A 72089-nucleotide genomic window follows, 5' to 3' on the forward strand; every position below is an offset into this window, starting at 1 on the left:
ATTGCAGTTGCCTGCCTGCCAGCGTGTGTGCCAGGCTCACAGCGTATACTGTGCCCACTTGCCCAGTGCCACCACTCATATCTGGTGTAACAGTAGTGTAAATTTAAAAAAAAAAACTTTTTTGACTGTGAAACATCAGTCTGCTAGTGTAATCTAATTGCAAATGCCTGCCTGCCAGCATGTGTGCCAGGCTCACAGCATATACTGTGCCCACTTGCCCAGTGCCACCACTCATATCTGGTGTAACAGTAGTGTAAATTTTAAAAAAAAATCTTTTTTGACTGTGAAACATCAGTCTGCTTGTGTAATCTAATTGCAGTTGCCTGCCTTCCAGCGTGTGTGCCAGGCCCACTTGCCCAGTGCCACCACTCATATATGTTGTAACAGTAGTGTAAATAAAAAAAAAAAAAACTTTTTGATTGTGAAACATCAGTCTGCTAGTGTAATCTAATTGCAGTTGCCTGCCTGCCAGCGTGTGTGCCAGGCTCACAGCGTATACTGTGCCCACTTGCCCAGTGCCACCACTCATATCTGGTGTAACAGTAGTGTAAATTTAAAAAAAAAAACTTTTTTGACTGTGAAACATCAGTCTGCTTGTGTAATCTAATTGCAGTTGCCTGCCTGCCAGCGTGTGTACCAGGCCCACTTATATCTGTTGTAACAGTAGTGTAAATTTAAAAAAACAAACACTTTTTTGACTGTGAAACATCAATCTGCTAGTGTAATCTAATTGAAGTTGCCTGCCAGCGTGTGTGCCAGGCTCACAGCGTATACTGTGCCCACTTGCCCAGTGCCACCACTCATATCTGGTGTAACAGTAGTGTAAATTTAAAAAAAAAAAACTTTTTTGACTGTGAAACATCAGTCTGCTAGTGTAATCTAATTGCAGTTGCCTGCCTGCCAGCGTGTGTGCCAGGTTCACAGCGTATACTGTGCCCACTTGCCCAGTGCCACCACTCATATCTGGTGTAACAGTAGTGTAAATTTAAAAAAAACAAACTTTTTTGACTGTGAAACATCAGTCTGCTAGTGTAATCTAATTGCAGTTGCCTGCCTGCCAGCGTGTGTGCCAGGCTCACAGCGTATACTGTGCCCACTTGCCCAGTGCCACCACTCATATCTGGTGTAACAGTAGTGTAAATTTAAAAAAAAAAAAAACTTTTTTGACTGTGAAACATCAGTCTGCTTGTGCAATTTAATTGCAGTTGCCTGCCTGCCAGCGTGTGTGCCAGGCTCACAGCATATACTGTGCCCACTTGCCCAGTGCCACCACTCATATCTTGTTTAATAGTAGTGTAAGTGTACATTTAAAAAAAAACACTTTTTTGACTGTGAAACATCAGTCTGCTTTTTTGTGTTCTCTGTCTGGGAAATTATCTATCTATCTATCAAATCTATCTATTTATTTATCTATCAAATCTATCTATCTATCGTATCTATCAAATGTATCTATTGCATCTATTGATCTATCTATCTAATCTATGTATCTATCTATCTATCAAATCTATCTATCTCGTGGCCGGACTGTTATCTGACAGCCACTTGTGTTTCGACCATGCCATATACATATCCATGCCATATACATGTCCCCTGATAGGGAACGTAACAGGGATTAAACTGATCAGTATAGTACTACTTAACACACCACTCATATCTGGTGGCACAGTAGATTGCACGCGCAGTGCCCCAAATTTGAAGTAGGAGGACCGACCAAGCATCTTTTTCCATCTCCCGGTTCCTAAATCCATGTCATATACATGTCCCCTGATAGGGGACGTAACACGGATTACACTGATAGGAATAGTACTACTTAACACACCTTATAATAACGCAGAGAGAGGCAACGTAGAGAGAAGAGTCTGAAGAAGAGGAGTCAGAGGAGGAAGGTGGCTTGGAGGAGAGGGAAGACCAAACAGAGCAGGCGTCCCAGGGGGCTTGTTGTCACCTTTCCGGGACCCTTGGTGTTGTACGTGGCTGGGTGGAGGAAGAGACCTTCAATGACATCAGTGAGGACAAGGAACGGGACATGGCTAGCTTGGTATCCAACCTTGTGCAAATGGGGAGTTTGCGGTTGTGCAAATGGACTGTTTGCAGTTGTTTGCGGTGCGTTAAAGGGACAGTCTAGGCCAAAATAAACTTTCATGATTCAGATAGAGCATGTAATTTTAAACAATTTTCCAATTTACTTTTAGCACCAATTTTGCTTTGTTCTCTTGGTATTCTTAGTTGAAAGATTAACCTAGGAGGTTCATATGCTAATTTCTTAGACCTTGAAGCCCACCTCTTTCAGATTGCATTTTAACAGTTTTTCACCACTAGAGGGTGTTAGTTCGCGTATTTCATATAGATAACACTGTGCTCGTGCACGAGAAGTTATCTGGAAGCAGGCACTGATTGGCTAGACTGCAAGTCTGTCAAAAGAACTTAAAAAAGGGGCAGTTTGCAGAGGTTTAGATACAAGATAATCACAGAGGTTAAAAGTATATTATTATAAATGTGTTAGTTATGCAGAACTGGGAAATGGGTAATAAAGGGATTATCTATCTTTTAAACAATAAAAATTCTGGTGTAGACTGTCCCTTTAAACGGGGAGTTTGGTCTGTCACTGTGAAGCGGGCGTAACCCTTACACTTGAAAGTCAAAGAAACTATTTCCTGACGGAGGTGCGCCCAGGGTAATGATAATGGAGGTCTGTCCAAATAATCCAATAGAAGGCTGCTCTTCTGTTACGTTTGTCAACGGTGGAAGAATCTGTAGTAGGAAAAAGGAAGGCGCCAATAGGGTAATAACGCTAATACCCAGATAAAAATATAGAAATGGAAGGAACCAATACTCACAAACAGAACGGCACTATGGCGTGCCTGAAAAAGCAGACCGGGACCTCAACGTCGCCCGGAAGACAGACCAAGGCAGCAGCTAATCCTCGAGCCAGACCGGGTTCCGTATGGCCAATCAGGATCTCAGAATGGTGACACACCTTCCTCCTTATGTGCCGGGGATCTGTACACTTGCGGAGGAAAAGGCGAGTGGCGGTAGACAGTGTTTAAAGCTCCGATTTGCTAACACTTACACAGTCCACAAATGGAAAGAGGGGAGAACAAACAAAACAGCAGCCTTTCCAAGCAGAAGCTACCTGCTCAAAACAGTTCAGCAAGAGATACGCTTTATCTCTTGCTGAACTGTTTTGAGCAGGTAGCTTCTGCTTGGAAAGGCTGCTGTTCTGTTTGTGAGTATTGGTCTCTTCCATTTCTATATTTTTATCTGGGTATTAGTGTTATTACCCTATTGGCGCCTTCCTTTTTCCTACTACAGGTAACCCTTACACTACCTGATCGATACAACATCATACCTGATGTTTTAAAACACGTTATTCCAAACAATTTAGCAATGTTAGGTGATTTATGCCCTTTATGGCTTGAAAACAGACTCTGCATCAACTATGTAATTTTCCATGGGAGTTTTGCCATGGATCCCCCTCCGGCATGCCACAATCCAGGTGTTAGTCCCCTTGAAACAACGTTTCCATCACTATTGTGGCCAGAAAGAGTCCCTGTGGGTTTTAAAATTTGCATGCCTATTGAAGTTTATGGCGGTTCGCCCAGATCGCCCGTTCGCGAACAGTTGCAGAAGTTTGTGTCCAACGTTCGCGAACGCAAATTTTTAGGTTCACAACATCACTAATTACAAGCCCAAAATCATTGTGATCTCTGAATCATGGCTAACCGCAAAAATACCTAACTCTGCCATTGTAATACATGGGTATTCATGCCATAGAAATGATAGAGCAAAGAGAGGAGGCGGCATTGTAATTTATGCTGACATTTCCATAAAGTACACCCCCTTACAAAAATATAGCTCTTCTGCCTCCTTTGATTTCCTTTCTGGCAAAATTGAGATCCTGTGCAGAAAATCAATCATTGTTGCAGGAATCTACCGCCCACCTAGCTCCCCTGTGCATTCCATTTCTGACATGGCACATCTCCTTATTGAAACCAAAGATCAAAACCCAAAAAGTGAAATTTTGGTTTTTGGAGATTTTAATATTGATTGGCTGAATCCAAAAAATAACAGTTGTCGCTCGCTGTTTAAATCTTTGCAGCTAACCCAATTAATCTCCTCAACAACTCACATAAACATCAAAAGCCCTAATCACACCTTGGGCTACCGCTGGTATTTAGAGTCTTGTAGGTAAGGGTCTAACGCTCACTTTGCAGCCGCGACTTTTCCATACCGCAGATCCCCCTACGCCATTTGCGTATCCTATCTTTTCAATGGGATCTTTCTAACGCTGGTATTTAGAGTCTTGGCTGAAGTGAGCGTTAGAAATATAACGACAAAACTCCAGCCGCAGAAAAAAGTCAGGAGTTAAGAGCTTTATGGGCTAACGCAGGTTCATAAAGCTCTTAACTACTGTGCTCTAAAGTACACTAACACCCATAAACTATCTATGTACCCCTAAACCGAGGCCCCCCACATCGCCGCCACTCTAATAAAAATTTTTAACCCCTAATCTGCCGACCGCACACAGCCGCAACCTACGTTATCCCTATGTACCCCTAATCTGCTGCCCCTAACACCGCCGACCCCTATATTATATTTATTAACCCCTAATCTGCAGCCACCAACGTCGCTGCTACCTTACCTACAATTATTAACCCCTAATCTGCCGACCGGACCTCACCGCTACTATAATAAAGTTATTAACCCCTAATCCGCCTCACTCCCGCCTCAATAACCCTATAATAAATAGTATTAACCCCTAATCTGCCCTCCCTAACATCGCTGACACCTAACTTCAAGTATTAACCCCTAATCTGCCGACCGGACCTCACCGCTACTATAATAAATGTATTAACCCCTAAAGCTAAGTCTAACCCTAACACTAACACCCCCCTAAATTAAATATAATTTAAATCTAACAAAATAAATTAACTCTTATTAAATGAATTACTCCTATTTAAAACTAAATACTTACCTGTAAAATAAACCCTAATATAGCTACAATATAAATTATAATTATATTGTAGCTATTTTAGGATTTATATTTATTTTACAGGCAACTTTGTATTTATTTTAACTAGGTACAATAGCTATTAAATAGTTAATAACTATTTAATAGCTACCTAGTTAAAATAATTACAAAATTACCTGTAAAATAAATCCTAACCTAAGTTACAATTAAACCTAACACTACACTATCATTAAATTAATTAAATAAAATACCTACAATTATCTACAATTAAACCTAACACTACACTATCAATAAATTAATTAAATAAAATACCTACAATTAAATCTAACACTACACTATCAATAAATTAATTACATGGAATACCTACAAATAAATACAATTAAATAAACTAACTAAAGTACAAAAAATAAAAAAAGCTAAGTTACAAAAAATAAAAAAATTAATTACAAACATAAAAAAATATTACAACAATTTTAAGCTAATTATACCTACTCTAAGCCCCCTAATAAAATAACAAAGCCCCCCAAACTAAAAAAATGCCCTACCCTATTCTAAAATTACAATAGAAAAGCTCTTTTACCTTACCAGCCCTTAAAAGGGCCTTTTGCGAGGCATGCCCCAAAGAATTCAGCTCTTTTGCCTGTAAAAATAAACACAATACCCCCCCCAACATTACAACCCACCACCCACATACCCCTAATCTAACCCAAACCCCCCTTAAATAAACCTAACACTAAGCCCCTGAAGATCATCCTACTTTATCTTCACCACACAGGGTATCAACGATTCGTCCAGGCTCTGAAATCTTCATCCAAGCCCATGCGGGGGCTGGAGATCCATCATCCAGGTGAAGTCTTCTATCAAGCGGCAAGAAGAAGTCCAGAAGAGGCTCCAAAGTCTTCATCCTATCCGGGCAGAAGAGGAGATCCGGACCGGCAACCATCTTCATCCAAGCGGCATCTTCTATCTTCATCCGATGACGAGCGGCTCCATCTTGAAGACCTCCGGCGCGGATCCATCCTCTTCTTCCGATGTCCTAAGTCCGAATGAAGGTTCCTTTAAATGACGTCATCCAAGATGGCGTCCCTCGAATTCCGATTGGCTGATAGGATTCTATCAGCCAATCGGAATTAAGGTAGGGAAAATCTGATTGGCTGATTGACTCAGCCAATCAGATTGAGCTCGCATTCTATTGGCTGTTCCGATCAGCCAATAGAATGCGAGCTCATACTGATTGGCTGATTGGATCAGCCAATCGGATTGAACTTGAATCTGATTGGCTGATTCCATCAGCCAATCAGATTTTTCCTACCTTAATTCCGATTGGCTGATAGAATCCTATCAGCCAATCGGAATTCGAGGAATGCCATCTTGGATGACATCATTTAAAGGAACCTTCATTCGGACGTAGGACGTCAGAAGAAGAGGATGGATCCACGCCGGAGGTCTTCAAGATGGAGCCGCTCGTCATCGGATGAAGATAGAGGATGCCGCTTGGATGAAGATGGTTGCCGGTCCGGATCTCCTCTTCTGCCCGGATAGGATGAAGACTTTGGAGCCTCTTCTGGACTTCTTCTTGCCGCTTGATAGAAGACTTCACCTGGATGATGGATCTCCAGCCCCCGCTTGGGCTTGGATGAAGATTTTGGAGCCTGGACGGATCGGTGATACCCGGTGTGGTGAAGATAAGGTAGGAAGATCTTCAGGGGCTTAGTGTTAGGTTTATTTAAGGGAGGTTTGGGTTAGATTAGGGGTATGTGGGTGGTGGGTTGTAATGTTGGGGGGGTATTGTATGTTTTTTTTTACAGGCAAAAGAGCTGAATTCTTTGGGGCATGCCCCGCAAAAGGCCCTTTTAAGGGCTGGTAAGGTAAAAGAGCTTTTTTATTTTAATTTTAGAATAGGGTAGGGCATTTTTTTATTTTTGGGGGCTTTGTTATTTTATTAGGGGGCTTAGAGTAGGTGTAATTAGCTTAAAATTGTTGTAATATTTTTATTATGTTTGTAATTAATTTTTTTATTTTTTGTAACTTAGCTTTTTTTATTTTTTGTACTTTAGTTAGTTTATTTATTTGTATTTATTTGTAGGTATTTTATTTAATTAATTTATTGATAGTGTAGTGTTAGATTTAATTGTAGATAATTGTAAGTATTTTATTTAATTAATGTATTGATAGTGTAGTGTTAGGTTTAATTGTAACTTAGGTTAGGATTTATTTTACAGGAAATTTTGTAATTATTTTAACTAGGTAGCTATTAAATAGTTATTAACTATTTAATAGCTATTGTACCTGGTTAAAATAATTACAAAGTTGCCAGTAAAATAAATATTATTCCTAAAATAGCTACAATATAATTATAATTTATATTGTAGCTATATTAGGGTTTATTTTACAGGTAAGTATTTAGCTTTAAATAGGAATAATTTATTTAATAAGAGTTAATTTATTTCGTTATATTTAAATTATATTTAATTTAGGGGGGTGTTAGTGTTAGGGTTAGATTTAGCTTTAGGGGTTAATACATTTATTAGAGTAGCGGTGAGGTCCGGTCGGCAGATTAGGGGTTAATACTTGAAGTTAGGTGTCAGCGATGTTAGGGAGGGCAGATTAGGGGTTAATACTATTTATTATAGGGTTAGTGAGGCGGATTAGGGGTTAATACATTTATTATAGTAGCGGTGAGATCCGGTCGGCAGATTAGGGGTTAATTATTGTAGGTAGCTGGCGGCGACGTTGTGGGGGGCAGATTAGGGGTTAATAAATATAATATAGGGGTCGGCGGTGTTTTCTATTTGGGAATCGTGCACGAGCACGTTTTTTAAGCTGGCCGCGTCCGTAAGCTCCGCTGGTATTGAGAGTTGCAATGGCGGTAAATATGCTATAAGCTCCCTTTTTGGAGCCTAACGCAGCCATTCTGTGAACTCTAAATACCAGCGGTGCGGGGGAAAAAAAGCCAGCGTTAGCTACACGGGTCGTTACCGTCAAAACTCAAAATGTAGCCGTGCGTGCGCAAAATAAAGGCAACTAAATCCTCTCACAAGGTTAAAATCACCAGATCCTTCAAAAAATGTAATCTTCAATCTTTTCTAATTGACATCCAGAACCTACCCTGGCACAGATTAAACTTAATCCCTGATCTAGACTCTGCAGTTGAATTATTTCAGTCTGAACTCCTACAAGTTTGGAATTTACATGCCCCGCTGCGTAAGGTGAGAGTAAAAGGAGCACACCTGAATTGGATCACAGCTGACCTCATCCAAATGTACCAGTTTCGGGATTCATTGTGGTCAAAATTCAAACATACAGGCTCTATGAACGATCACTGTGTATATAGAAAATGGCGAAATATATGCTCTAAACAAACAAAATTGGCCAAGGCCCAATATTTCTGTGAAAATCTGACCAATAACATATCAAACCCTAGAAAGTTTTGGAAACTCATAAATAACTTGCAAAATCCTCCAATCCACTCCCAACCCCCCACTGTCACTGTGGACAACCATACCCTGCAACTCCCCTTAGAAGTAGCAAATGCCTTTAATAGTTTTTTTAACGGATGCTCCACCACCCTGATTGACAAACTAATAAATGACACGCATCCTGAAACTACAAATGTGGATCAGGCCCCCCTAAATCAGCAAAGACCCAATATAGAGAAGTTAAATTTTAGACCTGTACCTATCAATGTCGTTAAGAAACAACCTTAATAATCAAAAAATGAAAAACCAGTCTGGACCTGATCAAATCCCAGCAATGCTGTTGAAGCTCAGTGCGCCGGCAATTGCTAAACCGGTCACAACCCTAATTAATGAATCCTTGGTGTCTGGATACATACCCAAACTTTGGAAAACTGCAAGAGTAGTGCCTATCCATAAAAGTGGCGAGTTAACCTTGGTTTCTAATTATCGCCCTATATCTTTGCTCCCAGTATTGTCAAAAATCTTAGAAAAATGCGTCCATACGCAATTATGTGAGTATTACCAACAATCTAACTATCTGACTCCTGATCAATCCGGTTTTCGCCCGAATCACTCCACTGCAACTGCCCTCCTAAAAGTTTGCAACGACATCTAAACTGGCATGGAACAAGGAGACCTAACTGGAGCTATTTTCCTTGATTTTGCAAAGGCCTTTGACACAGTGGACCATGACATACTACTGCTCAAACTAAAAAACTCTGGTATTGCTAATCATCTGTTAACCTGGTTTCGATCATATGTATCAGATCGATCGCAATATGTCTCCATTTCTGATAGCGACTCCCTCCCTCTCCCAGTCACGTGTGGTGTACCCCAAGGTTCCATTCTCGGCCCCCTACTATTCACATTATTTATAAATGATCTACCTAATGTCTGCAAATCCTCAACTGTACACATGTATGCAGATGACATGGTAATCTATGCAAACAATTCCGATCTGTCGCAGCTTGAAGCAGTGCTCCAAGACCAGTTCACAGAGGTAGAAAAGTGGATCTCAAAAAACAAACTCTTCCTAAACACTGACAAAACTGTCACAATGATCTTTGGAACGGGACCTAAATTACACAAATTACAAAATTCCCATCTTCGCATCAAAACAAAATCCAATTGCACGCTGACCGCAGTCCACTCTTTTAAATACTTGGGTATGTTATTAGACCCCAATCTATCTTTTGGCCTCCACATAGAAAAACTTGCATCGAAACTTTATCCAAAACTAGGTGCCCTGTACAGAAACAAATCCTGCCTCAGCCCTACAGTTAAGGAAAAGATTGTACAGCAAATGTTGATGCCTATCTTGGATTATGGGGACATAGTATATACACCTGCACCGCAAACTCATCTTAATAAACTTAATATGTTGTATAACTCGTTCTGCCGCTTTGTGCTACAATGTAACTACAGGACCCACCATTGTGACATGCTAAAAGAACTAAACTGGCTGATGCTGGAATCCAGACGCACCATCCATCTGTCCTGCCTTGTTTTTAAGAGCCTTTCTGAGAAGCTCCCACCCTACTATTCCCACCTCCTATAACCTCCGATCCAGTACCAGCACATTATTTAGCTTGCCTCAATACAAAAAGAAAGCAGCTCGATCCTCCTTTTCCTACAGAGCACCACAATTATGGAATGACCTCCCTCACACTTTAAAAACATCCCCAAGCCTAATATCCTTTAAGAAATCCCTCTCTACATATCTCAAAACAGAATGTGCCTGTCATGGTTGATTAAATATGTCCTACTAGTTCTATGTTAAATGTTTGCATATATTGTGTATTATTATTGTTTTTGTATTTTATTGTACACTATTGTATCAATGCAATGTTTTGTGGTCCCAGGACATACTTGAAAACGAGAGAAATCTCAATGTATCCTTCCTGGTAAAATATTTTATAAATAAAATAATAAATAAATAGGATTACACTGTGAGGCGCCCTCTGTTTGTTCTTACTTCCAACTAGTTTACCCCACACACCGGGTTCAAGAGGAGCTGCCCCAAATTACACCAGCTACATCGTTTACCATCATTTACCATCCAGGATCCTATATATAGGATTACCAGGAACATCTGTCATAAACAACTACTTTTTTTAAAAATTTGGACATATCTGAACTGTTAATATACGAACACTGTTTAGTGCGCCTCTTTAGTTCCCCTTCTGGGTTCCTCATCTAATAATGAAATGACCAAAGGCACAAATAATGAGTAATCCTATATACTCACAAAATGAGTTGCACATCCAGTGAAATATTCAGCAGACCGAGACTTCAGAGCAGCTCGGCTGACTCAGTCTCCTCTGGAGCGAGCAGCACACTCAGCTCACAAACTATTTCCTCCCAGCCTCTGCCAAACCAATCCACAAGGTGACAAGAAGAAAAAATCCAGGAATCCAAATAGTCCAAGTTCAAGGTGTCAGTAAAAAGTGTTATTTATTAAAAACTATTTAAAACATGTAACAGGCACAGCAACGTGTTTCTCAGTGGTAACGCCGTTTCCTCATGCTGTATCGCTTCTACTCAACCTTGCCCAAAATAAACAATGAGTATCCAATCACAATCCTTAGAAATCACACACCCCTCTCTAAACTCAATCTATTGGCTCCTGCCCCACAAACTCCAGATTCCAGATTATGCTCTAATCTAACACCAAAACATTGATGGCACAATCGGATAAATCTGCATTATCTTAAATAAAATGATCTTACAGTGCCCGTTATTTAAATAATAAATATTTATGTTTGAAATAATAGCAAGCAACCATAAAATACCTTTTAAGATATCTACAATACTTTAAATAATCTACCATGTACATGTCAATGCCTATTTTACCAAAGAATGGGGGACCGGAATGGAAGTGTCTCCTATTCCTCCCAGAAGGTAGCACCCCCAAACAAGCTGTATCCCTAGGTGCCTCACCAAATTGTTGACATCATACTAAAAGGGCGACTTGATCCCCTGCACCTTGCTTGATTTTCACCCCTTTTAAGAAGCGGCAGACAGTGGCTCAATTCCTGTATGGTGCTGAGTTCCAGGAGCCCGGCAAGGTTTCCTATTTAGCATAGTTTATTGTAGTGAGGCATTTTTCTGTCAGTACGCAGTATGTAGAGTTAGCTGGGAGTACAGATTAAACATTAGGTAAGTGTAGGCATATTAGGGACTTAGGGTGGTTTCAGGGGGTATGTAGGTTAGGCTTGACGTAGTTATAGGCATTCAGAAGGAGTTAGCGGGGAATGCTAGTGGGAATAGAATGCACTATGATTCAGACACAGAGAAACAAGATAAATATGTTCAAATCAGGTGTGAGGTGGGTAGAGGCTATGTTTGTCTCACCAGCTATCGGCTCTCTAGACTACATTGCATGAGGTAGTTAGTGTAGGTGTAATAAAACTTAGGTCACCACAGCAATATTTGAATTGTGCCTACACGGAAACTATTTTTAGTTTCAGTGAACACACTGTCTGTGCAGTGTAGGCACTCTTCAAAATAGACCCGACGAGCGGCGATGTCAGCAATGTGGTTGTTGACGTCATGTTCCCATTGACTTCAATGGGAGAGACATTGCCACTCACCGGATTGCTCGGACACACCCCTTTTCTTGGAATTTCTAAAGCAGTTTCTCTACGGTCTGTTGGTGCTTTGAATATCAGGGCCCCGGGGAGCTTATCTCCCCACATAAAAGGGCATGAGACACCATTTTCAAATTTTCAATTTACAATTGAAAGAAGTATCTAGCACCCCCCCCCACACACACACACACACACACATTTTAACACCAAAATTAGCAAGTGCTCTTTTTTTTTTTAAAATAAAGAGACCTCTATTTAAAATGATAATCTATCATTTTAAATAGAGGTCTATTTATACTCAGATAATCAGAAACACAATACTGTCTAATAGTAACATAAGCATAGTTTTTACAAAATAATGTAGTGGTAGCCAATTTTTCACTAATAATAATATAGTAACTAACAATATAGTTGTAACCTGTTTATTACTAGAATTAAAACATCAGGTTTTCTTACATTTGGATTGGGTAAACAAGCAAAACTTATAAGAAACAGCCTTTGTAAAAGTTGTTTTTAAGGGGTTGCCTCACAACTATATGCAGCAACTACAAAAGTAAAAAATTGGAAGTTAATTGATTCAGTTTTGATGATGACAGCCTTGTGTGTTTTTCAACATCCAAATACGTGATTGCAATCAAAAAAGAACATTTTGATGAATGAATTTTAATTGAGAACAAGTTTTATAGCTTAAAAATGTAATTTGAGCTATATATTTAAATTTATATTGAACCAGGAAAATACTTTGGGCCAGATTACGAGTGGAGCGTAAAATATCGCTTACGTGAGAATTATATTTGCACTCCACTCAGTAATACCAGAGCACACAAATGTGAGCTGGTATTACTAGTTAGGTGCAATGCAAACACAACCTTGCGTTCACATCGCATGGAAGCTTTGTACTCATAAGAGCGTGCTTCTATAGGCTTCAATGGGTGCCTTGTTCTCATGCCGTCAGACACGGCATGAGGACCTAGCGCAGCAAAGGGGGTAAGTCATGCAATGATGGGCAGCAAAGGTTATATATTTATGTATATATTACATATATATTTATGTGTTTAAATGTGTATATACACATATTAACGCATAAAAATATATGTATATAAGCATATACATATATATTTATAGAGAACACACATTTCTCCATAGAACGCAATGTAAAGACACTTTTCAGTGCCGTTTTTTTTTCTAATACTCCACGCACACTTTAACCCCTAAAAAACTTACGCTTAGATTTAGAGTTCTGCGGCCAAAGGGGTGCGTTAGCTACGCTGGCTTTTTTCTGGCCGCACCTTTTAAATACCCCTGGTATTTAGAGTTCACAGAATGGCTGCGTTAGGCTCCAAAAAAGGAGCGTATAGCATATTTACCGCAACTTCAACTCTCGATACCAGCTGTGCTTACGGACGCGGCCAGCTTCAAAAAACGTGCTCGTGCACGATTCCCCCATAGGAAACAATGGGGCTGTTTGAGCTGAAAAAAACATAACACCTGCAAAAAAGCCGCGTTCAGCTCCTAACGCAGCCCCATTGTTTTCTATGGGGAAACACTTCCTACGACTGCACCTAACACTCTAACATGTACCCCGAGTCTAAACACCCCTAACCTTACACTTATTAACCCATAATCTGCCGCTCCCGCTATCGCTGACCCCTGCATATTATTTTTAACCCCCGCCACCTACATTATCCCTATATACCCCTAATCTGCTGCCCTAACATCGCCGACCCCTATATTATATTTATTAACCCCTAATCTGCCGCCCCCAACGTCGCCTCCACCAACTACACTTATTAACCCCTAATCTGCTGACCGGACCTGAGCGCTACTATAATAAATGTATTAACCCCTAATCCGCCTCTCTCCCGCCTCAATAACCCTATAATAAATAGTGTTAACCCCTAATCTGCCCTCCCTAACATTGCCGACACCTAACTTCAAGTATTAACCCCTAATCTGCCGACAGGAGCTCACCGCTACTCTAATAAATTTATTAACCCCTAAAGCTAAGTCTAACTTTAACCCTAACACCCCCCTAAATTAAATATAATTTAAATCTAACTAAATAAATTAACTCTAATTAAATAAAGTATTCCTATTTAAAGCTAAATACTTACCTGTAAAATAAACCCTAATATAGCTACAATATAAATTATAATTATATTGTAGCTATTTTAGGATTATATTTGTAATTATTTTAACCAGGTACTATAGCTATTAAATAGTTAATAACTATTTAATAGTTACCTAGTTAAAATAATTACAAAATTACCTGTAAAATAAATCCTAACCTAAGTTACAATTAAACCTAACACTACACTATCAATAAATTAATTAAATAAAATACCTACAATTATCTACAATTAAACCTAACACTACACTATCAATAAATAAATTAAATACAATTCCTACAAATAAATACAATTAAATAAACTAACTAAAGTACAAAAAATAAAAAAGAACTAAGTTACAAAAAATAAAAAAAATTACAACAATTTTAAACTAATTACACCTACTCTAAGCCCCCTAATAAAATAACAAAGACCCCCAAAATAAAAAATGCCCTACCCTATTCTAAATTAGAAAAGTTCAAAGCTCTTTTACCTTACCAGCCCTTAAAAGGACCTTTTGTGGGGCATGTCCCAAAGAATTCAGCTCTTTTGCCTGTATAAAAAAACATACAATACCCCCCCACAACATTACAACCCACCACCCACATACCCCTAATCTAACCCAACCCCCCCTTAAATAAACCTAACACTAAGCCCCTGAAGATCTTCCTACCTTATCTTCACCTCGCCAGGTATCACACCGATCAGTCCTGGCTCCAATGTCTTGATCCAAGCCCAAGCGGGGGGCTGAAGATGTCCATGATCCGGCTGAAGTCTTCATCCAAGCGGGAGCTGAAGAGGTCCATGATCCGACTGAAGTCTTCATCCAAGCGGGAGCTGAAGAGGTCCATGATCCGGCTGAAGTCTTCTATGAACGGCATCTTCAATCTTCTTTCTTCCGGATCCATGTTTATCCCGCCGACGCGGAACATCCATCTTCACTGACGACTTCCTGACGAATGACGGTTACTTTAAGGGACGTCATCCAAGATGGCGTCCCTCGAATTCCGATTGGCTGATAGAATTCTATCAGCCAATCGGAATTAAGGTAGGAATATTCTGATTGGCTTATGGAATCAGCCAATCAGAATCAAGTTCAATCCGATTGGCTGATCCAATCAGCTAATCAGATTGAGCTCGCATTCTATTGGCTGTTCCGATCCCGGAAACCTGGTGTGGTGAAGACAAGGTAGGAAGATCTTCAGGGGCTTAGTGTTAGGTTTATTTAAGGGGGGTTTGGGTTAGATTAGGGGTATGTGGGTGGTGGGTTGTAATGTTGGGGGGGGCATTGTATGTTTTTTTTTACAGGCAAAAGAGCTGAATTCTTTGGGGCATGCCCCGCAAAGGGCCCTGTTCAGGGCTGGTAATTTAAAAGAGCTTTGAACTTTTTTAATTTAGAATAGGGTAGGGCATTTTTTTTTGGGGGGGGCTTTGTTATTTTATTAGGGGGCTTAGAGTAGGTGTAATTAGTTTAAAATTGTTGTAATATTTTTCTAATGTTTGTAAATATTTTTTTATTTTTTGTAACTTAGTTCTTTTTTATTTTTTGTACTTTAGTTAGTTTATTTAATTGTAGTTATTTGTAGATATTGTATTTAATTTATTTATTGATAGTGTAGTGTTAGGTTTAATTGTAGATAATTGTAGGTATTTTATTTAATTAATTTATTGATCGTGTAGTGTTAGGTTTAATTGTAACTTAGGTTAGGATTTATTTTACAGGTAATTTTATAATTATTTTAACTATTTTAGCTATTAAATAGTTCTTAACTATTTAATAGCTACTGTACCTGGTTAAAATAAATACAAAGTTACCTGTAAAATAAATATAAATCCTAAAATAGCTACAATATAATTATAATTTATATTGTAGCTATATTAGGGTTTATTTTACAGGTAAGTATTTAGCTTTAAACAGGAATCATTTATTTATTAAGAGTTAATTTATTTTGTTAGATTTAAATTATATTTAACTTAGGGGGGGTGTTAGTGTTAGGGTTAGACTTAGCTTTAGGGGTTAATCCATTTATTACAGTAGCGGCGAGATTCGGTCGGCAGATTAGGGGTTAATAATTGAAGTTAGGTGTCGGCGATGTTAGGGAGGGCAGATTAGGGGTTAATACTATTTATTATAGGGTTATTGAGGCAGGAGTGAGGCGGATTAGGGGTTAATAACTTTATTATAGTAGCAGTGCGGTCCGCTCGGCAGATTAGGGGTCAATAAGTGTAGGCAGGTGGAGGCGACATTGAGGGGGGCAGATTAGGGGTTAATAAATATAATATAGGGGTCGGCGGTGTTAGGGGCAGCAGATTAGGGGTACATAAGGATAACGTAGGTAGCGGCGCTTTGCGGTCGGCAGATTAGGGGTTAATTATTGTAGGTAGCTGGCGGCGACATTGTGGGGGCAGGTTAGGGGTTAATAAATATAATATAGGGGTCGGCGGTGTTAGGGGCAGCAGATTAGGGGTACATAAGGATAACGTAGGTAGCGGCGCTTTGCGGTCGGCAGATTAGGGGTTAAAAATTTTTTATCGAGTGGCGGCGATGTGGGGGGACCTCGGTTTAGGGGTACATAGGTAGTTTATGGGTGTTAGTGTACTTTAGAGCACAGTAGTTAAGAGCTTTATAAACCGGCGTTAGCCCAGAAAGCTCTTAACTACTGATTTTTTTCTGCTGCTGGAGTTAGATTTTGTCGTTAGATTTCTAACGCTCACTTCAGCCACGACTCTAAATACCGGCGTTAGAAAGATCCCATTGAAAAGATAGGATACTGCGGTATGGAAAAGTCACGGCTGAAAAGTGAGCGTTAGACCCTTTAATGACTGACTCCAAATACCAGAGGGCGGTAAAAACCAGCGTTAGGAGCCTCTAACGCTGGTTTTGACGGCTACCGCCCAACTCTAAATCTAGGCCTTAGTGCAGTCTAAAAAAAAAAAGTTGCTACATTTATTTTATTTTCAAAAAGGGACGCTGAAGCCAATTGTAATGTGCCCCCTTTGGCATCCAGCAAAGGGGGTGCATTACGATTGGAGACAGTGTTGTTCGTCATTTTACATTGAAATAGACAATGCATTGTGGGAGGAATGGCGGAATGTATATGAAAATGAAAGGGTGATTATATATTTTAGCGCACAATGATTTTAATCAATGAAAGTGCCCTTCATTTACTTTTTTATTACAAATATTGTTGAGCATATAGCTTAACTTTACAATCACTTTAACTGCAAAGGGCTGCATATATATATATATATATATATATATATTTATATATATGTGTGTACATATATGTACATATGTGTATATATGTCTGTAAATACATACGGCTAGATTACGAGTTGTGCATTAGGCTTAAAAACGCTGCTTTTAATGCCCGCTGGTATTATGAGTCTTGCAGGTACAGGTGTACTCACTTTTTTGGCCAGACTTGGAAATACCGCAAATCCACTTACGTAAATTGCGTATTCTCTATTTTCAATGGGACTTGCATAGCGCCGGTATTACGAGTCTGACAAAAAGTGAGCGGTACACCCTCTCCTGTCAAGACTGGTACCGCATTTTAAAGTCAGTAGTTAAGAGTTTTACACTACATCGCCGTAGCATAAAACTCTTAACTAAAGTAATAAAAAGTACACTAACACCCATAAACTATATATTAACCCCTAAACCGAGCCCCTCCCCCACATCACAAATACTAAAATAAAAAATGTAACCCCTAATCTGCCGAACCGGACATCACCGCCACTATAATAAATATATTAACCCCTAAACTGCCACACTCACGCCTCGCAAACATTCGTTAAATATTATTAACCCCTAATCTGCTGTCCCTAACATTGCCGACACCTACCTACATTTATTAACCCCTAATCTGCCGCCCCCAACATCGCCGCCACTATAATAAAGTTATTAACCCCTAAATCTAAGTCTAACCCTAACCTCCCCTAACTTAAATATAATTTAAATAAATATAACTAAAATTACTATAATTAACTAAATTATTCCTATTTAAAACTAAATACTTACCTGTAAAATAAACCCTAAGCTAGCTACAATATAACTAATAGTTACATTGTACCTAGCTTAGGGTTTATTTTTATTTTACAGGCAAGTTTGTACTTATTTTAGCTAGGTAGAATAGTTATTAAATAGGATTTTTCCTACCTAATTCCAATGGGCTGATAGAATTCTATCAGCCAATCAGGAATCTAAGGGACGCCATCTTGGATGAAGTCACTTAAAGGAACCTTCATTCTTCAGTCGCCGTGGAAAGAAGAGGATTCTCTGCGTCGGATGTCTTGAAGATGGACCCGCTCCACGCCGGATGGATGAAGATAGAAGATGCCGTCTGGATGAAGACTTCTGCCCATCTGGAGGACCACTTCTGCCCGTCTGGAGGACCACTTCTGCCGGATTCGTTGAAGACTTCGGCCCGGTTGGATGAAGACTTCTCCCGGTAAGGTGATCTTCAAGGGGTTAGTGTTAGTTTTTTTTAAGGGGGTATTGGATTGGTTTTAGAGTAGGGTTGGTTGTGTGGGTGGTGGGTTTTAATGTTGGGGGGGATTTGTAATTTTTTTTACAGGTAAAAGAGCTGATTACTTTGGGGCAATGCCCCGCAAAAGGCCCTAAGGGCTATTTGTAATTTAGTGTAGGGTAGGGCTTTTTTTATTTTGGGGGGCTTTTTTATTTTGTTAGGGGGATTAGATTAGGTGTAATTAGTTTAAAAATCTTGTAATTTGTTTATTATTTTCTGTAATTTAGCGTTTGTTTTTATTTGTACTTTAGCTAATTTTATTTAATTGTATTTAGTTTAGGGAATTAATTTAAGGAATTAATTTAATTATAGTGTAGTGTTAGGTGTTGTAATTTAGGTTAGGTTTTATTTTACAGGTACTTTTGTATTTATTTTAGCTAGGTAGTTATTACATAGTTATTCTACCTAGTTAAAATAAATACAAACTTGCCAGTAAAATAAAAATAAACCCTAAACTAGATACAATGTAATTATTAGTTATATTGTAATTAGCTTAGGGTTAATTTTATAGGTAAGTATTTAGTTTTAAATAGGAATAATTTAGTTATAGTAATTTTATTTAGATTTATTTAAATTATTTGTTAGGGGGGTTAGGGTTAGACTTAGGTTTAGGGGTTAATATGTTTATTATAGTGGCGGCGACGTTGGGGGCGGCAGATTAGGGGTTAATAAATGTAGGTAGGTGGCGGCGATGTTAGGGCCGGCAGATTAGGGGTTAATAATATTTAACTAATGTTTGCGAGGCGGGAGTGCAGCAGTTTAGGGGTTAATATGTTTATTATAGTGGCAGAGACGTTGGGGGTGGCAGATTAGGGGTTAATAAATGTAGGTAGGTGGCGACGATGTTAGGGCCGGCAGATTAGGGGTTAATAATATTTAACTAATGTTAGCACCACACAGCCTCTAACGCAAAACTCATAATCTAGGTGATAGTAAGTATTCATGGCAGCAGTACAGACAGAGAAACATTTCGAGGCTCACACACCCTCCTCAGGCTCCATATGGAGCTTGATAAATATGCCCCTATATGTCTGATTTGGTTAGAGCCATCCAAACATTATTTAATCCATCCCTATGATGGATGATAGTATATAGACTACATCCCATGTAGCTAAGATTACATTCTCAGGCAAATCAGACAGATTTTTTAAATTTGTATAGCAAGTCACTAGTATCCTTAAGAAAAGACCTGCCCTGTCTCACAAGAGGTGTAAGTATTTTTTCTAAGAACCTAGAAATGGGACTGAATAAAGAATCAATAGAAGCCACTATGGGCCTACCAGGAGGGTTGAATAAATCCTTGTGGACTTTAGGTAAAATATAGAAATTTTGCGGTTTTGGTCTCTGTAAATAAAAAAAATAAATCTGAAATTATTCCCTATTCCAATACCTTACCTAAAACTTTTCTGACCCAAGACATAAATCTGGGAAGTGTATCAACCCCAAGTTCCTTATATACCTCTGTATCATTAAGTTGTAAACCTACTCTTTATATTTTAAGGTATCCATTACAACCGTAGCCCTGCCCTTATCGGCTGCTTTAATAGTAATATTAGAATTTTGTTTCAATTTACTAAAGACTGAGTTCTCAACAGGTGTAAGATTATACCTTATAGGCTTACCATCATGTTTATTTACCAGTGTTTGAAACTCTTTATTAACAACATTGATGAAAGTATCTGCAGCATGATTATATACAGTAGTAGTAAAGGAGCTCTTATTATACAACCGAAAGTCAGCAGGATGTAAACCATCAGTCCCATTCAAAGTCCTAGAATCATATTTTTCATCAGAGCCACAAAAATAGGCTTTTAGTTTAATTGATCTATACAAACGGTGTAGATCTAATTCCAGCTGAAATGTGCTTGTCTGTTCAACAGGGCAGAATGATAAGCCCTTAGATAGCGTGGAAAGTTTGGCAGCTAAAAGCTCATAGCTGGAAATATTAATGAAATTTTCAGTAGCTACTTCTTGGTTCAGCGTGTACGCCGTTGTAGAGCTGGACCCTGGCTTCCTTCTTGGCCTGCAGTATCTCTGATGAGGATGAAGAGCACGCCTCCATAGAGGCCACATCTGTGGATGGTTTCTTACCACAATGAGGTTTCCATGGTTTAGCCCTGGTCCGGCCCTGATAGCCCCCGGACTGCAAGCGGTAAACATTACCCTCTCCATAGTCGGATTTGTCACATCTGAACTTCCAGTGCTTGCGTTCCTCCACTTCCTTCCGGAACGGTGCTGCACCATTTTTAGCCATCTGCAACAGGAGTTTAAAGTCCTCCTCTGATGACTCCTCACGGAACATTTCCTCCTGTGCCTTCACCTTTTCATCTAAGGTGAGCAACTCCATCTTTGCAAATATAATATTAAGGATCATTATGTCGAAGGAACATTTGTTTAGTATCTGTTGATACCTTTGGCAGAACTCTCTTTAAAGAAAGAAGGCTGTAATCTTTACTCGATGGTATTCGGTCAACGCTGATAAATGTAGCTGGATACTGTGTTGTCTCTTTATTAGCATCTCTAAATCCTTAGAGAATAGGTCTTTATCAGGTGCTGTTAGGAAATCCCTTGGTCTTAATGCGAATGTGGCTATCCATGCAGCGTCCTCCTTTGAATAAGAAAATATGCCAGATTCAGAGGAAGAGCTAGATGTACTGCTTTTTTTCTGCCATTGTCCTTATAATGTAATTTATACTAAGGTCAGCATACAAAAGGGTCCTCACCTCTAAAGAAAGACAATGTACTTGCCAAAACTTCTCAGTGAAAAGGGAAGAGGGAGTTCAACCTTCTTAAATGGAGTGTCACAATCCCAGCCTAGTCCACAGGCTACATTGACTTCAATAGGCAGGCAAACTTTAAAACCAACAGGGACTCTTTCTGGCCACAATAGTGATGGAAAAGTTGTTTCAAGGGGACTAACACCTGGACTGTGGCATGCCGGAGGGGGATCCATGGCAAAACTCCCACGGAAAATTACATAGTTGATGCAGAGTCTGGTTTTAAGCCATAAAGGGCATAAATCACCTAACATTCCTAAATTGTTTGGAATAACGTGCTTTAAAACATCAGGTATGATGTTGTATCAATCAGGTAGTGTAAGGGTTACGCCCGCTTCACAGTGACAGACCAAACTCCCCATTTAACGTAATGTTATTGAGCAAGTAGGCACAGTATATGCTGTGAGTCTGACACACAGGCTGGCAGTGGCAGGCAGGCAACTGCTATTAGATTACACTAGCAGACTGATGTTTCACAGTCAAAAAGTTGTTTTTTTTAATATTTACACTACTGTTATAACAAGTTTGATTGGTGGCACTAGCTGGCAAGTGGGCCTGGCACACACGCTGGCAGGCAGGCAACTGCAATTAGATTACACTAGCAGACTGATGTTTCACAGTCAAAAAAGTTTTTTTTAAATATTTACACTACTGTTATAACAAATATGATTGGTGGCACTAGTTGGCAAGTGGGCCTGGCACACACGCTGGCAGGCAGGCAACTGCAATTAGATTACACTAGCAGACTGATGTTTCACAGTCAAAAAGTTTTTTTAAAAATTTTTACATTACTGTTACAACAGATATGAGTGGTGGCACTTAGCAAGTGGGCCTGGCACACACACTGGCAGGCAGGCAACTGCAATTAGATTACACTAGCAGACTGATGTTTCACAGTCAAAAAAGTTTTTTTTTTTTAAATATTTACACTACTGTTATAACAAATATGATTGGTGGCACTAGTTGGCAAGTGGGCCTGGCACACATGCTGGCAGGCAGGCAACTGCAATTAGATTACACTAACAGACTGATGTTTCACAGTCAAAAAAGTTTTTTTTTAAAATATTTACACTACTGTTATAACAAATATGATTGGTGGCACTAGTTGGCAAGTGGGCCTGGCACACACGCTGGCAGGCAGGCAGGCAGACAACTGCAATTAGATTACACTAGCAGACTGATGTTTCACAGTCAAAAAGTTTTTTTAAAAAAAATTTACACTACTGTTACAACAGATATGAGTGGTGGCACTTAGCAAGTGGTCCTGGCACACACGCTGGCAGGCAGGCAACTGCAATTAGATTACACTAGCAGACTGATGTTTCACAGTCAAAAAAAGTTTTTTTTTAAATATTTACACTACTGTTACAACAAATATGAGTGATGGCACTAACCTGGCAAGTGCGCCTGGCACACACACTGGCAGGAAGGCAACTGCAATTAGATTACACTATCAGACTGATGTTTCACAGTCAAAAAAGTTTTTTTTTTAAATATTTACACTACTGTTATAACAAATATGATTGGTGGCACTAGTTGGCAAGTGGGCCTGGCACACACGCTGGCAGGCAGGCAACTGCAATTAGATTACACTAGCAGACTGATGTTTCACAGTCAAAAAAGTTTTTTTTAAATATTTACACTACTGTTATAACAAATATGATTGGTGGCACTAGTTGGCAAGTGGGCCTGGCACACACGCTGGCAGGCAGGCAACTGCAATTAGATTACACTAGCAGACTGATGTTTCACAGTCAAAAAGTTTTTTTAAAAATTTTTACATTACTGTTACAACAGATATGAGTGGTGGCACTTAGCAAGTGGGCCTGGCACACACACTGGCAGGCAGGCAACTGCAATTAGATTACACTAGCAGACTGATGTTTCACAGTCAAAAAAGTTTTTTTTTTTTAAATATTTACACTACTGTTATAACAAATATGATTGGTGGCACTAGTTGGCAAGTGGGCCTGGCACACATGCTGGCAGGCAGGCAACTGCAATTAGATTACACTAACAGACTGATGTTTCACAGTCAAAAAAGTTTTTTTTTTTAAATATTTACACTACTGTTATAACAAATATGATTGGTGGCACTAGTTGGCAAGTGGGCCTGGTACACACGCTGGCAGGCAGGCAGGCAGACAACTGCAATTAGATTACACTAGCAGACTGATGTTTCACAGTCAAAAAGTTTTTTTAAAAAAAATTTACACTACTGTTACAACAGATATGAGTGGTGGCACTTAGCAAGTGGTCCTGGCACACACGCTGGCAGGCAGGCAACTGCAATTAGATTACACTAGCAGACTGATGTTTCACAGTCAAAAAAGTTTTTTTTTAAATATTTACACTACTGTTACAACAAATATGAGTGATGGCACTAACCTGGCAAGTGGGCCTGGCACACACACTGGCAGGAAGGCAACTGCAATTAGATTACACTATCAGACTGATGTTTCACAGTCAAAAAAGTTTTTTTTTTAAATATTTACACTACTGTTATAACAAATATGATTGGTGGCACTAGTTGGCAAGTGGGCCTGGCACACACGCTGGCAGGCAGGCAACTGCAATTAGATTACACTAGCAGACTGATGTTTCACAGTCAAAAAAGTTTTTTTTTTAAATATTTACACTACTGTTATAACAAATATGATTGGTGGCACTAGTTGGCAAGTGGGCCTGGCACACATGCTGGCAGGCAGGCAACTGCAATTAGATTACACTAGCAGACTGATGTTTCACAGTCAAAATTTTTTTTTTTTAAATATTTACACTACGTTTATAACAAATATGATTGGTGGCACTAGTTGGTAAGTGGGCCTGGCACACACGCTGGCAGGCAGGCAACTGCAATTAGATTACACTAGCAGACTGATGTTTCACAGTCAAAAAGTTTTTTTAAAAAAAATTTACACTACTGTTACAACAGATATGAGTGGTGGCACTTAGCAAGTGGGCCTGGCACACATGCTGGCAGGCAGGCAACTGCAATTAGATTACACTAGCAGACTGATGTTTCACAGTCAAAAAAGTTTTTTTTTACAAAATTTACAATACTGTTACAACAGATATGAGTGGTGGCAATAGTTGGCAAGTGAGCCTGGCACACACGCTGGCAGTCAGGCAACTGCTATTAGATTACACTAGCAGACTGATGTTTTACAGTCAAAATTACACAGGCAAAAAAAAAACACTGATGTTCTAGCCCTAAAAAGGGCTTTTTGGGGTGCTGTACATACAGCAGAGATCAGATGATTCCTTCAGGACTGTAGTGGACACTGAATAAACTAGCCTAGCTATCAATTTCCCTATAAAATCATCAGCAGCAGCACTATCCCTCCTCTCACTAAGAATGAATCTAAAATGGCTGCTGCCCAGGAGCTGGGAGGGTCTGGGAGGGAGTGTCTGCTGCTGATTGGCTGAAATGTGTCTGCAGACTGTGAGATACAGGGACAAAGTTTACTCAATGATGACGAATAGGGGGCGGATCGAACATCGCATATGTTCGCCCGCTGCGGCGAACGCGAACAAGCTATGTTCGCCGGGAACTATTTGCCGGCGAACTATTCGCGACATCACTAGCTGCATATATATAGTAAGAAAAATAGGCAGACACTCAGGTGATTGAAATCCAGAAATACTTTACTTCATGGGCAGCAGTACAGACAGAGTAACGTTTCGGGGCTCAGACCCCCTCTTCAGTGGTGGCACTAACTTGGCAAGTGGGCCTGGCACACACACTGGCAGGCAGGCAACTGCAATTAGATTGCACTAGCAGACTGATGTTTCACAGTCAAAAAGTTTTTTTTAAAAAATATTTACACTACTGTTATAACAAATATGATTGGTGGCACTAGTTGGCAAGTGGGCCTGGCACACACGCTGGCAGGCAGGCAACTGCAATTAGATTACACTAGCAGACTGATGTTTCACAGTCAAAAAGTTTCTTTAAAAATTTTTACATTACTGTTACAACAGATATGAGTGGTGGCACTTAGCAAGTGGGCCTGGCACACACACTGGCAGGCAGGCAACTGCAATTAGATTACACTAGCAGACTGATGTTTCACAGTCAAAAAAGTTTTTTTTTTTAAATATTTACACTACTGTTATAACAAATATGATTGGTGGCACTAGTTGGCAAGTGGGCTTGGCACACACGCTGGCAGGCAGGCAGGCAGACAACTGCAATTAGATTACACTAGCAGACTGATGTTTCACAGTCAAAAAGTTTTTTTAAAAAAAATTTACACTACTGTTACAACAGATATGAGTGGTGGCACTTAGCAAGTGGTCCTGGCACACACGCTGGCAGGCAGGCAACTGCAATTAGATTACACTAGCAGACTGATGTTTCACAGTCAAAAAAGTTTTTTTTAAAATATTTACACTACTGTTACAACAAATATGAGTGATGGCACTAACCTGGCAAGTGGGCCTGGCACACAAACTGGCAGGAAGGCAACTGCAATTAGATTACACTATCAGACTGATGTTTCACAGTCAAAAAAGTTTTTTTTTTAAATATTTACACTACTGTTATAACAAATATGATTGGTGGCACTAGTTGGCAAGTGGGCCTGGCACACACGCTGGCAGGCAGGCAACTGCAATTAGATTACACTAGCAGACTGATGTTTCACAGTCAAAAAAGTTTTTTTTTTAAATATTTACACTACTGTTATAACAAATATGATTGGTGGCACTAGTTGGCAAGTGGGCCTGGCACACATGCTGGCAGGCAGGCAACTGCAATTAGATTACACTAGCAGACTGATGTTTCACAGTCAAAAAAGTTTTTTTTTTAAATATTTACACTACGTTTATAACAAATATAATTGGTGGCACTAGTTGGTAAGTGGGCCTGGCACACACGCTGGCAGGCAGGCAACTGCAATTAGATTACACTAGCAGACTGATGTTTCACAGTCAAAAAGTTTTTTAAAAAAAATTTACACTACTGTTACAACAGATATGAGTGGTGGCACTTAGCAAGTGGGCCTGGCACACATGCTGGCAGGCAGGCAACTGCAATTAGATTACACTAGCAGACTGATGTTTCACAGTCAAAAAAGTTTTTTTTTACAAAATTTACAATACTGTTACAACAGATATGAGTGGTGGCAATAGTTGGCAAGTGAGCCTGGCACACACGCTGGCAGTCAGGTAACTGCTATTAGATTACACTAGCAGACTGATGTTTTACAGTCAAAATTACACAGGCAAAAAAAACAAAAAAACACTGATGTTCTAGCCCTAAAAAGGGCTTTTTGGGGTGCTGTACTTACAGCAGAGATCAGATGATTCCTTCAGGACTGTAGTGGACACTGAATAAACTAGCCTAGCTATCAATTTCCCTATAAAATCATCAGCAGCAGCACTATCCCTCCTCTCACTAAGAATGCAGGATCAGAATGAATCTAAAATGGCTGCTGCCCAGGAGCTGGGAGGGTCTGGGAGGGAGTGTCTGCTGCTGATTGGCTGAAATGTGTCTGCAGACTGTGAGATTCAGGGACAAAGTTTACTCAGGCAGACACTCAGGTGATTGAAATGATACTTTGTTACAATGCAAAGTACTGAGTGTACAGCCTGAATAACAGTGTAAATTTGCTGTCCCCTCAAAATAACTCAACAGCCATTAATGTCTAAACCGTTGGCAACAAAAGTGAGTACACCCTTAAGTGGAATTGTCCAAATTGGGCCCAATTAGCTATTTTCCCTCCCTGGTGTCATGTGACTTGTTAGTGTTCAAATATGATAGATACTCTCCTACTGGAGGAACTACCAAATATACTCCAATTGATGGTGTTAATTTAAATTTAAAAGGCAGAAAAACACTCAAAAAAGGTGGTTTTACCTCCGTAATGACCACCTATAAACTAAAAATAGTTTAGAGAAATAGGAGCTAAATGTATTTTGGAGTGCGCCTGAGATAGCTAAAAACGATTGTCTCAGTCTAAATTTGCCTAAATTTTATTGTATTTAATAAGTTATGTATTTCTATTGTATATTGTATATTTTCTCGAATATAAATTATATTAAAAAATGAAGTATAATAAATTATTCTATAATTAATAGTATAAATGACAAATATCTAGATATTATGTTAAAATAAATACATTTATTTAGTTCACTATCATTCAATCATTCGGTGCAATAAATAATTATGCATAAAAAGTTCATAAAAAATCTGTGTCAATCTCCTAAAAACAATATTTTTACAATAGCGTAGATGATGGTGTAGGAAAACAATGATCCCTTTTAAATTATTTTGCCCGGGGCTTTCAAAAATAGAATAGAAAAAAGAGAGGTACCTTAGGAGTTAGATAAAAAGTGTTTGTTAACTATACCGGTATAGACTTGTAATGGATTCCTATTTGTGGTATCCGTATGAAGATTTCTGTTCTTCGTTAGTCCTTTGTTGAAGAGAAACCCACCAGGGGGTATTTCACAGATATACTTTGCTGGGCAAAGTGTAAGAAGATAATGTCAGATGATTCGCCTTTGTTACTGTAACAGTTGTTATTCAAACCCACCAGGGGGCAACTTCAGGTGTCATAGTATGCTCACAGTGGAGGTGTTTTACAGACGTTCTTTGCCGGCAAAATGTAGGAAGATAATGTCTGATAATTCGCCTTTGTTGATGTGACCGTTGTTATTCAAACCCACCATGGGGCAACTTCAGGTGTCACAATGGGCTCTGGACTTAATCCTTGTTATGTTGTTCTTCTCACCTTGCTGTATGGGGTAGTTAGTGATTCTTTATCCAGATCTTTGCTAAACAGTGATTGTCTGGGAATTCACGCTGACATAATCCTTTTTTTTAAAAAACAACAGTGGTTCCAAACTTAAATATCAAAGTGATGATTTTTCACAGTCTTAGTTGTTGCAACAATTGTTGCTAGTTCAAGTAGTGGAGCAGAATGTTGGACGCGTTTCGGCTGTCTCCTGCAGCCTTTTTCATACATTTATTAAATACAATAAAATTTAGGCAAATTTAGACTGAGACAATCGTTTTTAGCTATCTCAGGCGCACTCCAAAATACATTTAGCTCCTATTTCTCTAGACTTGTTAGTGTTACAAGGTGTGAATGGGGAGCAGGTGTGTTAAAGTTGGTGTTATCACTCTCACTTTGACTACTTTTAATGAAGTATACTAACTGCATATATTATATAGATAGTACTTGTGCCAAAATTGCATTGTTGAATTAAATTGTAAATCAGTGGCTTAAAGGAATATTCTAGTCAAAATAAAACTTTCAGTGCATGCAATTTTAAGCAACTTTCTAACTTACTCCTATTATCAATTTTTCTTAGTTCTCTTTATTTGAATGTAAGCTTAGGAGCCGGCCCATTTTTTGATTCAGCACCTGGCTAGCGCTTGCTCATTTAGACACCAATCAGAAAGTGCTACCCAAGTGCAGAACCAAAAATTGGCTGGCTCCTAAGCTTACATTCTTGCTTTTTTTCAAATAAAGATTGCAAGAGAACGAATAAAATTTCATAAAAGGAGTTAATTAGAATGTTGCTTAAAATTGCATGCTCTATCTGAATCTGAAAGTTTAATTTTGACTAGACTATTCCTTTAATGTCCTGAGACCATTTTTGTATGTGTATTGAACACATTCAGGGAAAAAGGTAAGTTCTATGAAAAAGTACTTTTGTCTGTAGAACTGCCAGCAGTATTTTTAATTTAATATTAACTTTTATTGTTTGGAATAATATTTTTATTATTTTTTTCTTTAAAGAGAATTTGTGAGCATCTCAATATATTATGAAATCTTGTACACAGAACTGCAGAACAAACAAATGGAATGCTACTCAATTATAAACATTGATTTAAACAACCATGAAGACATTTTCCCAGCACACCATTTCTTAAAGGAAACCAGATGCACACCACTGTGCCATTTAGGAATCAGATGTGATGAAAGTCCTCTAGCAGTTTATTCTGGTGTATTAAGAGAGGCCAATTAATTTCCTAGAATTTTAGCACAGAGGAACCTTGATGGGCGAGAGTTTGTAATATAACTTTCACACTTCCTTGATGAAATATTAGTTTAATAAAAAACATGACGGCATGACAAGAAAGTTCATTGGGGTCACACATGTGGATTACAACTTATTGTGATCAGACTTTTAAACACTAATTTAACCCATATTAAGAAACTCTTGTAGCAAGGATATTGGCAACAAGAAAGCGTTCAAGTAAAGTTCACCCACTCACAAATAGCAAAACTAACAAGAGATGGGGAGAGATTCATTCCTAGAAACGTTTTTGAGGTATGTGCAAAAACGTTTATATATAAATATATATATATATATATATATATATATATATATATATATATATATATATATATATATATATATATATATATATCTGTCTCCTATACTCTTAAGTGGATAGATAATGATTGTACTTTTACAACCTATTGAAGTCAGATTACATGTTAAATTTGACCAGATTAAATTTCTCTTGAAGAATCGTGCATCACTCAGATGATTCATAAGTCAATTATAACAACAGAAATAAATTATTTTGGCAATTAGTTGTCTGGTGACACAACACTTGTTTAACTGTGGACAAGTGAGCTATAGTTTATGGTGTTATTTTTATATGCCATTGTTTAGAATTAGGGGCTCTGTGAAACCCCTGTTGATCATAATCATTCTGCCACTATTAAACCCTCATATTTATACAATGGCTATCCACCTTTTATTTGATAAGCAAAGCCCTTCAGAATTTCTTTATGTGATTCTGGTGCTGTATGGGTTTGATACTCACTAGACTGTATTTTAATGCATTTATTACCATGTCCCCTATAGAGTCATACAAATAAATTCCCAAGATTATCTTCAATAATGTAAAATATATTTCCAAAATGATTATATCTGTCATTTTCTTAGTTACATTATGTTTGTGCGAAATACAAATGATTTACAGCATATTTATCTTTTTGGACAAAAATCTAGGAACATCATTAGATTTCTGAATGTTATTTTGAAATTGAGTATGCAACAGGCTAATTAAAAATCCATTTGAAGCTTCACAATTTGAGTTGGTGAAATCATCCAAATTACAATATGACATGAAAATCTTTTTTTTATTTTTTTTTATTAAAATAATGTAAGCATAAGAAAAAAAAATGGAGTGTTGTGTGTGGGGGAAGGGGGATCCTGGAAGCAAAATAAATTAATTAAATGCAACAATAAAAGTTGGCAGCAAACTGACACTAGATTACGAGTTTTGCCTTACGGCTTTAATGCTGAAAAAAATGACAATTTTAGCGTAAAAACAGTAATATGAGTCGTGTCGGTATAGCTATACCGCAAGCATTTTATTCTGTAACACAACTTCAATCCCTCACTCCAAAAAATGACGTTTTTTCTGTGTGATTTCCTTAGCGCCGGTATTACAGGTTGTGCGTTGAGGCTAAAATGGTTGTGTTACAGACTATACTGACACAATCCATACTGCCATCTGAAAGCAGTAGTTATGGATTTTGTGTAACAAAAATGTTTCACAAAACTCATAACTAAACTGTTACAAAGTACACTAACACCAATAAACTACCTATTAACCCCTATATGCATGGCCCTCCTGCATCGCATACACTATTTAAAATGTATTAACCCCTAATCTGCCACCTGCCCACTTTCCCGCCACTATAATAAAGTTATTAACCCCTATTCTGCGGCTCCCCGCCACCACTAACTAAACCGATTAATCTCTAAACCACCAGCCCCCACATCGCCAATACTAAATAAACCTATTAACCCCTAAACCGCCAGCCCCCCCACATCGCCACTAATAAATTAAACTATTAACCCCTAAACCTATCACCCCTAACTTTAAATTAAAATTACAATATCCTTATCTTAAAATAAATAAAAACTTACCTTTAAAATTTAAAAAAAAACTAAGTTTAAACTAACACTTAACCTAACATATCTATTATACTAAACTATTATACTAAAATTAACTACCAAAAAAATAACTACCAATTAAAAAAACTAAATTACACATTAAAAAAAACTAACACTACTAAAAAAAAATAAGTCTAAAATCTAATAGCTCTATAAAAATAAAAATGCCCTTCCAAAATAAAAAAAAAAACCCTAGCCTACAATAAACTACCAATAGCCCTTAAAAGGGCCTTTTGTAGGGCATTGTCCTAAAGAAATCAGCTCTTTTACCTGGAAAAAAATAAAAAGACCCCCCAACAGTAAAACCCACCAACCAACCCCCAAAAACAAAACAAAAAACAACTCTAACAAAAACCTAAGCTACCTATTGCCCTGAAAATGGCATTTGTATGGACATTGCCCTTAAAAGGGCATTCAGCTCTTTTACATTTCCCTGAAAAGGGCATTCAACTGTTTTACCTAAAGCCCAAACCCTAATCTAAAAAAAAAACTCACCCAAAAAGATTTTCAAAAAAACTAACACTAACCCCCAAATATCCACTCACAGTTTCTGAAGTCCTGACATCTATCCTCATCCAGGCGGTGAGAAGTCTTCATCCAGGCGGCATTTTCTATATTCATCCCAGCGGCGCAGAGCGGATCCATCCTTGAAGACACCCGGTGCAGAGCGTCCTGTACACTGGATCTTCAATGCAAGGAAGCCTTTTCAAAATAGTGTCCCTTGCATTCCTATTGGCTGATTTGATTCTTGAAATTCAAATCAGCCAATAGGATGAGAGTTACTGAAATCTTATGATGAACAAAACAAGGTAGCAGTGAAGAATTTCAGAAAGCCAACTGATAAGAATGGGTTCCTTAACGCAGGTAGTGGCCATTTACCCAGATGGAAGACTAACATTCCCCTGGGGCAATACCAAAGGGTAAAGAGAAACTGCACCAAAATAAGCGATTACAATCAAGAGTGCGCTCTACTAGACTCTAGATTCATTGAAAAGGGTTATTCAGTTGAGTTATTAGAACAGGCTAAAACTAAAGTTTCTCTAATGGACAGGAAAACTCTTTTACTTCCCACTGAAAAGTCAAAACGAAGGAGACAATCTAACACATCAAATAATGTCAGATTTATCACAACATACAGTCAGGGTTCTAGAGAAATACAAAATATCCTAAAGAAACACTGGGGTGTGTTAAAGGCAGATCCTATACTGGGTGATGTTTTACCAGATCACCCATTGGTAACTTTCAGAAAAAATATGGATTTTAAAATTTTTTTAGCACCCACAAGATTGCGTAATTCTAATAAACCTTGTATAATTAAGGATAAAACACACTGGTTACAACAAAAACCCGGCACCTACAAATGCGGGGTATCCAGATGTGGCATGTGCCAATATGTAAATAGGGAGGTTACCTTTACCAATTCAGGGGGAGATATAACATTCAAACAAAAATATAAGAGCAACTGCAGTACCACCTATGTAGTTTACTTGCTGAAATGTAGCTGCAATTTGATTTACATAGGAAGAACCAAAAGAAGTATACGTACGAGGCTGGGAGAACATGTCAATAATATAAAAAATGGCCTCATGACACACAGTGTGCCAGAACATTTTAAACTACACCACAATTCAAATCCTGCATCTCTAAAAATCCAAGTCATAGACTGGATACCCCCCAACAAATTTCCAAACAGGCTTCTAACACTCAGACGCAGAGAATCATGGTGGATTTATCAACTAAACACCATGCAACCATCAGGTCTAAATCTAGAACTAGACCTGCAAGCTTTCATGTAGTTTCATTAAAAACACATTTTAAAAACACAACATCACATTTTTTTTTTTTTTTTAATGTATACAACTACACATTGCTTTTAAACATTTATTTAGTTTTTAACATTCAAGGTTTTTTAACATAATGCTCATTTTTGAATAGTCTGTACATGTAGTACAATTCATGTTCATCATTGTTCATTTTCATATCTATGTTCATATTTTAACTTTTATTTTTGCATTTAAGGTGATTACACTGAACAAATTCTATATGCTTATCAGACATGCAATAATGCAAAGCATTTTTCCTACTTAACATGCTCACCTGCCAATCAGTTTCACCTACACTTTGATTGGCTGGTAATCAATCATGCAATTAATGGTTCCTTTTATAAAGCCGGTAGGCACCATGCTTGCAACACTTCCAATTTTTCACCTCTTGAGAAAGTCTGGGCGTTCTCAGACGAAACGCGTAGAGTTTGTTTCACAGCTGTATGTTATACTACAACACAGTTTGGATGTAAAGATACCTTTATATGCAGTTTTTATTTGTGCATTTTGTAAGTAGCCATTTGCAAGTGTGCTCTTACACTGAATTAAAGAATACTACACTTGAATTGGGCTGCGCCTGTCTTTGCTTTCTTTTCACAGATTACTACCTGCTGGAGGTGTTTGGAGAATACACCCCCCTCTTTCTCAGGCAGCGCTCATCATCACAGTGACACAGGAAGCAGACCATCACTGACATCTGCAACACGCTTTCACAGTGGATCTACTTCCTGCTCAATAGAGCAACCGGCTTTCCTTCAGCTCACAGACTAAACCCAGGAACGTAAGCGCCCCTCAGCTTTTCTGTTTTGTACTGAAATCTTATTGGCTGTTCAAATCAGCCAATAGGATGAGAGCTAATCAAATTATATGGGCTATTCAAATCAGCCAATATAATTTCAGTAGCTCTGTCGGGGTGGGGGGGGGGGGCGATGTCGAGGGTGGCAGATTAGGGGTGTTTAGACTTGGGGTTCAAACATAAGTTTTTTTTCCCCATAGACATCAATGGGGTTGCGTTATGGCGATCGCCATTCCACACTTCAGGTGTTAGTTTTTTCTAAAACTCTCTCCCCATTGATGTCTATGGGGAAAGCGTGCACGAGCACATATTCTCAGCCCTTGGCTTTTGTGCGGTATGGAGCTTATCGCCACCATATCGCACGCACAAGGAGGCTTTTCAGAAACTTGTAATGGCAGCGCTATGGAGGGTGAAATAACACAACCTTTGTTGCGTTTGTTTCGCACCCTCTATAGCGCAAAACTCATAATCTAGGCGTGATTTATTGATGATCACTGTCTAAGGTGAATGCAAGTGTTTTAATTTAATCATCAATTTTAATCCAAGACCTATGCAGGGGAACATTTCTTACCATTTTACAAAATTGTACGATTAACATTTTAAAAATGTGTATTTGTAATTAAAAGAAACATTCTGTTATTCATTTTTTCAATTATCTGTTATGGTTTCATAATTGTGTTTTAAAGTTTAATGATGGGATTTCATTTATTTGCTTACAATGCTTATAAACCAGAAGGATCAGAAGAAAGAAAGCCAAAACTTTTCAAGAGGTTAAAACCTACTGAAATAAAAAGTCACAAAAATTAAGTAAAAAGCTGCTTTAAAATTGTTTTGTGATAGAATGGAAAACTGCAAGGCACTTAACATGGCCCATCTAATGTATTAGAATGTATGTCTAAAATAGTCACTAGCTGTAATATTGTTGCACAATTTCAGTAAGAAATGTTGAAAATAAATTTGTATCTGCACCGTTAGGAAATTAACCAGATTGGCTGGCATATATGTATGTAAAACAGATAAGATAAGGGGCTAAGGAGCATAGTTTTTAAAATATTAAACATTTGTCAGTATATTTTCCTAAATAAATAAAATTTCTGTTTTTTATTATACACAGAAAACTATTCAGCAGGGCAACAGATAGTATCGTCCAAAAGACTACTTGCAGTATTTCTTATTTAGTCTCCTGCAAACTCTGCAGTGAAATCCCCACACTAGGTTAAAGGCTGTTGAACTTGAATAATGCTTTGTGAACACACTGTAAGACTGCTGCCAAATGCACAGGAGATTTTGTTAGAATGCTAGCATGAGTCTTAAATCTGAAAAGAAAGTACCATTTTTATATGTGTAGCTCTCAATAGTAAGCATTATAAGCAATGGGCTAGATTCAAATCCACTAGAATGACCTTTCAATATTTATCGGATAGATTATTGTGGGTTTTTAAAGTCAAACCTATTCCAATCCATTGACAAACCTTTGATAATGGTTTCCAATGCATTTGGCCATGTGATCAAACCTTTTTTGTCAGCAATTTCACAAGTTTATTCCAATCAATCAGAAAATAACTTTTTGGCTGTTTTTCAAATATATATATATATTTTTCAAATTTGGGGGTTGATTCCTACTTTTGTGATATCAGCTGCCAATAACATGGCTTTGGCTGATATGGGAAACATATTTTTCAAGTGCTTACAATGCAAAACAGATTCTATCTATAAAAGCCAACAGCTGTGAATGAGTTTTCAAACGAAAAGTTACAATAAACGTTTTCATTTGTTAAATACTTGTAACAGGAATGGTTAAATAATATTGGTGAACAATATAAATGCAATTTGAATATAGGCATGGAGGGTATAATGGGCATGGTTGCTCAATTACTATATTAACCCTTTTAATATTTTAAAAACTTTTTTTTTTTCAATTTTTTATTGAGAAAGCACCACTTTTGTTACCGGGATTTCCATAATGTAGCCACACACACACACAAAAGGAAAATACACTGTTGTGAATGAGTTTTGTCTTTGCAGTCAGAAAAATGGAATTCAGTTTGAAAACCCGGTTATGAAGGCGAAGATGACAGTTCTTAAACTGACAATCATGACAACACAAGTATGAATTAGAAACACATATTTAAAAATCAGTTTATTCCATTTCTAGATTTTGGAGCACTGATTTCCATTTTCTCACTTTTCCTGAAGATCCTCTTAGCTGTATGGGATATTGTGTATTAAATACATATACATATGTACATTTACACGTATTTTGTGTCCTAACCACTGCAGAAAGACTATAAAATAGCATAGAATAGAGCTTTAATGAATCTAGAACTTGTTTACAAATTCTCTTCTAAAAAGTTACCTGTGACCATTTCAGGGTGTCTTGCACATGTGCATCATAGTATTATTATTCCAAATAACATTGAGTATTTAAAAGAATCACCCCCCTTTAAAATAATCACATTTATCCAGTTGTATTTACTCAGTGCAACTTATAACAAGGGGATCACCCCCTCCTAAAATTACTTGTTAACTCAATCAGGTGTAATCACCTTCTCAACGGCACACATAAAGCCATTTGACCTTCAACTGTGATCAGCTGTGGGCATATTGATTAGCTCAGCATGAAAAGAGCTTTCCTGGAGCATCTCAGTGCCGGATAGTGCAACTGAAGCAAACAATTAACTATGTGTGGCAAGGCACTGTCAAAAGATCTCCGGAATACAGTTGTGGACCGGCACAAGTCAAGAGATGGATACAAGAAAATATCAAATGCGTTTTCAATGCCTAGAAGCGCAGTGAAGTCTATTATTAAGAAGTGGAAGGTATTTGGTACAACACAGACCCTCTCTGGATCAGGACGTCACTTCAAACTGGATGAAAGAGCCAGGAGGAAACTGGTCAGAGAGGCTAACAAGAGGCCCACAACAAAGCTGAAGCAGTTGCAGGAATTTATGACAAAGAGTGGTCATTGTGTGCATGTGACAACAATATCACAATTCTCCACAAATGTGGCTTGTATATGAGGGTTGCAAGAAAAAAGCCACTCCTCAAGACAGGCCACATGCAGTCACGACTGAGCCTTGGCATAACACACCTAGGAGATTCTGAGGCCACATGTAAAAAGGTGTTATGGGGTGTTAAGGTGTTTAAAATTAAATTATTTGGCCTCAACACCAAACGATATGTCTGGAAGAAATCCAATACAGCTCACCATCCAAATAACACCATACCTACAGTAAAGCATGGAGGTGGTTATATCCTGTTATGGGGTGTTTCTCTGCAGCAGGCACTGGAGCACTTGTCAGGATAGAAGAATAAATGGGGCATAATACCATCAAATTCTTGAGGAAAATCTGCTGCCCTCTGCCAGGATGTTGTCAATGAGAAGAAGGTTTTCCTTACAACATAACAATGACCCAAGCACACAGATGACAAACACAGTGGTTGAAGGAGAAAAGGGTGAATGTCATTGCATGGCCTAGTCAGAGCCCAGACTTAAACCCTATTGAATATCTGTGGCATGACTTGAAGACTGCAGTCCACAAACAGTCACCATCAAATATAACGGAACTGGAGTGGGCAAATATTGCACAGCCCAGATGTGCAAAGTTAGTAGAGACATATCCCAACAGACTAAAGGCTTTAATTAAAGGTGGTTCAACAAAATACTTACACAAGGGGGTGATCCTTTTTCCAACTCAGTGATTCTGTTTTTGAATTGTCTTTATTTTTGTCTGACATGTTGGTGTTATATCTTTCACTAGGATGTTATAAGTTGCACTGAGTAAATACAACTGGATAAACAAAAACTGTGTCTGTCTTTATTTCATGCTGCACAGCAACAAAATGGGATTATTTTAAAGGGGGTGGTTATTTTCAATACTCACGGTATCTTGGGATACTTGCAAAGATTTCAAAAAGGTCAATTTGGGATGTTATCAAGTGCCTGTTTATCAAGCCTGTAAGGAAATGTACCTATCACTCCAATTACCTGGCCAGTAGACTTATTATCCCAGCATCAGGTGAAGTGACAGGTAGAAAATCAGAGAGCCAGCAAGAAAGTTACTGTATACATATATATATATATATATATATATATATATATATATATATATATATATATATATATATATATATATATATATATATATATATATATCTATACCTATATATAATCATCTATACATATAGGTATTGAAACATATTGTACCAAAAAGAATATATATGTAAAAATATGAATATATGAATAAATAGAACATATTCTGTTATTTGAAGAACATTGGAATGTGAAATATTTATATTTTCATGTTGGATTAGCGCAAATGAGAATAAGCAATCAGGTTTTTTTCACTTTTTTTCTCCTTTGATTTCTATGGGGTGTAAAGGTAAATGTGCGCGCTATAATCTAACCGGCTTTTTGCGCTTGTCAAGTGCGAGAGTAAAAACAGTTTACTTTCAACTCGTAATATGAGCGCTACCCAACAAGCACAAAAAGCTTACTTCTAGCACAATTAAAGCTCAATGTTATGCAACTTGTACACAAAAATGTGATCATTTAAATGTTCATTTATGACCAAAATTAAAGGGATATTAAACACCAAAAATGTTATTGTTTAAAAAGATATATAATCCCTTTATTTACCATTCCACAGTTTTGCATAACCAAAACTGCTATATTAATATACTTTTTACCTCTGTGATTACCTTGCATCTTAGTCTCTGCAGACTGCTTCCCTATCTCAGATCTTTTAACAGACTTGCATTTACGGCAATTAGTTCTGACTCAAATAACTCCACAGGCGTGATCTCAATGTTATCTGTACGGCACAATTGAACGAACGTCCTCTAGCTGTTAAAAATTGTCAAAATGCATTCAAATAAGAGGTGGCCTTCAACGGCTTAGAGATTAGCATATGAGCTTACCTAGGTTTAGCTTTCAACTAAGAATACCAAGAGTACAAACAAAGCAAATTTGATGATAAAAATAAATTGGAAAGTTGTTTAAAATTACACGCCCTGTCTGAATCATGAAAGTTTATTTTGTACATTACAGCCCCTGACTCCCTTTAAACATGTTAATTACAAAATTAATCAAAAGTATTTGAAATTATTATGACATGCCCTTAATTAATATTATTAAATGAAAAAAAAACTGGGTTCAAACATATTAGGTAATTATCATAAATTTTTAATTAAAGTAAAAAAAAACAGTGTTATTTCATACTGATTTGACACTTTCGGTGATTGACTAGAATTGCATTGAAATTGTTTTTCTTTTAAAAAAAAAGCTGTTTTGAGTTATTTATTTGGTGGTTGCAAGACATACAAATGTATTTGTGTAACTTCTAATGTTGTTAGACAAGTGGGGCCCGATCCGATATGCAGCGTCGCCTGCAAAAGCTGGCAACGCCAGATTTTGTGAGATTTTGGTATTACATGTACGGCATATTACACATACCGTATATACGGTATTACATATTCGGCCGTATTTTTTTTACCCATAGACTAACATAGAACGACGCGCAATTTGGTATCCAATATACAGCGTAAGGACTTACGCGCGCAGAATTCAGAAAATCTACTCCATTCTCATCTTGCCACAAATTGCAGGCGCAGGAACCCTTGCACTGACTAAAAAAACAATGTAACTCCCTGGAAGCCTTAACAAACACATACTTTTAAGCAGCATCTCAAGGTTAAAGCTACAGTATACTATGATATTGCTTTTTTAAGTTTTATTTATGTATTTGAAATAGTTTGAAGCCACAACATAATCAAATGGATTGAGCTTGTAGGTACTTTATCACATTGTGGACATTTACTTGCTTATTTACTTTGAATTGTATTACCTTCATCACTTTAGAACCCACTGGAGTGTAATTTATTCTAATGCTAACACAGCTTGGCACTGATGCCAAAATATATAAAGGGACAGTCAAGTCCAAAGAAAACCTTCTTCTTTTAAATATGGCATGTTATTTAAAACTACTTTCAGATTTAATTATACCACTTGCTTTGTTCTCTTGGTATTCTTAGTTGAAAGCAAAAGGATGGCTCATATGATAATTTCTAAGACCTTCTTGAAGGCTGCCTCTTTGCAATTGTGTCAAACCAATCACAGACACCACAACCTCTCACCTGCAGACTTAAAACACCTGATAATGCCCACCCTATCAGTAACATCACTAATATATATACCAATGTGTCAATTTATATTGGATGTGAGATACATTGATTTACATTTTAGAAGTGAATATTACTATATGTACCCTTCAGTACAAGAATATGTCATAAACAGGATAATATTACCTTTTTTGGGCCATTTCCACACAGGCCTTATTATATGTTTTAACAATATTAGTGTACTAAAACACACCTCACATGGATGTGGATGACAATTATATGGTAAATAACAGAGGACAAGATTTATGGTGAACTATAAGAATATTTATTTCTTTTTTGGCTTCTTGGATGAGGGAGCTGAGGTGGCTGTAGTGGATTGCCTTGTTCTCCTGGTTTGAGAAGATTCTTCTGTTTTTGCTGGTGTGCTGGCCACAGATGATAGGCTGGAGGCAGTGTCCTGCTGGTGTGTAAAGTGCTCAACCAACACACCCAAGAGTTTATTTTGTTCTCTCCATCTATTGTCCATTTGCATCTGCATATCAGACAGGATCCGCATTATCTGTGATTGGTTATGAACACTTGCACTTAACGATGCTGCTATGTCCCTCTGTAGCTCTATGCTACGTTGTTGTCTCCTCTTGTTGGCTCCTGAAGAACCTCTCTTGGCCTCTTTGTATGTTCTCCGTGCTTGTTATGAGCCTCCTCTGGAGTGCAATGTATTCCTCACCCAGGGGTGAATACAATGCATCCACAGGCTCTTGAGCAGCAGGGCTTCTAGGTGCTTGAGGTGCAGGTTCAGCTGCATCTGCTTGTTCCTGTGGGACATTTTCATCTGCATCCGCTGCTGCTTGAGTACTTTCAGCTATATGTTCTTCTGCAGATGGTGGAGCTCTTCCAAGTGAAGAGGATGGTGGAGCTCTTCCAAGTGAAGAGGATGGTGGAGCTTTTCCAAGTGAAGAGGATGGTGGAGCTCTTCCAAGTGAAGAGTATGGTGGAGCTCTCAGGGTGGATTGATAGTCCCACTAATGACCAGTGTGTGACCACTCAGCCTGTCCAGTTGGCACTTCTTGTGACATAGCCTGTGTGTAAAAGCCATGACTGCCCTGAGATTGTGTTGGGGGGGGGGGTAAATACATGGACCCTTTGTGCTTTGTGGCTGTCTTGGCTCCCCCTCAAAGCCAAAAGAAGAATATTCCTCTGTCCAGGAATGTTGCCAGGGGTCATATGTCAATGGTGGTGGCATCACTTCCGGGTCCTCAACTGAAGTCATCCAACCCTGCTCATGCCTGGGAGCATAATGTTCATGTGGTTGCCTGAAGACTGGTGGTGGTGGCTGCATGCCTGTGACTGGTGGTGGCATGCCTGTGACTGGTGGTGGTGGTGGAGGTGGCGGCATGCCTTTTTGCGTCCTTGTGACAGGAGGTTCCGTGGAAGGGTCAAATGATGAGAGGGATTAGTACAGTCATATATATGTCCATGTGGGCATACAATGTACATTGATACATGCTAGGGCCTATACTGATTCTCATGTCAAACTCTATAACATGCATGTGCACATTGTGATTTGTGATATGAGGGATTTTAATATGCGCAGTATACAGGTATGTGTTTCATACAATAGTTATGTGTACATGTCAATGATGGAAAAATGTGTTCTTTAAGTGACACTATGGTCACACAATTTACTTTAGCCTGATGTAGGCACAGAACCTGCTTTATTGAGCTAAAAGTATTGTGATGGCTATAGTGTCCATTTACTGAAAACTCTGCATGTGGCTTGTGGCCTGTGATACTCTGAGACATGTTAGTATTGCACTATTCCACCTCATATCATGAATTGCATTGTGTTAAGTAGCATTAATGTCAAATATAATTGTAGATGTTTTTGTTAGTAGGCCAAATACTATGCTCCTCATTGTGTACATGAATGTGTGACATTAAAGGATGTTATATCTCAAATACATATAATACTGGTGTGTGGGATGTTACTCACCAGCATGATGTGCTGTGGTTGCAGCCCCTGAGTCACGAACCCCTGGAAGTCCATGGACTGCTGTGATACTCAGGGACCTGCATATCATCTCCTGCCAGGTGTTGTATTCTATGTCCCTCTGGTGAATAGCTTCCTGCCCCATCTTTTCTTTCACCCGCCTCTTACAGTCATTCCACCTTTTTTTAAGGCCCTCAACAGTCCTCCTCTGCGGGGCCACACTGTTGATGGCATCCTCTACCACCAACCATGCTGTTTTATGCCTTTTGGCAACACCTTTGCCCTTCTCCTGGCCAAAGAGGGCACTGTGATTGTCCATGATGGCCTGGACTAGGGCAACATTCTCATCGAATGAGAAGTTTGGACATCAAATAAAATAAAATAAAACTCATTAGCATCATCGTTGGTTTATAATTTGATTCTAGCACACTCAGAATATGTTTCACCATGATATCATCTTTATTTCTATATTTAATCTTTATTTTCAACTTTGACTTGAACCTTCTGGTCATGTCGATAAAATACCTGCTGGGTGGCAGCCCTAGCTAATTCTCTTTCCTCATAGGCACACTACAAAAGCATCTTCTGGCTTTTGCGCTGCACTAGCCAGAAGGTGCAGTAGGATAAATACATTAAAACTGAAGGTGCATTTAGAATTTATTCAAATTCTTTTGTTCATCACTTAGAAGAACATGTTATTTTTAATTTTAAATATCTATCTATCTTTAAGCATATATATAGCTTTAGTTATATGTCTAAATGAATATACATATATATATATATATATATATACACATAGATAAACATATATATATACACACACACATATAAATACCATTTATCAAAGAAATACAGAAGGAATTGAGAGGCCTATTTCTGTGAGAAATTACAATCTAGACGTTTAAGAGTGTGAGAAACAGGAGGTGGTGACTGCAAGGGTGAGAATGAGAATGATATTAGCACAGAGTTAGATGAAGGCAATTATTAGATAAGTGGAATTAATTTGTTACTAAGTCGGGTGATAAGCTTCCTTGAACAAAAATTTCTTTATAGACCATTTAAAGGAGATTAGGGGAAAGTCAGACAGTGCAAGGAAGTATGTTCCAGTTGGTTTGTGCCAAATGAGAGAAGTTCTGCAGTTTAGCATGGGTGGAGAAAATGTAAGGGGCAGGTCATTGTTGGATCTTAGGGGGCAGGCAGATATATTTGTTGATTAATGATGACAGGTAGTGGGGGCAGCGTTGTTAATGGATTTGTAGCTCAGTATGAGAATTTTGAATTTAATTCTGCTGTAAATGGGGAGCCAATGAAGGCACTTACAGATAGTGTGGCAGCAGATTCAGAGTGGCGAGAAAGGTGGATTAGTCTGGAAGGGCCATTTAGGATGGACTAAAGAGGGTAGAGGTAGGAAAAGACCAGTAAATAGGTTATTGGAGTAGAGCTAGAGGAGGAATTAGAAGGAGCTCAATCTTGGACATGTTAATCTTTAGGTGGTAAAACCGCCTCCAGGAAGAAATCGCTGATTTGAGAAAGGACAGGGGGAGAGAGAGGAGGGGTGGAGAGGTAGATCAGCATAGAGGTGATAGTTGAAGCTTTAGCTGTTGATAAGTGTACCCCATGAAGAAGTATAAATAGAGAAGAGTAGAGGACCCAGGACAGAGCCTTTAGGTGTCACAGGGACAAAAGAGGGCAGTGTCAAAGGGATCAAAAAAAGCTGAGAGTCTGCAGGAGGTGGGGGTTGTCAACAGTGTCGAAGGCAGCTGAGAGGTCAAGCAAGATAAATATAGAGTAGTGGCCATTATGTTTAACAGAAAGAAAATCACTAGTAATCTTGGTGAGGTAAGTCTCAGTTGAGTGTTGGCGACAGAAGCCAGATTGCAGGGGTAAAGCAATGAGCTGGAGGATAGGACTAGTTTTTCCAGGAGTTTTGAAGTTTGTGGAAGCAGTGATATCAGATGGAAGTTTGCAGGGTAATTAAGGTCAAAGGAGGGTTTCTCGAGGATGGGGGTAACCTTTTGCATATTTAAAAGAGGATGTGAATGAACCGGTAGAAAAGGATAGGTTGAAGATCTAAATAAAAGCTGTGAGGGTGGAAGACAGAGAAAGTATTGAAGGGATAGGGTCAAGCAGGCAGGTAGTGAGGAGTTAGAGAGACATTAAGCAACCCACTTTATTCTCATTGGCTGAGGGGAAGATGCAGAGAGTTACAGAGGGGGTGACTGGGGTGGAGATGGAACATCTCAGACTTGTCCCCGGATGTTGCTTTTGATATAATGCATTTTGTTTAAAAAGCAGTCTGCCAAGTTTTATGCACTAAATGCAGATGAAGGGGTGGTGCAGGTGGGTAGAAAAGAGAGTTGAAAGTAGAGAAGATACATTAAGAGTTTGAGGAGTCAGTAGATATAAGAGAAAAAAGTAGGTTTTCTTGGCAAAGTGAAGGGAAGATATGTAAGAATGAAGAATCAACTTATAGTGGATGAAATCAGCTTCAGAGCGAGATTTCCTCCAGGCACAGTGGGGGAACATTATTGCAGGTAGAACATTTTCTAAGAGTGTCAGGGTTATAACTGACAATGGTGGGTTTTGAGTAGTTGGGGGGGACAAGAGTGTCTAGTGCTGGGTCAGAGCAAGATATCATGGAAGTGTGGGGAGATGTTGAATAAGGTTGTAAAATTGTAGAGGATCCACAGAGTGCAGATTTCTACAGGTGCAGGGGTGAGGGGGAGAAGGGGGAGAAGTAGGTTTAGACTGTAAATTAAGATTACAGGTTACTGGGTGGTGGTCTGAAATGGTAAATGGGTGACAGGTGAAGTCAGATATAGAGCAGAGGAAGGAGAATACCAGATCAATAGAGTGTCTGTGAAGGTTAGTAGGGGAAAAGGTTGGATTGTGAGACATTGAAGTAGCTTGTAATTGAGAGATGTTTAGAGGCAGCAGGGTCAGACAGCTCATCATGTTGAAGTCCCCCAGAATTAGAGCAGGAATATTAGAAGTGAGAAAGTGAGGAGGCCAGGCAGCAAAGTTGTAAAGGAATTGGAAAGTTGTTCCAAGAGGGCGATAGATAACTGATACTCTGAGGGAGAAGGGGGAGAACAGAAGTATGCAGTGAACTTAAAAGGAGAGAGATGGGAGAAAAAGGCAAATATTGATAGGAGTAGGAGGGGGAGTGCAAGATTCCAAAACTGCCACCATGTCTCTAACCTGGCCTAGGGATATGGCTTAAGTGGAGACCACCTTGTGTGGGGGCATCATTGGAAGCCGTGTGAGAGGAAAATATGTTTCGGTAATTGCTAGAAGATTGAAAGCATTGGAAACAAAAAGGTTGTCAACTATTGTAAATTTGTTACAGAGCACACGTTCTAGAGAGCACAAGAAAAGAGAGAGGATAAGCGCTGTGGGTTAATAGAGATGAGATTGTTAGGATTGTGTGACCTAGAGTCTTTATTAAGGTGAGCATGAAACTTGTAGGAGCGGGTATCATTGGCGACAGAAAATTTAGATGGGGAAATATTTCTAAGGAGATATAGTAGTTTATGACAGGACATCATATGGGATGAGAGAAGGGAGGGTGAGATATGGATAGTGTGGGGGTTATTGTTTTAGGAGAAGGGCAGACAGAAATAGCAGAAAAAACATGGGGAGCATTGTGCAGGTGTATAGTTAGTAAGGATTATCTGTTAGTGGGTTGTTATGAGATTGTAGTTTCTCCCTCCAGTTTCAAACTCCAGTTGATAACTCTACTTGCCACATGTAACTAAGGCCACATATAAAACGGGGCACAGGAGAGACAGTGTTCTGCTGTTTATAGCAGTGAGATCTAACTACAAAGTATTTCATTTCAGAAACCTGGTTACAGGCAGATTACCTGCACATTTGCAAATTAAATTGTAGGAAGGTTAAAAAATGTCAGGAAATGCAGACTGAATTTATATAGGAAGGCAGATAACAGACTGTAAAATAGTTATACATTCAGACATAATGCATACCAAAATAATACAGTTTAAAGGGACATGGACAAGCAGCAAGGGCAACAATGAAAGCAGATAAAATGCATACCTTTAGAGAAATGAGTTTATATATATATATATATATATATATATATATATATATATATATATACAGTATATATTTATATATTTATTTATATATATATATATATATATATATATATATATATATATATATATATATATATATACAGGTAGCCCTCAGTTTACGCCGGGGTTAGGTTCCAGAAGGAATGGTTGTAAATCGAAACCGTTGTAAATTGAAACCCAGTTTATAATGTAAGTCAATGGGAAGTGAGGGAGATATGTTCCAGGCCCCTCTCAAAATTGTCATAAGTAAAACCTAATACATTTTATTTTTAAAGCTTTGAAATGAAGACAGCATTATAAACCTAATAAAATAATCACACAACACAAAATATACAATTAAACTAAGTTAAATGAACAAAAACATTTGCTAAACAGCATTATAAACCTAATAAAATAATCACACAACACAGACTTCACTTGCATTTTTCTGTAAATAGTTCTTTCTATGCATTCCAATCTGGACTGAGTTATAGACAGGAAGATCTTGTTCCTTTGAAATCTGCTTGATTGCTCAGGTCTGGTTAAACTGATTAATTTCAGCTTGCTTGGCTTTGCTGCAACACAAGCGGACAGCTCCACCTACTGGCTATTTTAATAAATGTACTGCTTCTGAATGCTTTTCAATAGCAGTCACATGACTGGAAAAAAAGGTTGTTATTCTGAAACGGTGTAAATTGAACCGTTGTAAAATGAGGGCCACCTGTATATATATATATATATATTTATATATATACTTCTGAGCCAATCCCAGGATCACACCTTGACATATACATACAATAACACATTCCTTTTATCCGTTTTTTAAATATTTATCTCAATAGTAAATGTATGTTTTATATGTATTATATATATATATATATATATATATATATATATATATATATACTGTATATATATATATATATATATATATATATATATATATATATATATACACTTTATTTTATTATGTTTTGCATGTGTTTTGTTAACTTTTTTTGTAGCCCTAACACTTTACTTCAGGTCTCAAGTCATGCTAAATTTTTTAGTGCTTTCAACATGAAATTTGAGTGACGTTTAGCGCAGTCGTGAAAGTTTAGGGTGTGCTAAAGTGATATCGGCTATGCTAAATATTCTCGGTTAATTCTTCTTTACCAAGGACTTGTAATAACAATTTGCACGTTAATCCTAGCGTGGTCCAGCAATATCGATAGTGCACACTGAGCAATGATTTTAAATTCAGATATTAGTCTCTTTTCTAAAACATATTGGCCTAGATTACAAGTGGAACACAAGTGATACCTCAGGGTGAGTTATCATTTGTGTGAAGAATAACCCACAATCTGGTATTACAAGTGGTTAATGGTTAAACATTTTAACCAAAGCATCTTAAAGCGTCTGAAACTTATTTTAGGATGCCTTCAACTTATAATGTATATTTTAGAGAGTGCTATAAGTGTACTTAATGTGCTCATATTACAAGTGGTGAGTTGACTGTTAAACTTAAGTACAATCAAAAATACTGCTGTAAAATGTAGCACTTTTTATGAGCTGAAGAAAAACATAATTTTTAAATATATTTGACAGAACTACATGAAGATTGCACTATTGACTTAGTTCACCATCGGTTTAGCTCACCATCTCCATATCCTTACAGAATTTTGCTGCACACACCCATGGATGTATAGTATGTGAAAGGTTTAGGTCACCTGCGATTTCCAATATGCACCTCTTAATGCACCCAAGAGTATTGCGTGAGCAATAAAAAGTAACAAGCAAAAAAACACTATAGGGAGTGCTTGCGTGATGTTAACAAACAACAGTTTAGCGCCTCATAACTTTTTAACCTTATAGGGCCAGATTACAAGTGGAGCCTAATTAACACTCCCGCTCTAGCGTTAACTGCGCTATAAGTATGCTTTTTACGCACGTCAGGTTGCACTCATATTATGAGTTTAAAGCAAACTTTTTTCTCTCATGCAGTAACCTGACAAGCGCAAAAAGCCGAACTTAGAATATCACATGCGTGTTCACGTATTCCCCCATAAAAGTCAATGGAGATAAAAAAGTTGAAAAAAACACCCTACTCAAGCGCAAACACGATCACATATTCTCTTGTGCACTAACCCAACATGAAAATATGAATATTTAACATTCCAATGTTCTTCACATAGAAGAATATGATCTGTTTATTCATAAATAAATATTTATATATATATATATATATATATATATATATATATATATATATATATATGTGATGGTATTTTGAACAAATATATATTTATACCTATAATATATATATATATATATATATATATATATATACATGATTTTATATACAGTAGGTATAGATACAGTATATACATATATATAGATAGATAGATAGATAGATAGATAGATAGATAGATAGATAGATATAGATATATATAGATATATATTTATAAATACATAGAACATATTCTGCTATGTGCAGAACATTGGGATGTCAAATATTTACAGTGAATACATAGTTAAAACCTTAAAGGGATACTGAACCCAATTTTTTTTTATTGGTGATTCAGATAGAACATGCAATTTTAAGCAACTTTCTAATTTACTCCTATTATCAAATTTTCTTCATTCTCTTTGTAACTTTATTTGAAAAGCAAGAATGTAAGTTTAGATGCCGACCCATTTTTGGTGAACAACCTGGGTTGTTCTTGCTGATTGGTGGATAAATTCACCCACCAATCAAAAAGTGCTGTCCAGAGTCTGAGCCAAAAATTGTCTGGCTCCTTAGCTTAGATGCCTTCTTTTTCAAATAAAGATAGCATGAGAACGAAAAAAGTGATAATAGGAGTAAATTAGAAAGTTGCTTAAAATTGCATGCTCTATCTGAATCAGCAAGAAACAATTTGGGTTCAGTGTCCCTTTAAATATGAATATTGTATAAATATGCTTTTTCATGTTTTCATCTACTTGACAGCGTTCCATGCACTTGTATGTATATATATATATATATATATATATATATATATATCTTACGTGTACATATGTATTAATGTGTTTATATGTGTATATAGTAAAAGGAAAAGAAAAATATACTGGCCCTGAGATCAATTGAATTAGGAAAAGGAATCAGTCCGGTGCTACCCCAAATAATAATAATTAAACAAAAAAGAGAAAAAGTATGGGGCTCCTTCCTAACACAAAAGTGAGTAAAATCATTAACTTTATTTGTAATTAATAAAATAGGGAACTTACCCTGAACACACACACCACCATCCAAATAGAAAAATAAAAAGATCTATTACACCCCCTTGTTTCCTAGCCGATAGCTGGATACGTTGGCTTCAGGTGCCAGGGGTGAAGAGCACGGATATTAAACTTAAGAAAAATGCATTTCGACCTTCCTGCCGGTTTTTCACATTGTTGTAACTGACAAACCGAAGCCTCAGTAGATGGTGTCTTTTATGAGCCATAATGTCAGCTGGTCGGCCAATCACAATATGCATTGTCACCATGCCCTCACTTAAACCAATCAACTTTATTGTGTATGTCATTAGTAGGTGTGTGACTAGTTGCTTAAACTCATCGGTCTGTCAGGTTCATGACTTACTTAGTTTGGAGGCAGCTTACAGGCGCTGATGAAAGTGTATAGAAAGGCCGAAACGCGTTTGTTTTAAATTTAATATCTGTGCTCTTCACCCCTGGCACCTGAAGCCGATGTACTCAGCTATCGGCCAGGAAACAGGGGGTGTAACATTTCTTTTTACTTTTCTGTTTGGTGGTGGGGTTAAGTTAATGGTTTTTTTTTTTTTTTTTTTTTTTTTTTTTTTAAATAAGATTTTTATTGAGGTTGTGTGGAAACCAATACAACTTATGCAAAATAATATAATACAGAACAAACATAAATGGTGCATTTCAAATATACTGCTTCCATCTTAATAGATAAGATTTACAACATAGGCAATACTATGGAAGAGTCTGGAACCTCTTTTCTATTATTATATGAACTACACACAAAACCCAAGATACAAGATGTTTCCTCGTTGAACGCTGGGGACAAATCCTGCACCTCTTGGTACTTGTTATAAACTCTAAGGAGGAAAATGAATAATTGAAGGAAATCTAGAATAGGTTGACATTTAGTGTGTCATGAGATATTAACACTGAGAGCGCCAGTCAACCGCTCAAATATTATGCTAAAGTATGCAGGTATTGTGCAGTAATTAAGGTGCTATAAATAAGTTAATGTTTTTAACTTACTCGCTTTTGTGTTTGGAAGGAGTGCTATAAACCCCATACCTTCTTTTTTGTTTATATATGTGTATATATGTAATCTTTAGACATGTATATGTATGTATCTCAATGTTAAAGCCTTTTCCCTGCCTGAGACCTCATATGTTTGAGCCCTTATAACTTTTGTGTGCAATATTTATTTTTAACAATTTTTATTAGACAGAGCTATTATGAGTGTAACTATACTTTGCAATGTATTTTTGATGTGCTTTGTGCAACTTTTTTGTTTCATGAAACAGTTAACCAGAGCTCTTAGGACGCGGTACTCATTCTAGAGTAAATCACGATTGTGCTCAAGCGATCATGTTAGCTTTCAACTCATAATACCAGCGGTAAGCCTGACAATCGCAAACACCTGCAATGAACCCCTTATCGTTTGCATGCTCCACTCATAATCTGGCCCATAATGTCTTTGGCCCTGATATTCAAAACATTGACAGACTGATAAGAAATGTCTAGGCTCACAGTCTGTTGGTCTGTCAATGTTCTAAAAAAGTGGTCTGGACCTCGTTGTGGTGACTAGTGGACATGTTTCTCCCATAGGATATAATGGGAATCGTAACTTCAGTAAAAGTCAGCGGACATTACCACTGAGCTGCGATGTAGGCGGCGGGGGGTGGGGGGCTGTCTTTAAACTGTGTTTACACAAAATACACTGTGTGTTCGTGAAAATAAAAGTTTTCTGTGTAGTAACACTTAAAATTATGCATTTGTAAATTTTGTTCCACTGTACATGCACTAGATTTTTCATGCTGGGAAATATCACCACTGAAAATCAGACGAGACTGATTTGGCTGAAAAGGGGTAGCTAAGAAGGAGGACAGTGCTTTGAAAATTAGAAACCCTCTGCAATGTTTCCCTATTATAATTCAGGCTATCCCATTGAACGTCCAGTAAAGTCACAAGGAATGTTTATATATTTGTCATGTCTGCGATCGACTTTGTTAATAAAGACAAAAAAAATACTTCCTATTAAAACTATAGGAGCTGGGGGATTGTAACGTATAATGTGAGAATATGTTTGTAAATTATAAGCGTGATTGTACTAAATTTCTATTGTGTCCTTAGGCGTTTTCGAGTTTGTAATTTTTGTATTTCATAATGTTGCGATCGTGATTTCGCAATCGTGTTTTACTTATAATATTGTGATCGCACTGTAGCAAATGAGTTCTATAATTATATATATCTATAGATAAAGATATATATTAAAGTGAAGGTAAAGTTAGCTAGATGGCATTGTTACATTATCACATACACATACAATTTTGCTATATTCCAAAAATAAATCCATAATCGTCGTTTTTCATTACTATTTTGCAGGCTGTCAAATCAACCTGTGTTTATTTTTTTGTTTGAGTAGTGTATCCAGGCGCCAACAATGGAGGCTAAGGCTAAAGTTAGAACTTAAATGTTTATTCAAGACAAATCTTCTACACAATAATGATGCTGTAATAAAACACTTTAGACAAATGGTTAAAATTGTTAGTTAAAAAATGCAAAGCGTGTAAACATGGAAAGAAATCGACCACACTCTGCAGCTTCACAACTAAAGAGGAATACAAAGTGAAAGAACTAATTAGATGTCAAGATAGCGGAGTGATATACATGCTACAGTGTACATGTGGTCTCCAATACGTAGGCCAGACGTCAAGAACCCTAAGAGACCGGATACGTGAACACTTATTACAGATAGAAAAGTTAAACATGGACACAGCCTTGTACAGACATTTTTCAACCAAGCATAAAGGGAACACCAAAGAATTAACCTACATGGGCATCCAGAAAATCGTGAAAGATTGGAGAGGTGGAAACTACACAAGAAAATTATTATCCGCAGAATCAAAGTGGATCTTTAATCTGGATTGTCTCCATCCAAAAGGATTAAATAATAAAGAAGATTTATCCCATCTAATCTAATTTAGTCTAGATTGGGCAGTATATCCACCTCCTCTCAAATCTTAGCCTACAGAACAACCTGATTCTCTCCCCTCTAGGTATAGGTCCTACAGGGTTGATAAACTCTCTCAAAAAAACTCCCAAATTTACGCCCCAGAATATCCTGAGTCTCTCCCCTCTAGGTATAAGTCCTTACAGGGTTAAAAAACATTTAACAAATAATTAACATCCTTACCAGTAAGATGCCTCCACATAAAATATCTAGAGGCTAGCTGAAAGACGTTATCAATATATATATGTATATAATCTCCTTCCCTCTCTCCCATACATACATTGCAGTCCCCACCATTCTCTCCCACACACTCTTTATAGTTCTCACAATTTATGGTATACATACCATTTATACATCCAAAGACAGATCACAATTAAGGGTACTCCAGCCACCCTTTGGAAATTCAATAAACCCTCTACATAGTTATACAATTTATACAAATTAAGAATAGAAGGACGAATCGCAGTTAATGGCACTCCAGCTACTCCATGAAATCTAATAGTCCCTCTACAGATAGCAAGAAAGGGCAATTGAATAGTCCCTATACAGTTTGGGTCCAAATAACAATGGGAGTACAAAACAACCTAGGATGTATGATAGTGAAACGGATATGTCAGCATCACTTTAAGATACCACACCCCTATTCTTGTTCTCCCATACCTACAGGTAAGGTTGCGACAGTAAAAGACAACTAGTAGACTAATTTCCCCAAATTCAACCTAGGATGAACGATAGTGAAACGGATAAGTCAGCATCACTTTAAGATACCACACCCCTATCCTTGTTCCCCCATACCTACAGTTATCGTTGCAACAGTATAGTACAATTAGTAGATCAAATTCCCCAAAGTCCATTAAAGGATATTAGAACTATCTCATACATCTTCGAATCCAAAGATATGTAAATGATTTACATATCGTCTCTAAACTGTAGATATGCTAATAATGACCATATCGCTTCTATATTGCAAACCTTCAATAAAGGAAGTGTAACATACAACGATAAGATACACAAATATTTAGCATATCATCGCTAATACGAACATATCGCCTCTAAACTGCAGATATGCTAATAATCACTATATCGCTTCTATATTGCAAACCTTCGATAAAGGAAGTGTAACATACAACGATTAGATACATAAATATTTAGCATATCATCGCTAATACAAACATATTGATACACAGAACATAAAGGAATAATGCAATAGAAAACCATTAGGACTAATAAAAACAATAAGAAGTTTTTATTTTATGAATACAAAATAAGACATAACAGTGATAATTCATTTATTTACACACATTATCCCCTATTCAATAAAGTTGCTCAGCTAAACCAATCACCAGCGCCAACTAGCGATGACGTCACAGCCAATGGGGATTATCGAAAATCGGAAACCAATACTGAAAGCCCTTAATCAACTTAAAATAAATAAATATTGATCAATAATCAAATTGATCATATTACAAGTAATTGGACACAAAATTACTATAGGCGTATAGTGCAATAAATTGGTAACGCATTCCCCACCGGAAGTGACGTCATCGCAAACACGGAGGTAAAGGATATATTAAATAAACGCCAAGAAACAACCCCAAAAAAAACCCTTATGACATCTATACCATTAGACAACAAAAAACTGTTAAGGAAACAGATTCATAACAATTATACAGATAAATTTAGAAAATCATTGCAACGGTAAACCGGAAGTCATTGACAAATGATACTTCCGGTTACAACTTGGATTCCCCTATATAAGGCCCAAAACAATAGCTTACCATCAGTCTTGATAAAGGCCTAGGCAAGGCCGAAACGCGTAGACCTGGTAAGCTCTATTTCATTAGGAGGGTACATTGGAAGTATTATCTACACATTGTATATTCTCTTTCTCCACAGGTTTTTTATCGATTGGCAGGTTTTTTATCGATTGGCAGTATTTGTTTGTTATTCCCACTGTTGTTTTTATTTTTGCTTTCTACTTGGAGCTTAGTCTCCAAATAGCACTGTTCTATTTTATACAAAGTTTTTTATATCACTTATCACGTTGTTGGATATTTTTCACGTAGAAGATTTCTACCTTTCTGCACAGGAGTGAAGTTTTCTAAAAGAATTGACTCTCATTGCAACATTATTCCTTCACAGGATCCTTTTCTTTCTATTTTTTTCCTCACAGGATTGACTTTATTTTTTCCTTCCAATTTTTTATTATTTTTTCCCCACAGGATTGACATTTTTGGTTACAGGATTGACATTTTTTTGGTCACAGGATTGACATTTGATTTTTGGTCACAGGATTGACTTTGACTTTTTTCTCACAGGACTGTTTTTTCAAGCACACTTATCACCACTTGGATTTAGTTCCCAGTGTGGAGCGCAAGCTCTCACACACACATTCACACATATCATTGTTGTAAACTGGAGCTACCTGTTTTTAGCTACCACTTTTTATATATTTGATTACTCTGTATATAGTGCAAGATCACAAAAATTTACCCTGTACAAAGTGTAATAATATAGTTTATTGTTTTTAATCATAATTTTTTAGCGAGGATCCTTGCATTTTTTAACTAACAATTTTAACCATTTGTCTAAAGTGTTTTATTACAGCATCATTATTGTGTAGAAGATTTGTCTTGAATAAACATTTAAGTTCTAACTTTAGCCTTAGCCTCCATTGTTGGCGCCTGGATACACTACTCACACTGAAATCCCCCTAGGTGGCAGCTAGGTACCACCACTCCGGGCATACAAGGTTTAGTCGGCGCTGAGATATACACTCACATTTATTTTTTTGTTTGTTTTTCTATTAGCCGGTCACGTTTTGCCGAAAACCAATAAAAAATCTGGCCATTAGGCGGCCGTCATTCGACGTCATCGCACTATTTGAGCATCTGCGCATGCAATCCCATTTTTTCTCTACCTTTGAGAGACATATAGAGCGATTGGGACCACTTTATACGTAAGAATATCAGAAATCAGGAAATGGCTAATGGGAGGAGTCACTTGCCACAAAGTAAGAAAATATAAATCAATTTTATTAAAAAAATGCAATATGCTATGTAGAAAAAAAAAGTTAGCGATTAGGATTAGGATATTAATAATTTAATTATGCTTATAGAACGTCCAAACTATACCTTCACTTTAATATTAATATAGAACACATTTGCAATATACTGAATTATTAAAAAACGAAATTGTGATCATTATATAGTAAAATATGAAAATTGCAATTGCGAATGTACCTTCTCCATATAAAGTAAATATGAATATTTAGAATGCACAATTGCAATCTTAAGTAAAATGTATAGTTTTGCTTATTTTTAAATAATCTACTGATATCTACAGACTCCTGGTTGTGTAATCAGTCTTTTCATATGCAGGGGAGGAGGATGGGTGCCTGCCCCTTTCAGTGGGTGTCCCAGCCTAACCTCATCAACAGTGCTAAACTGGGAACTTCTAATTAAGTTTTTAAAAGGTTTTATACTTGATTTGTATATTAAGTATCTGTGCATATTCTTCTTTATAGTGGTGCTAGTTATATGAAAATTGGTGCATACTGCCCCTTTAATTCACTATTACAGTTTGTTTTAGAACATGGGCTTGGTTTCTATTGACACATGTAAATTGTATTGTCATACAGTACTGTTGTAAGGGATCATTTATTTTACACCTTCGATGTAGGTGGGGATGCAGCTTTGAATATATATTGCAGATATTACAGCAGCCCACCCACTGAAATATATAGTAAGACGGCTAGCAATGCTGCCTTTAAACAATACTGTCAGCCCTTTTGAAAATTTCACTGGCTTTCTCAACATTGTAATAGATCACTTTTAAACATTTTGTGGCACTTAGGATCATCGGGGCCTTAGAGAAGTTATTCTAAAATCTAATTTCCAGGAACCTACCACTAATATTAAGTAGAAATCATCTCATACATCAAGACAAATATAAAAATATGTATTTTATTGTACAAATATGCAGTATTATATTACAAAAATGAAAATATATTTTGCTAAACAAATGCAATAAAAATGTAAAAATGATTAATCCAATGTTACAGAGACAATAGTTTAGTCCTGTTTTCATATAAATAAATATGATATAATACCAGACAGCCTGATTTAGATAATCTTTTCTGCTCCCCTCTATAAGGTCAGGAAAAGGATATTTATACACTTTTAGACAGTTTATTGACATCATTATAAGTAATCAGCATATAAAAACAATTTTATAACCTTGAGCTAAAACACATATTGGCATTGTTAAGAGTGGTCAAAAAACAATTTAATAACCTTGAGTGAAAATACAAGAAGTTCATTTCACAGTAGTATATAATTTACTTGAATTTTTTTATTCATTTAATTTAAAACTATTATATTTATTAATGTATATCATAATAAAAAATACATTGTAAATTATAGTATTCATTAATAAATTTAGTAAAGCATTTTCTCTTTCATTTGGAATAACCACTTGGGGCGCGATCCGATATATACGGCAAAGTTTTTGGCGCGGTACCCGCGCCACCCATAATTTCACCTTGCACATCGGAGTATTACATATACTGCGCCGTTAGATGCTAAACTGGCGTAAGTAGGACAAACTGGCGATCTTCCAAAATGTGCGCAAATACACATTTTTAGTCGTCGCAAGTAACTTACACCTGTATTTTGTCCACGTAAAGTCTCAATAAAGAGTTGTTTTATGTAAATTAGTCTAACACTCGTAAAAATAAACCGCGACTCCATCTAAAAATGCGACACGTAATTACGCTATTCAAAAGTCATATATAAACCCATGCGCAGCCACCATTTTCTTCAGTGTGTTTGGATGGTTCGTTGAGCTACAGCACACTACAGTGGAGTGGAGGATTAGTCAGAGTAGAGAGAGAGGCGCAAACAGAGGAGTTAGTTAGGTCGCATTGTTGGTTGATTAAGCTTGTACACTTACACATATTTTTACATATTGCACACATATTGCATACATACATATAAAATACACCACACTTTTTTTTTCAAACACCTCACACATTTTATTTCAATTTTACAGTGTGATAGGCTGAGTGTTTGGTTGTGATTGTGTGTGATTAAACTGGGAGTGAGTGTGAGTGTGTGAGTGTGTGTAATGTGAGGATGGCAGGGAGAGGTAGGGCAGAGGGAAGGAGGGGAGAGGAGTGTCAGGGAGAGGAGTATTGTAGAGGACAGGAGGAGCAGTGGGGTCCCCGTCAGGGAGTAAGTGAAGTGGGGAGAGGGAGAGCTAGAAGGGATGATGGGAGGGGAGATGCCTGAGAGCCCCAGAGACCAGGCACATCTAGAAGAGGGACAGAGGGTGCACATGGGGACAGAAGGGGTGAGGAGGGAGAGGATAGGAGAGGAACCCACACCAGGGACATCACAGGGAGCAAGCCAGGTGTCCACAGAGGATGAGAGGATGAGATGTCCAAACTTCTCATTCGAAAAGAATGCTGCCCTAGTCCAGGCCATCATGGACAATCACAGTACCCTCTTTGGCCAGGAGAAGGGCAAAGGCGTTGCCTAAAGGCATAAAACAGCATGGTTGGCAGTAGAGGATGCCGTCAACAGTGTGGCCCCGCAGAGGAGGACTGTTGATGGTCTTAAAAAGTGGTGGAATGACTGCAAGAGGCGGGTGAAAGAAAAGATGGGGCAGGAAGCCATGCACCAGATGGGAACCCCTGGACATAGAATACAACACCTGGCAGGAGATGATACGCAGGTCCCTGAGTATCACAGCAGTCCATGGACTTCCAGGGGCTCGTGACTCAGGGGCTGCAACCACAGCACATCATGCTGGTGAGTGTCATCCCACACACCAGTATTATATGTATTTGAGATATAACATCCTTTAATGTCACACATTCATGTACACAATGAGGAGCATGGTATTTGGCCTACTAACAAAAACATCTACAATTATATTTGATATTAATGCTACTTAACACTATGCAATTCATGATATGAGGTGGAATAGTGCAATACTAACATGTCTCAGTGTAACACAGGCCACAAGCCACATGTAGAGTTTTCAGTAAATGGACACTATAGCCATCACAATACTTTTAGCTCAAGAAAGCAGGTTCAGTGCCTATATCAGGCTAAAGTAAATTGTGTGACCATAGTGTCACTTAAAGAACACATTTTCTCCATCATTGACATGTACACATAACTATTGTATGAAACACATAACTGTATACTGTGCATATTAAAATCCCTCATTTCGCAAATCATAATGTGCACATGCATGTTATAGAGTTTGACATGAGAATCAGTATAGGCCCTAGCATGTATCAATGAACATTGTATGCCCACATGGACATACATATGACTGTACTAATCCCTCTCATCATTTGACTCCTCCACAGAACCTCCTGTCACGAGGATGCAAACAGGCATGCCGCCACCTCCACCACCACCACCAGTCACAGGCATGATGCCACCTCCACCACCACCACCAGTCACAGGCATGCAGCCACCACCACCAGTCTTCAGGTAACCACATGAACATTATGCTCCCAGGCATGAGCAGGGTCTGATGGCTTCAGTTGAGGACCCGGAAGTGATGCCACCACCATTGACATATGACCCATGGCAAGATTCCTGGACAGAGGAATATTCTTCTTTTGGCTTTGAGGGGGAGCCAAGACAGCCACAAAGGGTCCATGTATTTACCCCCCAACACAATCTCAGGGCAGTCATGGCTTTTACACACAGGCTATGTCACAAGAAGTGCCAACTGGACAGGCTGAGTGGTCACACACTCGTCATCAGTGGGGCTATCAATCCACCCTGAGAGCTCCACCATCCTCTTCACTTGGGAGAGCACCACCATCCTCTTCACTTGGGAGAGCTCCACCATCTGCAGAAGAACATATAGCTGAAAAAACTCAAGCACCAGCAGATGCAGCTGAAAATGTCCCACAGGAACCAGCACATGCAGCTGAACCTGCACCTAGAATCCCTGCTGCTCAAGAGCCTGTGGATGCATTGTATTCTCCCCTGGGTGAGGAATACATTGCACTCCAGAGGAGGCTCATAACAAGCTGCGAGAGCAGACAAAGAGGCCAAGAGAGGTTTCACAGGAACCAAGAGAGGTTCTTCAGGAGCTAAGAGAGGTTACACAAACGTAGCATAGAGCTGCAGAGGGACATGGCAGCATCATTAAGTGGAATTGTTCAAAACCAGTCACAGATGATGCAAATTATGTCTGATATGCAGATGCAGATGGACAGTAGATGGTGGGAACAAAATCAACTCTTGGGTGTGTTGGTTGAGCACTTTACACACCAGCAGGACACTGCATCCAGCCTATCATCTGTGGCCAGCACTCCAGCAGAAACATCTGAATTGTCTCAAACCAGGAGAACAAGAAAATCCACTGCAGTCACCTCAGTCCCCTCATCCAAGAAGCCTAAAAAGAAATACATTTTCTTATAGTTCACCATAAATCTTGTCCTCTGTTATTTACCATATAATTGTCATCCACGTCCATGTGAGGTGTGTTTTGGTACACTAATATTGTTAAAACATATAATTAGGCCTGTGTGGAAATGGCCCAAAAAAGGTAATATTATCCTGTTTATGACATATTCTTGTACTATAACTCACATCCACAATAGTTGTTTCTGAAGGGTACATATAGCAATATTCACTTCTAAGATGTAAATCAATGTATCTCACATCCAATATAAATTGACACATTGGTATATATAGTAGTGATGTTACTGATAGGGTGGGCATTATCAGGTGTTTTAAGTCTGCAGGTGAGAGGTTGTGGTGTCTGTGATTGGTTTGACACAATTGCAAAGAGGCAGCCTTCAAGAAGGTCTTAGAAATTATCATACGAGCCATCCTAGGTTTTGCTTTCAACTAAGAATACCAAGAACAAAGCAAGTGGTATAATTAAATCTGAAAGTAGTTTGAAATAACATGCCCTATTTAAAAGAAGAAGGTTTTCTTTGGACTTGACTGTCCCTTTATATATTTTGGCATCAGTGCCAAGATGTGTTAGCATTAGAATAAATTACACTCCAGTGGGTCCTAAAGAGATGAAGGTAATACAATTTAAAGTAAATAAGCAAGTATATATCCACAATGTGATAAAGTACCTACAAGCTCAATTTATTTGATTATGTTGTGGCTTCAAACTATTTCAAATACACAAATAAACCTTAAAAAAGCAATATCATAGTATACTGTCCCTTTAACCTTGAGATGCTGCTTAAATGTATGTGTTTGTTAAGGTTTCCAGGGAGTTACGTTGTTTTTTTAGTCAGTGCAAGGGTTCCTGCGCCTGAAATTTGTGGCTAGATGAGAATGGAGTAGATTTTCTGAATTTTGCGCGCGTAAGTCCTTACGCTGTATATAGGATACCAAATTGCGCGTCATTCTATGTTAGTCTATGGGTAAAAAAAATATGGCCGAAGGGTGAAATATACGCACGTAACTTATATGCTACGCCGTATATGTAATACCAAAATCGCGCAAAATCTGGTGTCGCCGGCTGTTGAAGGCAACGCTGCATATCGGATCGGACCCCTTTATTGCTAAACTTCCTAATAGCTAAATTACATAGCATTATAACGATGAATAAATGATGTTCCTGTAGCAATAGCAGTAATATTTTTGTGCTTCACTTGTAATCTAGGTCATTATTATATTATAAAAAAGTGTTGCTAGTATGCTGGCTACATCCCTCTAAAAGAAACTTACCTACTTATCTACCAACAATCACTAGAGAAACATTAAAATTATGGGACACGTCCATAAAACAATATAACCATATCTCAACTATACCCTCCCCACTAACACCCCTTTGTGAAAACCCAGATTCTCCAATACCGTTCCCCACCCACACAACTCAAACACCTCACATTATAAACTCTTCTCCCTGCCTTACAGTCACTCAAAACGGGAAAATCAAACCCTTACCCGAACTCGCCCCCATCCTGGACAAAATACATATAGAATGGCTTAAATACCATCAACTAACAGACTTCCTTACCAAACATCCGCATAAGCAACTACTTTTTCGCTCCCATACGGGTTTCGAAAGCAGCTGCATTTATGATACCCTACACAGGGGCTTTCTATCTTTACATACCAATTACTTATGCAGCCGAACAGCACGTCCCTCCCCTCGTACACACAAAAATGGGAAACAGAGATTGGCATTACACAAACCCCTAAGGAATGGCAAAAAATCTTCTCCTGCATGACAAAATCTTCCTCATCCATATATGTAATGGAAATGAATGTTAAGTTACTATATAGATGGTACTACACACCCCACCGGCTTCACACCATTTTCCCTACACACTCGCCGGAGTGTTGGAGAAGTTGCCAAAACATTGGCACCCCCACACATATCTGGTGGACGTGCCCAACAGCCCAAACATATTGGGAAGCTATCAGAGTCGAATTCGAAAAAGTTCTATCTCTAAGTCTCAAACTTGACATCTGGTTTTTCATCTTTAATAAATTTACCAAAATAACTTGTAAACTTCGACTAGCTTTACTGACTATCATGACAAACTCAGCAAAACGACTAATTCCCAAAAACTGGAAAAGTAATACACTTCCATCTATTCAGGTCTGGAGAGAAACAACCACTCAGTCTCTCCAACTAGAAAAATATCGCTTCACTCGTAACAAACGAATAACCGACTATCACTCTATATACTTTTTGTGGGAGGAATACCTTAATCAGACACCCCCCACACTCAAAACCACCACCCGAACATCCACTTCTTAAACTCATATTCACTGACCACCCTTAGCTGACAGACCGGACGTCTTCTTCTATTACCTTAACTTGAACAGAAGGTCAATTTCAGAGCCCGATAATCATTGACACAACAATTTACGCTTCTGCAGGAACCATGTATGTATGAATATATATTTTATACATCCATTTGAATTGTTCATTATATTTTCTCATTCACTTAATTGCATCAATTTCTTTCTTATCTAGTTTAAATAACTTACCTATGCAATCTAAATTTGTCTATTGAACGATAAATATACCCACAACTCATAAATGTCGAAAAAATGTTTCATGTATATGGAATCACTGTTACCACACTGTTGCATATGTAACTGTTTTAATTCTACTTTGTATGCAATGATTTTATGTTCAATAAAGCTTTTGAAAAAAAAAAAAAAAGTGTTGCTAGTAAGGGGAGTTAATTCAGTATTCAAAATAAGAAAAGGTCTTATTTCTGACTTACTTTGTCTGGGACTACAGAAAATTTCTAGCCTAAATAGTCAGATAGATTAGCGTTTTCACTACTACATTAATAATATTTTTTTAATTATATATGAGTACATCATATATAAATATATTTAATCATATATTTATGATAATTAAATATATTTAATCATCATATATTTAAATGAGTAACCAGTTATAGTAACAGACAATTTTCTTTCTTTATTTATGCTATTCAAGATCAATTTGGTAACTTGAAAAGCTATATCATTATATAATGTTTGGTTTTGTTGGCAGAATAGTGCTACAGGCTAGATAGAGTCTGGATTGGGGTCATGTTAGTGACAAGGGTGGGTGTTTTTGGCCAGGGAGAAAGAGGAACAAAATAAGGAAGGACAGAAAGCAATTATGAGAGCAAACATGCAAATGGCCATTAATGGAAATATGAATCATGAATAAATTCATAGACTAATGGAAAGTAGACTTTTGTTCCAGCAAAGGCTGGTCCAGAGGGTAAACTGCTGAACAGAGATTGCACACATCCTTATCCTTTAACTGTGAGACAGGAAATGTTGTGCGATCTAAGAAGAAATAACCAAGACAGAGTAGGTGTAAAGAATCTAATTGATTCTGGAGGCATTATGAAGAAATTGTAAGAGAATGATGCTTGAAACCTACTAGGAATATTTCACACAATATTTTTTACTTGGTTTGCTCTTGAAAATAGCTCTGACTGCTGTTTTGTTTAAGAAGTTTGACAGTTAAAATGAGTCCTCATTAATCGTTTGCTTTCTAACTTTAATTAAAAACACTTTGGAGTATTTTATTTAGATATGTTTAGTATATTTCATAAATGCACTACTGAACAGCAAAATATCTTCATATGAAATATACATTTTGTATATTATTATATATTATACACTTACAAGGCAGATAACATAAAGTATATAGTAATGTCAATATTTAACTACCCACATACATTTAGGGTCCTTCATGGCCTCTAGGAGTAATTAGAAATGAGATTCAGCACCATGCACAATCAAATGCAATTAGGCATGACATAGAAGGGAGGTCTTCCATATTTATAAGAATGTATTTTGTGATAAGAGCCCATTATACATGCTCAACACCGGGAGGATTAATTTATCATAGTGCGAGCGGACATGATACGATGTAGAGTATCATGTCCGCTGCACATCGATAAATGCCGACAGCATACGCTGTCGGCATTTATCATTGCACAAGCAGTTCTTGTGAATGCCGCCCCCTGCAGATTCACGGCCAATCGGCCACTAGCAGGGGGTGTCAATCAACCCAATAGTATTCAATCGGTTGATTTATGTCCGCAGCCTCAGAGCAGGTGGACAAGTTATGGAGCAGCGGTCTTTAAACCACTGATTCATAGCTGCTGTTTCCGGCAAGCCTGAAGGCTGGCGCGGAGACTAAGGCATTAAGCTCAATTTGGAGCTTGATAATTCAGCCCCCTGAACTGCATCTATCCTAAATATATAGGGCATACATTCATATATCCCCACATATAATTGAATATTAGCTAATATCCTACAGCGCTAGATAAATGACCTCTAGCTCCTTGACAGAGTGGGTCCCTAGCCACCCACAATACAAGTTAATACACAGAAAGAAGCTGAAGGAGCCCCTAACCTAATAACATTAATTACATAAAATATATATCATAAAATAATGCATGGATCCATGGCTTGATGACTACAATCTTAAAATAAACCTGATGTTGAATGATAGAGCATATGATCTTAAAATATAACAGTCCAAAGAGACAGGTAAGGCAAAAATAGCAGTAAAACGTACAATCAATATGAAATATAGAAAACATACAAAACAAAAGAAAAAGCAGTGACTATAAGGCAATCAATGTCAAGTGTAAGTAGATACACATTAGTACAAAAGTTCATCAAGTGATATCTCAGTCCTCCTCCTAAGTGTTGTCCAAAGTGCAAGTGCAAAAAAAAGGAAGATGATGTAAAATCTACAAAGTCAATGCTGTGTTAAAAAAAAAAATCCCATAAAATGCAGAATGTGAAAAACGTGTCAATATATGAAAAATATATTAAAAAATATATATTAAAAAACGAGTACAGCTGTGTATATCCAAAAATCAAAAAGTGATGCAAAATATATGGAAAATTAGAAAATCAAAAATCAAAATTAATATTCAGTGATGGTAATCCAATCTTTAGATAAAATAAAAAACAATAAACAATGAATGTGAAGGTCCTCAAATCCTGTGAAAAAGAAAGAATAACGACATAGAACAGTACTGTTTAAATAAATAACATGTAATTGAAATGTATCTCACCATATATTGCCAACGCGTTTCGGCCCACTGTAGGGCCTTTCTCAAGACTAGTATATGGTTGATGAGTTAGCTCTTTTATATCTATGGTGTAGCCCAAAATTAAATCTTTGGCGCCAAAAACAGTGATTACTGGAAGTACTGAACCGGATCTACTGACCCTGTAAACCGGATATGTTATACCGGAAGTAGGTCTAAGTTCTTGTATTCCCATATTTGTCAAATAAGTTTTATTACCCATATGTATACAAATGAAGTTGTGCCAAAATATAAGAATTTATATGATGCCTCAAATTATGTATAGATTGTGGTAACCTATTGCCGTTCGCTTCTGTTCTAACCGGAAATATTTAGTTTCACCAAACCGGAAGTTCTGTTAGGAGTTGTAACCAATTGCTATTGTTTGCAGGTCTAACCGGAAGTGGCTAGTATCGCCAAACCGGAAGTTGGCTAGTATCGCCAAACCGGAAGTTGCGACTCAGCCTTCTGGTTGGCTACTGGAGGTAGATTATCATATCTTTGTGTTTACCATCCGGTGTAAACGGGGATCAGATGTAATTGGAATGGTTAACAAGTATGTATCTAAAGGAAGCGTAATAAAAATCTATTATGGAAATGGTGATCAAACATTGAAATTGATACCAATTTAAAACCGTTTAAGAAAATGTTATAATAGAAAAGTGGCTAAAATATATAAAAAGTTTATAAATTTGTATATCTGTATAAGTAACAATGAATATAAACCCTTGTTAAACGACAAGATTGGGGTATGATCTATGATGTAATACAAAATATAAAATCTAGATATATATCACTATGTTGGTACATTAAATGACATGGAATAATTTATAAACAGGCTGAGCATATAATACCAGATGCCCGTGATGGAGAATGTTTTATTAAGACATCATTGGTACCTGAGTGTTCCATTTTAATACAGAAAAGGTTATAATAATCTCATATCAGGATGAGGGTGCATCAAATTTAGACATAAATGTCAATATGTCACAAAAAGATATATAAATGACATATGTGCATAACCCCTAAAACAACATCAAAAATGGAATATATACAAATTGTAAAGATCTAGATCTGTACCACTATGTTGGTATATTAGAGAACATGGAATAATTTATAAACAGGCTGAGCATATTGTACCGGATACCCATGATGGAGAATGTGTTACTAAGCCATCATCGGTACCTGGATATTCCATTATATTACCAAAAAAACTTATACTAATCTCATATCAAGATGAGGGTGCATCGAATAAGGCATAGATGTTAATGTGTCACAATGGAATACATGAATGACGTTCATATGTGACCCCTAAAAACAACAACAAAATTGGATTGTATTTTAAGATTGAATATGGAGTATAGGGGTCTGAGTGTGTACATTATATTTGTACAATAATATTCTGACAAGGTGAATATATATCACCAGATACCCATGATGAAAGATGTATAGTTGAACTATAGTTGATACCTGAAAATTTCAGTATGATATAAAAAAGTGATGTTGGTGATCAATATTAGGGTAAAGGTGCATTTGTTATAGGCAAAAACGCTGATATATCCTGATGAAATGGTGTTTATTAATTCTAAACTTAGTCATATATGACTACTCGGGTGTAAATAGATCCTAAATAGTTTCCCATAACAAGCTTACAAATGATGTCAACCATTTGGATTTAAGGAAGCTTATAGATGGTATCAACCATTTGGACTGGGGTATGTGAGACCTGTCTGTGATCTTCTGTGAATATAGTAATAGTTAGATTACCTAGTGTAGGACCATGTTACATGTCCCACTCAACTAAATTTGGAACGAGATGGTTGATGTGTAATCGTGAGTATTCTAGATGGATCTTTATGACATGGTGTTTGTTTGATTATGTTGAAATCCACAGAACATGGTAGGGATCTGCTCATTTCGATTCAGTAGATGGGAAAGGTCCTCCTTATTATTTAGGTCCTTAGGATAGAGACAATCTAGCTCAAATATCCATCTGGATTCTGATATGAGTAGCTTCTTCTCATAATCACCCCCCCTCCAGTTCGGTTTCACTAGTTGGATCCCATAGTAACTGAAATATTTCATATTGCCCTTGTGGTAAGTTGTGAAATGTCTATACAGAGCGTTGTCGGTGTTGCCATGTTCGACCTGTAAGAGGTGCTCACGAATTCTGTCTCTCAAGCACCTTGAGGTTTGACCGACATATTGTAATCCGCAGCTGCATTGGACTATATATATGACACCTTTGTTGCTGCATCTTATCAGATCCTTAATTTCATATTTAGTGTTTGAGTTATGAGACAGAAAGTTTTTAATCTTTAGGCCTCTCTTACATGCCTTGCAGCTGGGGCACGGGAAGAAGCCCTTGGTATTCTTACCAAACACATCTTTCACTCGAGTTGTTTTCAAGCGTGGAATACTAGGAGATAATATATTCTTCAGGTTGTCAGATTTTCTGTAAATAAATTTTGGTTTACTTGCAAGCATTTCTCCTATGGTGTCGTCATTTTTTAACAGAGGCCGGTGCTTCTCTATTATTTTCTCTATTATACGTCTATTTTCGCTGTATTGTGTTATGATGAACGCGACGTCTATAGAGTTATCATCATGGGTAATCTTTCTTTTTTTGTCTTTATATTTGAGGAGCTCCTTTCGGTCTCTTCCTCTGACTTCTTCTACATCTCTATTGAGTTTTATCTCCTCATATCCTCTATCCAAAAAACGTATTTTTAGAGTCTCGGCCTGTTTTTCCCATTGTTCAAGATCTGAGCAGTTTTTCTTGAGCCTAAGCAACTGCCCCTTAGGAATATTCTGTTTCCATTTGGTGTGATGGCAGCTGTCATTGTGGATGTAATTGTTACAATCCACAGGTTTAAAGTGGGTTGAGGTCTTCAATTTACCATTCTCAATTGTAATTTTTAGGTCCAGAAAAGTGATCTCTGTGTTGCTGATTTCATGGGTGAATCTTAGGTTATGTGTATTGTTGTTCATGACGTGAATGGTATGCTCCAAATCCTCTCTTGAGCCCTTCCATATCATGAGGATATCATCTATGTATCTGTGGTACGAGACCAGGTCCGCGCCTGCTGGGCATGATTCCCAAAATATGAGTTTTGTAAGTTTTTTTGGTAATATAATGGAATATCCAGGTACCGATGATGTCTTAGTAACACGTTCTCCATCATGGGTATCCGGTACTATATGCTCAGCCTGTTTATAAATTATTCCATGTTCTCTAATTTACCAACATAGTGGTACAGATCTAGATCTTTAAAAGTTGTATATATTCCATTTTTGATGTTGTTTTAGGGGTTATGCACATATGTCATTTATATATCTTTTTGTGACATATTGACATTTATGTCTAAATTTTATGCACCCTCATCCGTATATGAGATTATTATAACCTTTTCTGTGTTAAAATAGAACACTCAGGTACCAATGATGTCTTAATAAAACATTCTCCATCACGGGCATCTGTTATTATATGCTCAGCCTGTTTATAAATTATTCCATGTCATTTAATGTACCAACATAGTGATATATATCTAGATTTTATATTTTGTATTACATCATAGATCATACCCCAATCTTGTCGTTTAACAAGGGTTTATATTCATTGTTACTTATACAGATATACAAATTTATAAACTTTTTTATATATTTTAGCCACTTTTCTATTATAACATTTTCTTAAACGGTTTTAAATTGGTATCAATTTCAATGTTTGATCACCATTTCCATAATAGATTTTTATTACGCTTCCTTTAGATACATACTTGTTAACCATTCCAATTAGATCTGATCCCCTTTTACACCGGATGGTAAACACAAAGATATGATAATCTACCTCCAGTAGCCAACCAGAAGTCTGAGTCACAACTTCCGGTTTGGCGATACTAGCCAACTTCCGGTTTGGCGATACTAGCCACTTCCGGTTAGACCTGTAAACAACGGCAATGGGTTACAACTCCTAACAGAACTTCCGGTTTGGCGAAACTAAATATTTCCGGTTAGAACAGAAGCGAACGGCAATAGGTTACCACAATCTATACATAATTTGAGGCATCATATAAATTCTTATATTTTGGGCACAACTTCATTTGTATACATATGGGTAATAAAACTTATTTGACAAATATGGGAATGCAAGAACTTAGACCTACTTCTGGTATAACATATCCGGTTTACAGGGTCAGTTGATCTGGTTCAGTACTTCTGGTAATCAATGTTTTTGCGCCAAAGATTTAATTTTTGGGCTACACCATAGATATAAAAGAGCTAACTCACCAACCATATACTAGTCTTGAGAAATACATATGGTGAGATACGTTTCAATTACACGTTATTTATTTAAACACTACTGTTCTATGTCTTTATTCTTTCTTTTTCACAGGATTTGAGGACCTTCACATTCATTGTTTATTGTTTTTTTGGTTATTTTATTTTATCTAAAGATTGGATTACCATCACGGAATATTAATTTTGATTTTTGATTTTCTAATTTTCCATATATTTTGCATCACTTTTTGATTTTTGGATATACACAGCTGTACTCGTTTTTTAATATATATTTTTTAATATATTTTTCATATATTGACACATTTTTCACATTCTGCATTTTTTGGGATTTTTTTTTTTTTTTAACACAGCATTGACTTTGTGGATTTTACATCATCTTCCTTTGTTTTGCACTTGCACTTTGGACAACACTTAGGAGGAGGACTGAGATATCACTTGATGAACTTTTGTACTAATGTGTATCTACTTACACTTGACATTGATTGCCTTATAGTTACTGCTTTTTCTTTTGTTTTGTATGTTTTCTATATTTCATATTGATTGTACGTTTTACTGCTATTTTTGCCTTACCTGTCTCTTTGGACTGTTATATTTTAAGATCATATGCTCTATCATTCAACATTAGGTGTATTTTAAGATTGCAGTCATCAAGCCATGGATCCATGGATTATTTTATGATACAGGTATACCTCACTTTACAGCGCTTCACTTCACAGCGTTTTGCTAATACAGCGCTCTGTGGAGCTGAAGTTCAACCTCCAAGAATTTTGAAACTGCTGTAATCTTCGTGAGATTGCGAGCAAAGTGACTGGCACCATTTTATTACTAAGTTCACTCTGTTTACAGCATTACAGTGCAATTGGCAAATTGTACTACAGTAATTGTCACTATTTTACATGTACAGTATTTATTGAATACTAATTGAATACTGTGCTGTGCTACTGTTAAACTAAACATAGCACTATTGCACACCTAATATATGTTAGTTCAAACATGTTTTCAAGTTTTTTAAACGCACTGGCAAGTGAAAAGAAAGCTAAAACTGCCTTGTTTCACTTTAAGGTGGTTTTCACTTCACAGCGGGCCTCCGTTCCCTAACCCGCTGTATGAGCGGGGTATACCTGTATATATATATTTTATGTAATTAATGTTATTAAATATACATAATTTTAAGACACCATATCCCCATTATTCTCTGTTTTTAGAATTTACATTTGATTTTAGACCTTGCCTTTGGTTAGGCGCTCCTTCAGCTTTTTTCTGTATATCCCCACATATGTAAAGAAGAGTTTATCCAGCACATTAATGTATACATCATGTTTATTTGTAATTATGGACACATGACTCCTACCTAAAGTTATGGCACAGTGAGTGAGGAACACCATTTGCTGGCTTTTGATGTTAAAAGGACATCAATATAATTCTTGCTTTTGTGTAAAATGTTGATTGTCCTAGGCTGCCTAGGAGGCGAAAACGCAATTTAAAAATGCTGCAAATTACATAACTGTTTTTTGCAGTTTTTCAGCATTTGCAGGTTACAGATTTTGCTTTTTGTCTCTCTAGTGAGTGTTGGATAAAACACAATCGACTAGATTACGAGTTGTGCAGTAAAAAAGCAGTGTTAACAGGTCCTAACGCTGCATTTTTACTCCGGGTGATATTACGAGTCTTGCAGGGGGTTAGTGTTAGGATTTTTTAAGGGTGTATTGGGTGGGTTTTATTTTTAGGTTAGGGTTTGGGCCTGCAATAGAGCTAACTGCCCTTTTAAGGGCAATGCCCATCCGAATGCCCTTTTCAGGGCAATGGGGAGCTTAGGTTTTTTTAGTGGTGGGTTTTACTGTTCAGGGGGGTTGTTTGTATTTTTTTTTACAGGTAAAAGAGCTGAATACTTTGGGGCAATGCCACTAAAAGGCCCGTTTAAGGGCTATTGATAGTTTAGTTTAGGCTAGGGTTTTTTTTTATTTTGTTTTGTTTTTTTAATTTTGATAGGTCTATTAGATTAGGTGTAATTAGTTTAAATAGCTTGTAATTTGTTTATTATTTTCTGTAATTTAGTGGGGGTTTTTGTACTTTAGCTAATTTAATTTATTTAATTGTTTTTAATTTAGTACATTTATTTAATTGTAGTGTAGTGTTAGGCGTTTTTGTAACTTAGGTTAGGTTTTATTTTACAGGTACTTTTGTATTTATTTTAGCTAGGTAGTTATTAAATAGTTAATAACTATTTAATAACTATTCTACCTAGTTAAAATAAATACAAACTTGCCTGTAAAATAAAAATAAACCCTAAAATAGCTACAATGTAACTATTAGTTATATTGTAGCTAGCTTAGGGTTTATTTTATAGGTAAGTATTGTTTTATAGGTAAGTATATTTTAAATAGGAATAATTTAGTTAATTATAGTAATTTTCTTTAGATTTTTTAAATTATATTTAAGTTAGGGGGTGTTAGGGTTAGACTTAGGTGTAAACATAACTTTTATTTCCCTATAGGAATCAATGGGGCTGCGTTACTGAGTTTTACGCTGCTTTTTTGCAGATGTTAGACTTTTTCTCAGCCGGCTCTCCCTGTTGATTCCTATGGGGAAATCGTGCACTAGCACGTACGACCAGCTCACCGCTGACTTAAGCAGCGCTGGTTTTGGAGTGCGGTAAGGAGCACAATTTTGCTCAACCCTCACTTCTTGCCTTTTAACGCCGGGTTTGTAAAAACCCATAATACCAGCGCTGTAGGTAAGTGAGCGGTGATAAAAAAAAACTGCTCATTAGCACCGCATAGCTCCTAACGCAAAACTCATA

The sequence above is a fragment of the Bombina bombina genome, chromosome 6 (genome assembly GCF_027579735.1).
Source record: "Bombina bombina isolate aBomBom1 chromosome 6, aBomBom1.pri, whole genome shotgun sequence".
Taxonomy (NCBI): Eukaryota; Metazoa; Chordata; class Amphibia; order Anura; family Bombinatoridae; genus Bombina; species Bombina bombina.